This window comes from Aulonocara sp. 'chitande type north' Nkhata Bay, linkage group LG15 (assembly GCF_057382095.1).
Source record: "Aulonocara sp. 'chitande type north' Nkhata Bay isolate Kocher_YH1m ecotype deep benthic linkage group LG15, A_spYH_male_GT1.1, whole genome shotgun sequence".
Classification (NCBI taxonomy): Eukaryota; Metazoa; Chordata; class Actinopteri; order Cichliformes; family Cichlidae; genus Aulonocara; species Aulonocara sp. 'chitande type north' Nkhata Bay.
The window spans coordinates 40,214,905-40,286,993 of record NC_141358.1 but is presented as its reverse complement, the minus strand read 5'-3'; the positions used below and the strand labels follow the sequence as shown (position 1 = coordinate 40,286,993).

The window sequence follows — 72,089 nt, the reverse complement described above, 5'->3', positions numbered from 1 at the left end:
GGCAGGCCATAGCCTTGAAATTATATTCAGTAGGGCAGAGGCTGAAGTTTATTTAGTACCTCACAAAGAAAAATATTTGAATATCAAACAAAAAAATCCCTGACTGTATGCTTTCAGGTAGATGCAATGTGCTTTGTTAAACATACAAGCAATCTTTTGAGCTGTGCATACTCGTAAGCTCATCCTACTGTGCATGCATTCATGTCACCTTTGGAAAAATAAGAATAGGTTTGTGGTTGTTTGCCTAGCTTTATGCTCATTGCATTTCATATTGAATTTAACCTGCTGAGTTGGAGCCCATTCAAAAATGCAGTGTGCTGTGCTGCAACTGGAAAGAGGCGATATTGAACCAAGCTAATGTGCATTTCTATTGGCAAACCAATGCACTGTAGAAGTCTCTGACTTGATAACATCATTCTTCTTTCAGTGTTACACAAAAGAATCTGCATGCTTCAAGGTACCCAATCCAAGAAGATCATTCTTTAGAGATGGTGTTAGCCAGGCAGAACCCGACAGAAAAAACGGATGAGTTGTTTAACACAAAATGATGTCATCACCAAATTCCCCCTGTCACTTTAAAAAAAAAAGAAATATTCAGCCGCTGCTTATTCTGCTGCCTCACAAAGATGTCTCTCTGTGCTGATGTGTGTAAGCAGTGCCTATGGGAGGGAAGCTGTCAAGCTTTGATTGTGACAGAATTTAAATAACAGTTGTTGCTGACCTAATTATGGTACTTCTGCATTTGAGGTAATGTGCCTGAACCAGTTGAATGATAAATTAGGAGTCTGTGCATTGAACATCTATCGCGTCTGAAAGCAAACCGAGAAAGTGACGCTGGTCCAAACAGCGCCGGCTTTGCTAACTAGTCTGTGCATTTCAGTTAAAAGCAAAAAACACTTGTGGATCGCGCTGTTACACGACAGGGCAATGTGCTTGACTGTGCAACTTTCAAACCTGAAAAAAAGAGGATGAAATTGGAATAAAAACCAGCAAACACAGTGACCGACACACGGAAATAAACAAACATCAACATCAACATCAATTCAGCAAAAAAAAGAAGAAAGAGACAGACCAGAGGTGAGAACTGAAGAGAGAGGAATACAATGAGAAGGGGAGCAAGGTTCAGCAAAACCTTCCAGCATGAAAGACCCTAACCACTATATCTCCTCCCTGATAAGACTCAAGAAGCTTATCAGCCAGTAGGTAATTTCAATTAAAAGGGGTTTTGCAAGACAAGTGGTTAAATACCTCAGAGGGAACCTGTCACCACAGGAGAGGTGGCAGGCTGCCTTCACTAGACAGTGAAAGAGTAGGAGAGGAAGAGGAACAGAGTGCTGCATGAATGGCTGGACTTGGCCCCGGTAGCGGCACGTGATGAGCGTTATTGCATTAGCTCCTCGCCAATCACATAATGAACTCTCTGTCAGACGAGACAAAAGTCCGGCCACACCCCTGCAGCACAGCAAAAAGCTAGAAGAATGCGATCGGTAGGATTAACAATGAAGGAACCCTGAAGGGAGGCAGAGAGAGGCCTTTTGCCAGGGAGAGATAGGAAGATTCAGGAGCTTAGTGTTGTCAAATGTTTTATTCAGCCATGACCGTGAGTGCTGCCAAACAGATTAGCCTGTTTACCAAAGGTTCTCATTTAAGAGATAAATCTTTAAATGTTGGATTTGGTAGTGGTGGGAGATGGGGAGGGGCAGCATCTATGTCACACTAAGTGGGGGTAGGTGGGCGGGTGGCTTGGGGTGGGGGAAGGACATCTAACGCCAGCGAGTAACAAAGCAACTGAGAGGTAGAAATAAAACTTCTCATTAAGCTCCGAGTTGTCTGAATTAATGACAGCTGTAAGGAGACTATGATCAATATGCCTCAGAATATCTCTCTCCCCGGGTAAGATGAGGATCGAGCTATCTTCACACCAAGCAGGTTGAATGGCCGATGTAGATGGTGTGCTGGGATGGGTGGGGTGGGGGTGGTGGTGGTAAAGATTTGACTGTTTTCTTTGTTGTAGCTCAGTGGAATTCTTGCCTCTCTCCTCTCCTTCCCTCTTCACTCCTTTTGTTCTTGTCTATTACAGCGGGGGTGATGAGGCTCCCCTGGGCGTGTTCAGCTACAGAAGCCCAATCTCAGAGGATAATCATCTTCAAGATACATCAACAGGGCAGTTGTAATTTTGAACGACTGGGAAAAAGAGAAGCAGAAAAACGGCGAAGACAAAGGAAAAGATCAGAAAGGAAAAAAACAACACGAGTTAGCCACCGTAGGTAGAATTAAAACACCTTTCCTATATAAAATGTTCCCCATTTTTTTTATCTACATGGCACACTCCCATCACATTTGCTTTCCTCCCTACTGGTTGTGTGCTGAACGCACCCACAGTTTGGCTGTGAAAGCTTCAATTCTCAGTCAACTTGTTAGAAAAGGACCATGCCAAGCATTCCACTCCATTTCCAATTAATGATGCTGCTCTTGGCAGGAAAGTAGTAAATGACTACCAAGAGGGTTGTTTTATTTCCCAAGATGAAGCATACACAGCTTCCGTTTCTCAGTCAAGAATTGATAACTACCTAGATCCTATATGACCCACTTTCTTACTAATGAGAGGTCATCACACACTGGGTATAAATGCCAGGGGAAAATGCTGTCATTTCTGTTGGGCAGTTCTTTAGTGCTTTATTGACCTTAAGGGACAGGCCAGGTATTCCTGGCAAGTGGCAGGTGTGTGAGTTAGGGACCGAAAAGGACAAACTACTGTAGGGCAACTTTTAATGGAACCAATGGGACCTATGTGTGTTTTTGTGAATGTGAGAATGCTATGGCCCCTGCATGTGCACACACACACACACACACACGCGCATTACAATAAAAGTGAGCTGGCATTTGGCTAACGATAACACCGTAATAGATTGCAGTGCTGAGGAGCTGCTGACCATTATATTTCAGAATATTCAAGTATCGTCTGTCATTTCTCCACTGACACGAGAAATGGAGCCAACTCTATCTGCGTGCAATGTGACAGCTTTCTCTGGAAATCTCATTGGCCACCTGGCTATCTCGTTCAAATCAATAACAACTCAGCCTACCACAGCTGTAGAGTGAGCCACTTCCAAAATGGCAGCCATATGTCCAGTAAAAGCAAATAAATAACTTGCTCAAATCTACACCAAACCTGGATGTTATTCAATAAGTCTTGCACAGAACAATATTTTCTGCTCTGAAAGGCTACAGTTGTCAAACTGGCTCTAAGAGTGCTCAAAATTCGAGGTAGTGTAGTTACAGAGTTTCAAGTAGGTTCAAATGTGCAAATCTGCGAATTAACATAGGTCTTGACATGGAATAGTGGGGAGTTGTCATAGAGGATCATGAATATTCAAGCTTGTGACCTAGTTTGAAATGCTAGAGCAGGACAGTGGGGTGCAGGGTAAAAATCCATCTGAACTCAAATGTACCACAGCAATGTGGTAATAGGAATCAATGTGGGAGGGATTTAATCGTAATTACTCAATCAACTGTTGAGCTACCTTCTGCTTTGCAAAAAGAGAGGTTTACTCTCCTCTCACGTCTTTGTGATGCGAGCGTGCTGTAAAAAGCAGGAAAGTAACACGCTTAAAATAAATATTTCGATTCGACAATCGAGCCACAAGATGCTGAGCCTCTCACGCTGGTACCCCATCACAGATCCCTCCAAGACAAAGTGTGAACACCCTTCCTCTGAATCATGAAGCAACATACTGAAGTACACAAATGAAAAGTGTTTCATTCTTCCCAGACCATAAGTTAATAAAAAATCCACTCTGTTGGCACCAGACTGTCTGACACAAACTCAAATTGATTCATAATTGAGTTTGTATAGATTTTTATCCAGCTTTTGCTGGTTACATTAGGGCTTGACTAGTCTCATTTTGCAGTGGAGTGTAGAGCAAATGCAACCCATGCTCTGGGCTCACTGTGCACCGTTCATTGCAATAACTTGCTCAAATAATAACGGCCTTTGAAGGACAATTTTGCTCCTCTCTACTCACCAGCGTGCAGCCACTGAAAGATGTATTTAGGGTCATCTTTTCCCCCTGACACAAGGCTGTTTTATTCCTATTAAGGTTTACATTTTGCATTTTGTTAAATGGAGCGTATAATAACATAAGGATTTTTACATCAAATCCAATTCTTGAAAACACAATTTTTATTTCTTTTAAATTAGTGCAGCTGTCAAAAGCACGTTTGCGTCATCAAAGGTAGATGAGCCATCTGAATCGGTGACAGCTGTGAGGTCACAAATCAAACACGAGAGCCTACGGTCCTATCTGAACACCATCACGTGACATCCCACATTCGTCCTAAGATGACGATGACGCTGATGATTATGCTGAGCAAAATGAGTGACAGGCTCCGCCCACTGATTGCTTAGCAACTGGGAGAGGACCTCAAAAATGGGAGCACTTCTGATCAGAGCGAGTTCAAACTTGACACTGACACTCAGGTCCCCAGCAATATACCCACCAAGACTGAAGTAGATCAGATGATGCTGATGAGACAGATGAAGGAAGCGCAGACAGACATAAAGAGGCTGCTGGTTTTATTAGACATGTTTATTATTGTCTAACACAAAATGAGCTTACAGAAAAGGTTTGAAGAGCATCCTTTTAGTTCTTTCAGGTTTAGATTTTTAGGTTTTTGCTTTTACTGGATTTGTGGGGTCGTTCAAACTACAGAGGATACTGGCACAGAAGCTGAGCAATTACTGCTTTGCAGGAAAACATATTTTAACCATTTCCACCTACAAGTTTGCAGTATCACTTGCATACAAGTACTTTACCTCACTTTCCAATAGGGAGCGTACGCATCTATGCGCTCCTGAAAACTGCTGCTCCTTTGATGAAAACAGTCATTTTACTTCACAGAACAAGGGAGCTGCTGGTCTGCCGCTGCCTCAAATGGTTAGTTAGTTTGTGTTATTGTGTAACTTTGGTCTTTAAAGGGTTAGCTTAGAACGTGTTAAAACACCAAAGGCGTCTGGTGGCTTTGAAAAGGGCAATATAATGGCTTCAGTTCCCTTTAGAAAAGAGCCGGTCTGACAGCAAGATAAATATTTTAAGTGTACGCTTGACTGATACAGATAAAATAAATGTTGTTGCTAACAGTGTCCACAGCAATACATTGCTTAGATCTGCGATCTATAGACTGTGACTAAGTGGCTCATTCAAACCCACAGTCGGGACCCTGCTACAATCTGTAGTGATAAAGAGATTAATAATAATAAAAATGTCTTTTTTGGTTCTTTTGTACCTCCATCTGCTAAATTTCCCTTTCTCCCACCTTCTCCTCGAAGACCTCCTCGAGTGTTGTTATAGATTGCAAGAGGCAAGGCTGTTCCTGGTGCCACTAGCTTCTTTGATAATTCAGGATCTCTAGTGCCTGGATTACAAGCCCATTGACTAAGCAACACCACTCATTAAAGAAGTCTTACACAGATAAACCAAACAAAAGTAACCAAAGACACACTGAGATCCCTGAAATTGCCCAGTACAACCACACTTGCCTTTGTTGAAGTCTTACTTGTAGTGAGTGCTTTGTGATTAAGAAAGAGGCAGGCCATTCATCAGACACTGCTGTCCATTCAGTCCTCAGTGGGGCCTGTCATATAGGTCTCTACCCAGCCCTGAGACATGGTCAATCTTCAGCCAGACAGCCACCTCCCACTGCGATAAAAAAAGACTAAGTTTGGGATTTATGGCCGATCTGCCACAGGCCTCAACATCTCCTTAGGGAGGACATAAAACACTGAGGAAAACAGAATGTAAGCAGTAACACACACATTTGTCTTTTATGGCTCGATGTACTGATAATGATGTTTGAGTTTCCATTATGTTCCAATGAAAGGTGAGAGAAATCAAGCCCGGTACCTTGATCTCCTGACCCACGGCGGTAAAAGTTCACGTCTGTAATGTAAACCTTTCCCGCCGGTTCCGATGGGATTAGGCACCAAGGTGCTCATTACGTGCGCCTGCTGAACAATATCATGATAATAAAAAGCATGCCCCGAATCTCGCTTATACAGTGAGGTTGTTTTTCTCATAAGGAGGGACCCAAGGTGGCTCAAAGCAGCTCTTCGGTTGTAAAAGGAAAGTCAGCTACCATCACTTACCCATCCTTTGTATAATATGTCTTTGAAGGATCTTGTGCATATTTAAATAAGGGTATATGTGGTGTGCATTGACAGTGCTTCATTAAAAGACTGAAATATTCCCATTTCATTTGGCAGAATCCCCAGTGCCGTATTTATTGGTTGTCCCTGGCAATACCGTGGAACATTAATAAAGCACACCAATATTATTCAGCTTGGGGGATAATTAGGCACCCCATCCAAGAAGATGGTATATGGCACATAAATTCTATTAATAAGCCATATATTGGTTTAAGATCTAGAGGTCCTGGGTCTAAACTTGTCATGAGAATAGCAGAACATTATAGCACCTTGGTTCTGCCGGGACAAGGACTAATGGATTTTGTCCTCAATTAAAGCTGAGATAGGTAAACATTCCCCTCCTCGCTGCTTCGTTAGACCACATTTGTTTATGAAGGAAAATAGATGACTTCTTTAATATTAATTAAACTTTGCAACGTTTAGCTAGATTTTCTTTAACTGCAACTAAATGCAAATAAGTCACAGATAGAAAATTCTTGGTGTGATTTGGTTAAATTTAAGAAAAGAAGGGTGCTTTTACTGACACTCACAGATATTTGCTGCTCTGCCTGCATGTCCACCACGAATCTCACCATCCACTTCTCACATAAAAATGCATAAACTCTAAATATTAATGTATGGATATAAATCACGACAAAACGTACATTTCCATAATACCCTCGGGCTAAACGCACAAATCATAATTCGTGACATTTTCAAGTCAGTTAAATTAGCGATGATTTATCCAAAGAAATACACGAACAACTTTACATTCATGTTTCCAGTTAATGAAAAGTATCTCTTAGAATAACTGCTCAATGATGCGCTTGTTTCTTTTTACTAATTGTTTTCGGACTAGGCAAGGAAAATCTTTGCCTGCAAAAAGAAATAAAAAATAAACAAATCCGTACACACATGAAAATACAGAAAAAACACACCTCAAGTTTTAAGCATCACAAGTTTCATGAAATTCGAAATGTTTATTCTCAACATGTTTGTTTAAACGTGAAATTTTAGGGTGACAGCAAAGCTCATTTTTGGGCTGGTTCCATTGTTTGATCACGTGAAGATGAATGAATGAACGAATGAATGAATGAATGAATGATGTTTACCCCTGCGGTACAGACTCTCTCCAAACCTCTGCTTATTGAGGATGGCAGTAGAGCTGGAGCAGAGACACGCCCATGCAAAATCACACAATCCGAGTCAATGTCGGCTCTTTATTTGACCATTCGTGTTATGTTGCGTATTTGCTATGCAGACATTTGCATGTATTGTGTGGCTGTGATTGACTTTCTAAACATCGCTCCCTGGACCAATAATCCTCCAATCTGCAGCCTACACAGAACCAAACTAATCATAGTGGCAAACAGTACTGCTTTACTCACACTGTTGCTTATAAACAGGGGCTGCCCACAAATTGTTAAGCAAACACTGTGCTGACTGCATCCTCAGAGGAAACTGCTGCCACTTCCAGGAAAAATTCAAAAAAGTCTATTGATTAGTGGTCACTGGTTGAAAATAAGTGGGAATTAAAATGAGATGTACTTTGCTAGATTGAGGGTGTAAACCAAGCGAGTAGTTCAGGACATTATTGTCTTCAAAATGCATCCATGTGAAATGCAGCCTTCACCAGAACCTTAATGCTCACTTTAATCTATCTAACACATTTTGATCATTTCATTATTTTTATTGTGGGACATACACATGTATGTTTTACAGCTTTTGTATTTTTCTATTATCCGTGTCATTATTTTCTCCAGCTAATTCCTGGTAAATGGAAAAACACATCATTCATGCTGCTCCGTCTGTGGAGTTGATCTGTTTATAGCAGATCTGATTATGTCACAAATAACAGCCTCTCATCACTGAAGGCTAGATGAGTGCACAGTAGCACATGTGCAGACTGGATCACCTCTGGAGAGCGAGCGGAGTTTCAAAAGTAACAGATATCACTGAAGATGCAGCAAACACAGCAGCAGGTCTGCTTTCATGAGCACGATCATGCTCAGTTTTCCAGTTTCCCTGAAAACAAATGCAGGAAAAAATAGATAAATATGAGAGAAAAGAGATCATTTATTTGGTGACAGGATAAAGAAAAGGTATATTAAAAGGAAAGTTGGGCCTGAGCCCGTCTGTTATTCTAAATTTTGACAAGAAGACTTTATTAATTTTGTATAATTAGCAACATTTACTGTGAAAGATCAAAAGGACAAAACTAAAAGCATACAACTAATTTCCACGCTGGCGGATGAATACACTTTCATTCACTGAGATCTATAAAAATAAAATATGAATGATCTGAGTCATTCGTTACCTTTACAGTATTTGCTGGATGGATCTTTGATGCATGCGATTTGCATGATACAACTGCAGACATCACATCCAATGATTAACATTACATCTGTTTCTACTACTGTTTCACACTTTATTAAGTAACACTGACTTTATTATAATGGGTTCAAAGAGAAAGCTTATTTTATATACTTGTCAGGTCCACCTAATCCTAAATAGCTAGGAGAAATTACAAATGCATCCCAAACACGAGCTCGGGTCTCAGGAGGTTAAATTGATTAACAACAATCGAGTGATCTGTTACGCATACTGATAATTCTGTCAACGAGTGAATGATATGCTTTATCTATGACCAAGTTGTACTTTAGAAAGCTATTCACATCTTGTCGGCTTGTTAGCCACAAACTGCCACATATCTGGGCAGAAATTACAAGTATGGCAGCAAAACTCATCCTTTTTGTGTCAGATTGAGAGATAATATATGCTGACTTATGTGATATCAAAATGATCTGATTAACTGCTCTTCATTGTATACGTGAAAACACTGCTGGTCTGTATTCAGGTTTGGTGTAATGCTCAGGTATCTGAGAGAGCAGTACTTCCGTTTAAATGTTTACTCTGGTTGCATTTAATATGTTTTTGTCCATTAAAATTCTAAATTCTGTGCCTCATTACAGAGCACAGATTCTTTTAGCTATATTTGGTACAGTATATGCATTGCATTTTGCTCTTGCTAGATAAATAAAATAAAAAGCTGACTTTTCTTTCTATATTCTGCACTTTATGTTGTAGTGCATCCATTTATTTACAACTTTTAGAAATCTACACGCAGGATTTGAGCAAATACACGAGGGGAATCTGGGGGGATTAGGCTGACAGTTTTGTTTTATGAAAGACTGTCTACAGTGACAGCGACAGCTCCCTGCAACAGCAAGAGAGCCCTGTTGCACTGTCCTTCACTGAAGCCTTTTATATTATGAGTATGCAGCATTCCCAATAATCATAGCTTTTGATCCCTGTTTGAAAAGAATGGATCTAAGTGAGAGATGGGTTTTATCTCTTTGAAACTATACGGTGAATGAGGCGCTCACACAACATTCCTAAAATGACTGCAATGAAGTTCACAATGACTGGATTTGCTTACTCCATCCACCTAAGCCCACCACCAGACAGCTGTCATGCCTGGCTGCCAAATGGGTTACTATCAGCAACAGTGAAGTGGCAGGACCCACTCAAACACAGGCTGAGCCAAGAAACCGATCTCCTGTGAGAAGAATGCCTGGCTGTCTTCCCGTGTCATGTAGTGGTGCTGATGGGCTGATAAAGATTTTGCCAACTTGATTCTTCGCTTCCTGTGACACTTATGATCAGTCAAAGGTCTCGGAGATGCCGTTTTTTTCCCAGTGTGGACCCAAAGGATCTAAAGGGTAATTGTGACGAGCTGCTGACCCCTGAGCTCGGGTCAAATTTCTTCAGAAAACAAACTATCCAGTGAGGAATCAAAACTATTTCAGCTCCTTAACACTATCTAAGGACTCGTTCCCATGAGACTTATTTTCTTATCCGTTTCCTCAGTCAGATAAACTGTGATGGGTCTTACTGACAGCCAGTGATATGGCAGGATGTGCTCCTGGGAGATTTGTTTGCTGATCTTCATGTTGTTAAGACGTTTTTCATATTATTGGAAGACAGTTACTGCTCTAAATGAGAATTTTAACTACGGCTTTATGGCAATGTCAAGCTCAAACGGGTCCTATCAAATCAGGAAATGAGGAGGTAAATGAGAGATCATTTACTGCAAAACTATTTCCGCAGTCGTGCAGTAGATGAAGAATACAGGCATATTTGGCAGAGAACAAACTGCTTTCCTTAAACAGTTAAGAATAATGATGGTCACCGATTGATTTAACAGCAGAGTGCCCTCTGACACTAACTGCACAAATACATTCTTACCAAACGCATTAAGTTAACAGATGATTTCCCATGGAACTGTTTGTTTATGGGTCTAATTTATCTGAGATATGTCAACAGCTAGTTTCTCATGTCTGCAGCGTTGTATATTTAAACGTTTTCACACCTTTGATTGATACGAGTGATGAGTGAAATGCGAAGCTTTAATATATGCAGTCTTTATTTCAGATGTCAAAACACACAGATTTCCACAGTGCATGTGGAACATAAGATGGACTGTAGAAAAATATAAATGTATATATATATATAGGAAAAAAAACTTTTTCCAGCATGAGCTGTTTGCACTGTAATTAGTATTCGTTTTAGTCAGTGGTTCTGCTCTTCACACAAACGTAACCTTCCCACTCTCATTTTAAAGTTGATTTCCACAAAATATTCTCACGATGGAACGGCAGCGATGACCTGGCCTGCTGGTTGGCACAGAAGGGGTGAAAGCAATTTTACACTTGTCCCACAGTCTTGTCTTTTATTTAAAAAATATTCTTCTTGTTATTATTATTGCTCCATTCATTTGAAAAAAGCACACATTGTTGATTGTGCCACAGATCGTGCATCTTAAGGTAGTTCCATTTTCAGGGAGTTAGTGTAAAATGACGTGCTAATGGGAGGATAGCACCAGCACTGTCCACAGTTGAATTTCTAGTCTGTATGATGATGGGCATAGCCAGTGTGATGTAATCCAAGTCATGTGAGTTTATTTCTATAGCAGATTTAAACAGACCAAATTAATTTAATAATTAATAAAGTGTTTTTGGGGACTGCACCACACAGCAGGCTGCATTATTTGTCACCAACACGTGTAACCAGATGTCCTTCTTTATGCAGGACTGCACAACATTTTTATCCCTCGTCCCGCATGTTGAGACAGTGCTCTACATTTTGATTGGCTCTGCAAGACAAAGACTTTTCTGAAGTTTGCCTTTTATTTAATACATGTGAAGTGAATGCTTTTTTATCCCATAAGTCACAAGATTTTGTTGAACATGATGATAACTACCACAAAGGGTGGGCTTATGTTTCAATTTCACACGGGAGAAAATATGGTGACACAGATAAGTGATTGGATATAGCTCAAGGAAGAGCACACATATATAAAGACTATCACACGAGACCATTAGCACAAACTTCAGCTTCTTTTTAATTCCTACAATATTCACTTAGCAGTGAATAATGCTTGCTAAGTGATTGCTAATTAATCCCACTTAGTCCCATGGAAATATTGCCCCACATTTAGTTTGTCTGGACTTGGTCACCCTACCCACAGCACAAAGAGGTCCAGTTCAGTGACTCCACTTAGCAAAGGTGAGGTCTAGCAGACACTAATCAGCTGCACATCTATTAATCAATGCAGGGTAAACCCTAACGTCACTGTCCAGATGGACGAGTAAGTCCTCCAGAGTTTTTATGAAGCAAAAATGATTCAGATAGATAGAAACCGTTTTTGCACACAAGCTTAATGCAGTGACGTTGGGCACATTATATGCTAAAACAAATTCTGCCCACATGTACATGTGCTTTTTTCGTGCATTTTCTACACATAAATGACATTTTAGGTCACTGAAAAAAGAGCTCCTGAAAGCCTCATTGCAGAATTAAGACCTTCCTTTTCATTTGGAAAAGAAAAACAAAGATTTTGTGTACCTTTAATCTCCTTTATTCTTTTTTGACATGAGGCTGTTGATTATTGTGTGCATTCGGCATTTTTCTGCAATATCAGATATAAACAAAATATTATTGCTGTTAATCTTACTATTTGGAATTTTTACACAATTACATGTACACAAACAGCTACTGGGTCTTTTCTACAGCTACTGGGGGAACATTTCCCCCCTTATCTGATTGGCTAATATTTCAGTAAGGTTAGGCTTATATCACCACCTGTTACTTTACTCTTGACAGTATGGCCAGATATTTTTCAAAAATGATGCTCATGTGGATGTGGCTCTGTAGAAAAAAAAGCCCATCCATCCATCCATCCATCCATCCATCCATCCATCCATCCATCCATCCATCCATCCATCCATCCATCCATCCATCCATCCATCCATCCAACCAATTCAGGGTTGCAGTTAAGCTGGAGCCTATCCCAGCTATCATAGTGCAGGAGGCATGGTACAGCCTGGGCACATCGCCAGTCTCAGGGCTGGCAAAACCCCTCTTTAAAAAAATGCCTGTGTATGTGTGGACACACAGAGGTTGTTGCTAGGTTAAAACCCACGATAACTGATTACACCATAACCATGTGTAACTAGTTACCTAGCCATGCAACCTGCAAGAAGGTGTAGTTTTTTATGTCCACCTTGAATTAAGTCTGTAGCATATTAGGCATAAATGCCAAACACAAAGCTTCTTACCTCCTTCCACTGATGAATAGCACTACAGGGCTGCACGGTCTCTCTCAGTGTTATTATTGTGAGTGTGGTGTAATTAAAAATTTTAAATATTAAATTTGTTTCAGTAATGTTTCCAATTACTTTTGTATACAGCATGTCATAAAATAATTCCTCATGCTGGACGCAGGCTATGAGAGTTATGTGCAGCTAAGGTAACTCTTTTTTTATATTTTGTGTATTTGTGCGGGTGACTAATTGTGGCAGATGGTAAAAAAAACATCTTTCCACTGCTGCAGTGGTGTCATGACGGCTTTGAAGGTCTTGGTTTATTTACAATTTCTCTGTTTGCCTCTACGCATTTTGATTTTTTACAGTACCAATGCTACCTTCTTTTATTTTAATCTTTGGATTTGTAGATGTTTTATTGTCAGCTGTGTATTTTTAACAACACCTAACCAGTTCCATGCCTCTCGTTTAAGTGTCTTGGTTTCCTTTGCTGTTGCACTGATTCAATAAATAGAATCATTGACAAATTAGTTTAATTTGTCTTATTTACATATTGCCAAATCACAACAATCGTTACCTCAAGTCGCTTTATATTTTAAGGTAGAGGCGTTAAGACCCCCTATGAGCAAATTCTTTGGCAACAGTGGGAAGCAAAAACCCCCTTTTAACAGGAAGGAGCAGAACCAGGCTCAGGGAGGGGCGGGGCCATCTGCTGAGAGCGGTGAAGAAAGGACAAAGACACGGTGTGGAGGAGAGCCAGAGCCACTCTGGTCTTGTCATTAACATAAAACATAAAACATCATGCAGGCTCATTTCCTAGTCCAGTTATATAATACAGCACAGTCACCATAGACCTAATTATGATATGTATTGTATGTATAGGAGTGTAGTTGGATGGACGTTCACACGCACAGGCAGAAAACTAACAGGAAGGTCCCGTCTGAATTGAAGCTTGCTCAGGTGCCCAGTTGCTCCAGTGCATCACACTCTTGGGTCTTATCGTCGCTATTTTGTAGATTATTTAGAATGCGGTTAATCTTTAAAGTCTTTGAAGGATTACTAAATAATTCACAGACAGGCCTGCATAAATGTAACACCACAACAAATTTTAAAGTCACAGTAAAATAATAACTAGTGGAACAGAATATGTGGGTGAGAAATACAGTTGTTATAAATACAATGTTATGAATGTACAAAACATTTTTAAAAAACTCACCAAGTGACTTGTAAAGTCAAATCATTTGCAATCTTCCAACTCTGTAGTTCCTCTCGGAGGTTTTTGGAGGAAGCTCGAGCTCTTCTTTGCCTTTTTACGCAACCTAATCACCTTAATACTTTCCTAGCAGCAGCAGAGCTGATGAAAGTAATAAAGTTGACTCCAATTTTCAATCAGAAGTAAGTGGACACAGAATCTGTGATGAACGATTCTTGCCATAAATTTATTTACAACCCTAAAAAATGAGGACATGTTATAGAGAATTATCTTCATTAACAAGAGCAGCAAAGTATCCAACATACAACAGATGATCGGAGCGCACGGTGTAGTTCTCAGACAGACCATGTAAGTACACATCTGAAGCAGATCTTTCAAGATGTTAAAAAGTGTATGAACAAATTGCTTTACATAAATTAATACCAAGATGTATATAAAATGAACAACAAGGACCTTCAAATTCAGAATTATTCTGGAACAAAAATACAGTGAAACACAACTACACTGAAAATGATCAAATATTTAATCCAAGAAGGCAGAGCAAAATGAAATATGATGAAAAATGAACATGTAGTACACCGCAGTGTTCTTGGATTTACTGCTTGTTAAAGCTTCCACTGAGGATTAGATCTTTTCTTTTTTTAAAGATGGTTGTTTGTACATTTTCTAAAACTTGAGTCGGTGCAAACACAAAGCAATTCTCCTAAACATTTGAAGCAGAACAGATGGGCCTCAATCCAAAGGTCATGTTGTCATATCACAAATGGACTTATGATGCAGACATATGTGGCAGCTCTTTAGAGCTTATGAGTCATGTTGTCTGGGGTGGCAGCTAAACGCTAGCCTTGCTTGTAATCCAGAGTGCTCAGCCTCCTTTGGGAGAAACTGCAAACAGCACCTTGTCAGAGCACATAAGCAGTAACCTCAGCCACACACAGAGCTTGTTAACTGTAATCTAAAGGAAACATATTCATGCAATATGTGATTTAGAAAGAGAATTTATGCTGAGTGAAATCTATTCTTATGCTGAGCCACATTTGTAAAGCTAACACACTTACACATTCAATATTCTTAAAGGAAAATTCCTGAGTAGGTACAGAGATTAAAGTTAATATTCTGTGCTTAGTTTTCATGTTTGATTAGTATTTAATAACTTTAACCTCAATAAGGAATGTTTAACGCCCAGTATCAAAATGATCAAACACTGATTCATGTGAACTAATATTTCTGGCGGGGCAGGGCGCTTTCCTGTAATTACCACAAGTAGTTGTCACTTTTCCATATGTTATATATATGTTTTGCATGTAAAATTCACAAAGTGCCACAGACGCTCTCGCTATAAAATGCACTGACTCCCAACACGAGCCTCTTCAGGCCCAACCTCCTCCTGAGCATCTAAAATTCAGGGTTTAATCATAGTCTACAAATATCCTTAATCCCTTCCACAAGATCATTCTATAATCTGCAAAAGAAGGACAAAAAGTCTACTTCAAGATGAATTCAGTTGTAATCCTAGCATATTGTGATGTATTAGAACATAGCATCAGACAAAATATTCCTCCTTTATTATGTAAAGCCCCCCTCTTCCCTTCTTATCAATTACACAATGCACCGTTAGAGTAAATATAACCAAAAGTCACTTTTTGGGTTTTTTGATTTTAATGAATGAGCTCCACTCTGAATGTTTCCTTACACGTGGCCTCCTACTCGTCCTTTTCCATCTAACGGTTGCACCTGTTTTTAGGCAGGCATTAACAAATCCCATAATTTGTGCATAAGCACAGAATCTCAGTGCGCTCTGCGTAGCTGCTGCTGTAAAATATCAGCATTAGCCTGGATTTCACTGGGGAAGCCACAGGGTTTAGTACCACTGTCACTTTATAGCAGAGAGGTTCACATATTTGTCCCCGTGTCTGTGCATATTTCCTCCAGGTGCTCCAGTTTCTCCCCACAGTCCAAAGACATGCAGCTCAGGTTAACTGGAGACAATAAACTGCCTGTAGCACAAATGTGGATCTGTCTACTGCAGGGTAGCACAGTGATGGATTGGCAGGTGCTTTTCTCCTTTCATCCAGGGACAGGCTTCAGCCTTTCCACAAAATAGGAATTAGGTACATGGTGGATGACTTTCAATAGCAAGTATTGTTTGACACATGATGGTATAATGGTGTAAGTCACGTTTAGTAAGAATTGGGCTCAGGACAGAACCTTTGCATGTTGTACTTTGTGTTTTTAATGTGGACACAGAAAAAAATATAAAGATAAATGTTTAATAAGTTGAATAAATTAAAGGTTTGGTTAGAATCCTTGCTCCTATATTCTGAAGTAAAAGATCTGCTCATGTTGTGTAGCTACAAATGTTTTTTTAAAGTATGCTTGTAGGAAAAAAAGCACACAACACAAACAACACAAAGAAGAAAATATCTTCCTGCTTGTAATTGGACTGACTGTTCTGGAAACTTTCTGCTCCCAAGAGTAATGTCGATTTTATTTCAAACAATTTTTTGAGCACCCTGGATTCATGTTTTTCATAATAATGGATAGTATGTGTATTCCTCGTGTACATGTTTCAAACTATTTGGTTTGTTAATTTATGCTGATTAACTGATTCCTCGGTAATTATGCTCAAGTAATTACAACATAAATCTTTTGTGTGTGAATTCCCTGCACAAAACTTCAAGCGTAGATTCAGTGACAAAGATGACACATTAAAAAAACAGATGAATAATGTTTAATTTTGAGCAGTACATGTAAATCAGAAATGTTTCTGGGCAACAGAAACATGAGGGGTTGAAAAAAGGCCTCAGCCTCGCTTGAACCGTCTATGATGAGGAGCTCAGATGGTCATTTTTAGAGCAAGGATAAAGGGTCCCGCTGGGGGTCTGAGTGCACAAGAACCCATCTGCAGGTCTATTGAAAAAAAAAAAATGGCAAAAAAGAGTCTGCTGAGGTGGGCTCATCTACATTCCCCTGACACTGTGCAGGAGCCCTGGAGGACTGGCCAGGACATAGGAAGTCATAAATGATTTTCTTACCACCGCAGGTCCTTACTGTTTCAAGAAAATGACCAGAACGTATGAGATAAAAAGGAAACGTGTTTTGAAGCCCCAAGAGTCAGGAGAACGTGTACGACAATGGAGAGCACAAAGAAGCAAGAAGTTATAAGTGCAATTATTGTAGTTCTTATTATTCTTTCTCAGTGTCTGGAAGCTTATGTTAACCATGAAGCTATGCAGTTCTCTATTGAAAAATTACCAAACTGCTTTTTGTAATTTTGGTGTTAATTATTAACCCAGGTCATCAACCTATTACTTTGCAAGGTATTGACAAAGCCTGCTGTGCGCCCCCTCCTCCTTCTATCCCAACAAACCCAAATTGAAGAATCATTGAACAAACTTTTTCATGTAATCATATGCATATTTTATTCATGTAATGATATGCAATCATAGCTAAATCTTTCCGTGTCAGCAGTTCCTGTATGCATGGCCCAAACAGAGTTTCCTGTAACAGAATAGATAAACAGCGTTTGCCAATAAATATCAGAATAAGTGGCTTAATTTAGGACGCTCAAAAATGCACATTTCCCCTTCGTTAAATCCACGGTGCATTTCCACCAACTTAATTACACAGAATCCTGTGCCCTACTTATATCTACACACTATGGTTCCTTCTCACAGGGGGTCCCAAGCAGGCAGTTGTAATAAATATCAGACTCCCCGTGAAAAACAGCTTACCCAACTATGAAGGCAGTAGCTCCAAGATGGCTAAGCTGCTCCCAAAACAGTAAAAGCTGTCACGTATGACTTGTGTGTGGTGATGAATCAGCTGGAAACTAAATCAGAACTGCTAAAAAAGAGAAATTCACATCCACTGTATCATATTCTAATAAACCACATACCCTACCAGTTGGGGGGGATTATGACTGTCCATTTGTCTAGGCCAGGCCACCACTGTTAGGGAGGAATTCTCTCTTTGTGTCTGCACCATGCAAAGTTAAAAGCGATGGTGGTGACTGCTGTAAGTCATTTGTCTCTGGTAACACTGGTTTGTAGGAAGCTGGGACCTCAGCTCTGGTGGATGATACATTATTGCTATCACTTGGCCTTGTTTAATTACATCCATGTATGGGGTCTGGTATCATATTCTTCAAAGCATATCAATCATGGGAAACTTTAACCAAGGTCCAAGTTATTGTGTCATATAATCCGGTGTTTGACAGAATATGTGAAAGAATATTTCAGCAATAACTTAAGAAACAGTATGGTATCTCGACAGCTAATCCATTAATACGGTTTATCGCAGCCGCAGAATATAAAATGAATTCTCTGTCTTTTTCTTGAACTGCAAATGAATAATGAACAGCACATGAATGTAGATATTCCTTGAAAAGCTTTTGAAGAACATCTACTTTTTCTTCGAATGTGCAGTTTAATTTTAGCCTCATGTTGTTTATTAATCACACTTCCTTTCATAGTTATCACCGTTAATTTCGCCGCACAGCATTTATGTAAAAAACAAAAATGCATTGAAGCACCTATAGATAATCCCAAAGACATAATGCCTTTCTTTGGGCTCACAGAAATTGTTACAGCCATATATGTTTATTTAGGACAGTAACTTCAAATAGATGCATTCACGAGCTTGATAGATTTAAGTGCATTATTAACTTTGACACAAACAGACATATTTATATACCTAAACCTTGTGATAGATGCAAAGAAAATATTCTCCTTGTACCTACCAATTAATACTTAATTAGTACTTTTACATTTTATTTATAGTGATTTTTATTGTGCAATGGACCTAAATTCCCTGCTATGCTTTACGTGCACAGAGTGTGGCTTATTACATTGCTAGCTATGTAATCATTTTGTATTCACTCAACCTTTGTGCCTTTATATTTATATATATAATATTTACAGGTTAAATGCATTATAATTGCTGTGGTGTCATCCAAATATGACTTTACTGGGATCAGATGACAAGATCAAAGCAATTCTTCAAACTGAATTTGCCAAACTGTGTTGTACAGCCATTTGTGTTTGTGCTTATTTTGCCCCCTGTAGCCAATCCAGAAACACATAAACAAACTGAAATGAGCTCTGCATGGAGGCTGATACGTCTCGCTATAACCCAACGCTACACAACAACTTAATGGGTATTTGATAGACTTAATAGACTCATATCTGGTCTGAATTTATGACTAATGTGTTGTAGCTTCATTACTAAGTTTGCTGAAGAAAAGCTGAAACTCGGATCAAACCAAATATTTTTCTGACATGGCAGCACTCTGGGGAACAGCCGGTGTGTGATTGTTGGCTTCTCTGTAGTTTACATATTGTAAATCTAAGAAATCCAAGCATCTCCCTCTGTTAACACAGTGTGCAGTTATGTTGGGAGAGTTGTCCTGCAAATGTTTCCTTCTATTCGCGCGGGCCATTTTTCACACGCAACGAGATCCTTGTGTATTTGTGCAACAGTTCTCTTGTCTACATTCGGCAGCTGCAATCTTAAGTCAATGATTTTTTCTCTTCCTTTCCCCAGTTGATGAATTGAATAGGAAAATCCCTCTATGTTTATCCAGGGAGAATATCTCTCAGAGTGGCAAAAATGCAACAAATCCACAATGAAAAGTAAACCGAACCAATCTTTCCCTAATCTCTGCTTGAGAGTAAAATAAAAACTAGATTTTGAGTCTACGTCCTGAGTCAATCGCTCCCCGGATGACTAATGTGTTGCTGGGATAGAAGCTTTGCAATGTGCGATGAAATCTCGCAGGGCCTTTGTGGCTCTCACTTGCTGGACATCCCCATTGAGACAGTAAAGAATAGGTGGTCACAAGGTATGGGCACAATGAAACAGAACTCAGGGACTAGAACAATTGCTTAAGCTGTCAGAGGGTGACAGAAACTGTAATTAATGATATTTTCTATTTTCACGGAAGAGAATGAGCAGCTGACAGAAGCATTATTAATGAGAGCTGCCTTGTTGAAGGGAATAATGGCAGTTTATTAGAAGCAAGACAGATTTAACGGATCTCTCTCAAACAAAGGCTTTAGACACATTGAAAAATGGAGACAATCTGCCTTAAAGATCTAATGGGAGAAAATGTTCAATACAACAGAAATGTCTGTATTGTGATCATATTCTTTTCCCCCTCGAAACCATCTGTTAGGCACGTCAAGAATAAAAGAATTCATTTTTGTTTTTTTCCCTTGATTTTAAAAGAAGTCGCTTATAGCAAAGTCTAACAAAAGTATTTTATTTTTTACTATCGCTGCAATTAATCTACAGAAACAATAGCTTGACAGGTACATAGATGGATATTCTTAGTGTTAAATGCAAAACTATAGCTCAATGTCTAGTGAAACTGTCACCTATTAAATCAGAATTATGCTGTTAGAGTGGTTTCCACTCTATATCGAGGATTTCCAACATGATTTAGTATCAACAACTTTGTAAAAGTATACTGCAGAATTTATACATGTGACACAAAGGTATCGCACTTTTGGAAGATTTATTGCGTTCTACTGAATAACATTAGCTTTCTGTTTTTTTCTATTTAGACAGATGTTGTTTAATAGACTGACACAAGTAGGGCAATAGTTTCTATTCACCAATCCAACCAATCACTTTGAGAAAGCATGATGATCCCATTATTCCTCACAGTGTCTCGCGGATTTAGGCAAGATATAAGTATTTTTGAAGTAAAGCAGATAATGGCAATATTACCACGGGGTGAAAAAGATTTGTGTAACATATTCTGGCAGTGTTTCAACAGATACTCCACTGCTTCATTCATTTCACTGGACTGAAATATGGCTTCGATGTGATACTACAGGCATATTCCACTGAATAGACGTATTAGATGATTTCCAGAAATGAAATGATATCTCCCCCCCGAACCTATATTCAGTTCATGTAATTGATTCTCATCCAGCAAGTTTGACTGTATTATGTTTGTTTGAAAAGTTAAAAGAATTCGGCTAATTTCTCCCCAACCAGGCAATACTTAACCAGATTAGAGTGGCCACTTCAAGCTTTGTTGATGCATCCAAGTGAGGCAGGGCAGCCCAGCTGCAAAAGCTGATCAAAAGAGAGAGGGGGAATGTGATATTAGCATCAAGTGCTTCAGCGAGTGACTCAGACAAAAACATTGAAAAAAACATCATTATTAGACACTTCCTTTACCCATGTTTGGAAGTGAATATATCTGTTTGTCAAGCAGCTGTGTGCATCCATACATGGCATTGATTCGTACTTTAACCAGCATTATAAGGCAATTCCTCTTTTCCTTTTTGCAACCCCTTATTGGTAATATGCTAATGACATCCGCTGTGATTAGTGATTTTCTTCTAATCTTTATTCCACGGTGGCCTGAGCAATCACAGAGGTAGAGCTTCGAGATTTCGAGCAGTGAGCTTCTTCTGACTGCTCTTCCCGTCTGCCCCGACTTGATTTAATCTGAATAATAACTAAAAATTTGGATTCAAAGGCCACTGTGGTGCACCGATGCGCTTTTGCGGATTCAGGAAACACACTCAGAGGGAGACACTTTTTGGCTGTCTTAACCCAACCTGTTCTGATTAAAAGGTGTTTAAAAGAGGAAATCCTGATATATTGCTACAATAATGCTTAAAAGGCAATGTGTGGCATTTTAAAAAATCCTTTGGGAAACATTTATTGGACCATCTTTTCATCCTACAGCCCATGTGTCAAAGTATCCTTGGGCAAAATACTGAATGCCGAGCTGCCCAAGGAGTCCGTCAGACAGTGTGAATGTTAGATAAAAGGGCTTAGGTGCAGACAAAAGCGTTGCACTTTTAGTAGGATGCACTAGTTAATTTTACACCGAGCACTAAATAGGAAACAAAATTAAACACAGCCTGGTAAGACATGTAACCACTGTAAACTTTGGTTATTTAAACTCAGAGACATCTGTACAGAGACATCGTGAACGCAAGAAAAAACGTCCTGTGGGGATTGTGGGGGTACTCTAAATATTTCTGTGGTCTCACACTGTTTCAGGCGTTTCAAGCCTTGTCCATCAAGAACACAGAAAAAAGGATTATATGAATTTTCCAGTTAACTCACACCGTTAACCAAAGAGAAAGTCAGTTTAAACTCCAGCTAAGAACATTTAGGAAGACATCATTACAAAGTTCACCCCTTCCCCAAAGCCAAGTATTGAAATGAGGTCTGCCATTTATTCTAGTAATTGAAATACTTTCAGAAGTTTCTGTTGAAGTCTACCTGTAATAAAGTGTCTTTGAATGGAAAAGACTACAGGGTGCACTTACCAGTGCGCGTTTGCATTGAAATGCACTTGGAAGCCCTCCCTAATTGGCAGCCATCTCATTTGGCTTTGATATTGCACACCATCATCTGCATGAGCAGAACAGGCCATTGTCTGGGGGATGAAGTACAGGTGAGTAACAGGCTAATCGTCAAAGACAGCGCAGACAATGCTGGGTTCAACATGAAGCCATAAAGTAACTCCAAAGTAGTGTCAATTACAGCTTATATTCATAATAAACTGTTCATCCCGGCGATGTTTCGACTCAGCTCGGGATGAACTGTGTTATATAAAGTGGTAATGTGGGCAGTAAAATGTGACTTTAGACAGCGAGATCCAAGGACCTTCTAATTAAGAGCGCCATCTTCGAGACATCATGTGGAGTGATCTAATGGTGAGTGGCCATGCATGCTTTTACCTGGAGTGTGCTTTATCTACCAGTGCCTCGCAACGGGACCTTAGACCAACCCGTCTCCTGCTTTAGTGCTGAGGTATGAACTGCACGGGTCCTAGCAGCCATTCAAGGACCATTACAACCTGAGTGAAACGAATGGGCAAAGTGTTTATGCCATGTAGTACAAACAGCATCGCCAGTGTGAGCTATCATAGGTGTATCTCAGCTTTGGATACAGCCATGCTGCTCCAGAAGGTGTGGCGATAGAATTCACACCACCTGCAGGAGTGAAAAAGACCTCCTGCATCGTTTCGTGATAGGGTGAATTCATGCTATTACAGTCATGCAGGTTTCATCCTCTCTTTAGCAGTCAACTATAACCCATCTCAGAGACGCTAGGTGCTAATTACAAAAGGAAGAACTTGGAAAGAGAAAGCAAACAACGGAATCCAAGATAAAGGATTAAGACAGGTGCCTAATCTTCTGTTTTGGATGTTTTGGGCTTGACAGGCTCAGAGCTGCACATCCTCCTACTTGTAGGTTCATACATTTCACTCTGAACCTGTTGCTAAAAGCAGTGATTAATCATTTAACTTTCCCACAGTCATCCTCGGAGCTTCACAGTGTATGAAAAGCATTAAGAAAAGAGTCGCTGCTGGTGGGACGTGACAAAGCAACGGCCCACTGACTTAACTGAAATTAAATGGACAATTTAAAGCGAGCAGAAACAGAGGAGGAGACCGTGGATTGCTATTTTCATATTTTGATATAATTATTTTCAGTCCACTAGAGAATAAAAGCAGAGAAACCTAAATTAACTCCACGGTAAGCCCCTTTTCTATTCACCTTTAACCCCTTTATATTCCATGCTCTAAAATATCTCCGTAAACAGCTTTAAATAAGCACTGCTTTATTATTTTCTTTGCAAAGGTTTGTCAGACATTTGCACAACTATGTATTGGTGTGTCATAACTCTACTGAGGGTTGAAAAATGGATTTAGTTAAGTGCAGGAAGTATTATGTTTAGCTCAGGGCAAAGTGTTCTGTTGAGTTATAGCAGCCGATTACCCACAGCTCTGGTCCGAGGACTACATGGGGTATTTGTTTACACCAAAGGAAATGAAACTATTTCCATTTAACTGCCCTGATTATTGGCCTCCTTTGCTTCATTCCTCAATACATGTGAAATGTTTCCTACTGTTACAATGGGTATCTTTGCTCTGACCACAGCAAATAGAGGAAAAAAAAAAACCCCTCTGAGCGAGGAAATAAAAAAGGTGTGTATTACGTGAAGCATTGCGGACGAATCCTGTTTTCCATTATGTCTTCGTAACCGAATGAGTTTTTATGCAGAGGTGCTGATGCAATTAGCTGTTCCCCTCCTCACCGTGTGCCAGATCGTGCTTCGGTTTCAAAGAGTCAAAGAAACACTATCTTGCTCCAATTTCTGGAGACCTGTGCTTAATTTGGCCTCCTTTATCTAACAGAGTTTTTCTTTTTCAAACACCATGTGGTTTGATTTTGGTTGAATCCAAATAATGGACCACAATGGCGAGCAACCGGGGGCTAAGAGACTGATGTTTTAACTGTGATACGTCCACATTTTTCTCTCCCACTTTAACAAGTATATCCTTAAGAAACCCCACTGCTGCAGAGACCATTATCTATGTTTCATGAATAGAAAAATATCAATGCTGGAAGCAGAGAGAAAAATAGAAATGTGGCCCTTGGTTTTTGAAAAGAGCCGAGCATTAGGTTGAGCTTCTGCGACGTGCGTTGGAAACACATATTTTAGCCACGTTTATCTCCATTGCTTGACAAAAGTACTGACAAAAGCTCCATATCTTGATTTCCAAGTGCACATACAGTATTTCGGCATAATCCCTACCAGGAGTGAGTGCCGCGCAGAGAGATAGAGGGAAGGTTGTGGGCAGTGGAAAAAACGATGAGGTTGATCCCTCGTAAGCTGGCCCATGGCCTCAACCCTGCAGCATTTATCTGAGCAGCAATGGTAGTGAATCCATCACCAATCGCACAGATAAAAAGACACCCCTGCTGTCCCTGATTCTACTGCCCCCTTGAGGAAACAAAATGACAAAGGTAATAAATGCATCCAAATGCATCATTACACTCTGCGTTCAAGGTGGTTGTAGGTATCAGTCATTTTTACGAGGCTCTTGTAAAGCACACACTTCAGCTATAAGTGAAATGCTCTTCTCTGCTATTTTGCAACACAGATTATGTGACACGAGTAAAAAGGCAGGCACAGTTTATTCAAAGAAAACAGACCCTGTGCCTTTAATTTTACACACACAGTGAAGTAAAGACAGAAAAAGTGTAAGAAATACACCCCCGAAATCGGTGTTTCGTTTTTTATTGCTGTGGCCATTGTCTTACAGCTTCGGAACAAATCTGCGGAGCAAATCTACAATCTACTGTCTCCTCAATATTAAATTGTTACCCACCAATTACGCGAAGCACAGATGCTTCATCCAATCGGCAGCTGGTGTGCTGTATATTTCCGTTAATATTTCACATTAGCCTGTAGCGCTACATAATACCAGATGATTGCTTGTCTGTTATGGTATACGATGAGAAGTGTTCGGGGCTGCTAATGTGAGACGTCTCTGTTTACCACTTTGATGGATGGCCTCCCTGATAGGACCTGAGTTACGTTCAGGGGTGTCACAGGAAAAAGATGACAGATGGGCCCAGCTGTTTAAGATATCGACACTTTGACCAGACCATGAAGACATTAATCACAGCATGACTAAGCAGCACGGTGGGAGAACGGGTGACTTCTCTTATTAAGACACAAGTCGTGATGGTGGGAAAACCCTGCGTAACACACCGTTCAGTGATCAGAAGTATTATGGCGAAGACAATGCAGAAGCGACCCAAGGAACTTGTAACATGATTAACCGTCACCAGAGATTAGGGGCCAGTAATAAAGATAAACGGGGGGCTGTTGATGCTGTAATATGATATCAAGGGATGGCAGCTATCCAAGAAGTCAGTGTCACAATGAAAAACAGGGCACTAATGGCTCTTTGGGATCTGAAGACTCACTCGCACCACGTTGTCTCGTTGATAAAACACAACTGGTACTAGTCTCGCCGGAAAACATGCTGCCATGTTATTTCTATATTGTGCCTCTCGATTAAATATTTATCCACCTTGAGAGCATCACCTTGTAGTTTAGTTCAAAGACATTTATCCCTGCTACGGTGATTTCTATGATGATCCTCTTTGATACTGACAATTATTTGAGACGATAGTTTCTGTGTTGATATGTTTCTTATACATGTGATAATTACAAGACAGTGATTGGCTGTGTTTTAGCTAAATATTAAGATGCACAAGTCATATTTAAAGTTTATTTAAACTTAAAAATATTTTGGGATTATTTTACTGCAGATTGATTACAGTGCAAAACTTTTCTTCTCCTGTCGTAATTGATGTTAATTTCAATGCCTCACAACCTGCACAAAAAAGTGACAGAAAAGACAACAGAAGTCTGGCTGACAAATTAGACTTGAAATCGTTCATTAACATAATGTCTAGAAGTTCATTAATAACGCCGTTTTAAATTATTCATGGTCTTGTTTCACTAGATACAGCATGTTTCCTCCTGCTGAGCTCCACATCTCAATTGGCTAAAAATGGTATAAAAAAAAAAGAGAAGTGAGAGAACGAGGGGATGAAAATAAAGGAAAAAAATGAGAGAGAGAGAGATCACAATGCACACAAAGACGACGGGTCATTATTTCAGCACTGCGGGGAAGACAGTTAGACACTACTTTGTTCTGTTCAATTTGACTCTGTGCGACACAACATGCAACCACAAGCGTAAACCAGCATATACCTTATTTTAAAAAACAAACAAACAACTATGCATGTCATAAGTATGACTGTTTGACTACCCACGGAGCTGTGTATTTGCTGCACAGCTTGGTATACTATGGATATCCCACTGTTGTGATCAAATAGTTACTTGGCTAGCATTCGTGAAACTATGGTTTCACACCAGCTGTACCGCCGTTTCAGACATTACAAACTTTGAAGCAGCTCCTAGCTGTTTGTGCTAGCCTACTTTGCCTTTCACCTTTTTTCTCACAGTGCTTTCTACATGAAATGAACATCCTCACTGGTGCACGTTTCACTTACCCAGTAAAGCACAACCCCCCCCCAAAGTGATCAGTTTGCTCGGATCTTACAAATGCTTCATTCTATAGAAAAGCACTTTGATGCTACAGAACCCAGTGTCATCAAGGACGGCACTAACATAGTAAACAGCAAGAAACACAATGTTTCTTTCCTCTTCCTGAACTGGAATAAAAGGGGATCTCATTTTTCTTACCATAAATATTATCTCTGGTAAGTAATTTTGTGACTACAATTTGATCAGACATGCTTAATATTCTATTGAAATGCCACAGGCTTTGGCAAGCGCCCACTCAACATACCTGTGCAAAGGAAAGCCATCTTATATTTGAAATGCTGAATAGTGATGAATGAATGGAAAACATATCTGCATGATTTTTCTCTCAAACATAGTTTCATACCGGGTGCTTAGCAACATTGCAGCTGAGCAGATAAAGGAGGAGGCGAGAGAAATCCTCGCTGACAGCTGCTTTCTCCAAGCTTCTCCATGTTGTAAAGATGTACCCTCAGAACTGTATTGAAACAACTGACCCCATTGTTCCCAGTGTAATTAAAGAGACCACAGCTGAAAACGCTGGGCCACATGGCCAAAAGGGGCTTTCCACACTTTTTCAGCATGCTGTCCACTGTAACGTTATGAAGAGCGACGAACAAAAGCTTCTTAAAATCAAAGACTCCGTAACATTTTAATTTATGCATATATGACCTTTTGTGTTGATTTCAAATTCTGCTGCATAAAGAAAAAGAGGTCCATCTTTCACGTTGAAACAATGTCTCAATAAATTTGCACTTGGGACACTAGGCAATTGAAAATGGCCCATTTTTTCTAATCATAAGCACTGCATGAGACTACTTGGTTTTTGTGTTTAGATTTGGTTTTAAAAATGCTAAAGCAGATTACTTGTATTTTTCTCTTTTGTCAAGCTTAGGGAAATTTGGAAATTTGAATAAACAGTGAGCAACTCTTGCAACATACAAATTTGTGCTGCCATAAAGGCTCATTTTCAATTAAACTTCCAATCTCATTTATCATCGTGAAGGCATTTCTCCCTGATTTAACTGATAAATCTCAACAACTGTAACACAGCTGTGTTATGGTGCTGCACAAAATTTCAGTGCCTGCAATCACGTTCCACTCACTCGTCCATGAGCCTCTGTCTGCAGCAGCTGTAAATCGAGTAATTTCACAGTAGCATGAAAAGTTGAAGACAAGCTTAGCAACAATGTCAAGCGAGACACGGAATCACATTCATCTGCCGCTGTGACTATTTGATACATATCTGCTTATGCTTTGAAAACAGACACTATATTCCTTCTACAACCTGAAATACAGAATGTCCTCATTCTGTTAGCCAGATAATGACCCGTCCGACTTCAAAACAGTCTGTTCTAATTAAAGTCCTGGTCCAAAGCGACGCTACATTCCAGGGGCAGCAATCTGATGGAGCGCATGGATTCACATGAACCAGGCACCATCACAGCAGTCTTTGATCTCCAAGGGATTCATTGGATGTCAATCATTCAGCTAAGCTGGTTTTGATTTTTGGTGCACATTTGTTTTTGCAAATTGCGAATGTTTTGTTATTTCCACTAAAGACAAACAGTATGGCATAAATTAGAACGATACAAATTGTGCATGTGTTTATTTGGAAAATTTAAATGAAACACTGAATATTTTGGCTTCACCAGTGGGAAGAATGGTTTATTGCAAAAAGTCACTGATGAGATGATTCACATTGTTTCTGTTCCCATAAGCTTATAATAGTCTTTATTGGAGCTTTTATTGTTCTAGGGCCATGCATGAGGCACCTAATACAAATAACAAGTCTATAATCCAATAGACATGTAATACATATTGTGAACAATACAAAGACAAATACGAGTTGGAGTGACAGCACTGTACGTCCTTCCAGCTGTGGCCTAGCTGCAGCTACTGTTAGCATCTATTAGTCGTGTTTCTGGAGCAGGAATGTAGCATCAAAAAGAGGCACTGCACACTTGTCTCTCACATACTGCAGTGGATTTGTCCTCCTGCTACTTTCAGTTTGAACTGACTTTTTACACTATTTGCAGGTCACAGTGGTTTGTTCACTGCCTTCAGTGCCTTCAGTTTGTTCAGTGCCTTCAGTTATCATTGGCTGTTTCTCTCAAAGTGTGATTGACAGACAAAATAACACATGGGGCATCTTCAAGAAAACAGCAATAGCTTGCGTTACTGTTTTGACTCCAAAGAAGTATGCTAGCATCGGACTGTTTGAAAGACGTATCACAATTTAGCGACTGTTTTTTTTAACACTGTCGAAAAGAAGTTGACAGGTTTTTAGGATTCAGTTAAGGTTCTGCAAAGAAAGACATTAAAGCACAGAAAGTACAAACAACAGATCTACATACCAAAAGCCCAAAGCACATTTGCCAAAATGTTTGGGCTTGGTTTTTGTTTGGGAATGTTTCACATGCCATTTTGCACATTATAAGAAGATTTGATGGAGGATTTGGTCATGAGTGAAAAGGTAATTGCACCATTTTTGGTATGGATCTGACTTCAAGACCACCGCAGACATGGCAGTTTAATTTCAGAATGTTCCAAATTACATTTTGCACATTAAAAGAAAATATGATGGAGAGTTTGGTCATGAGTGAAAACAGGTGCATAGTTTCTTGGATTTGGCTTCACCTCCGATGTGGGAGTTTAAGAAAACTTTACGCTTGGGATTTTAACCGCCATGGTAGTTTCAAGAGTATAATTGCAAAATCTGATAGCATTTTGCCAACATGATGCTTCTGCAATATAATAAAACGGTGATCAGTCTGACTTGAAATTTGGCACAACTCATCCATGTGCTTTCCCAGGAAGGATAAAAGCAGCAATCAGCTGAGCAGGTGTGCGCTGATAAATATCTGGACCAGATGCAGTTTTCTAAATTTGTCCTGTTTAAATAAAATAATGAATTTAGAGGGCTGTGCTGTTTTGGTAGATGTATGTACTTTGGTTATTAAACTTGAGTTCATCTGCTGCTTTCGAACAAGTAAGGTGGTGCTGCTTAAAACCCATTATTGTCGCCCTGTATCTGCAGACACAGTGGTAAAATGTTCTTTTTAAAGGCGGTTGCATACTCGAGCCCGTCATCTTTCACTTCAAGGCAAGGCTATGAAAACAGCTTCATAAATGAGCAGTTAAGGTTCTTAACAGCTTTACAGCACACGTTAAGATGTTTGCCACATAATTACATACTGCGGTGATTTGAAAATAGTACACAGCGAAATTATAATTTTTATCGCCTGTCCCCTCCATTCCTCAGAGGGTTTGTCATTCCGTTAAAAGAAATGATACCAAATCCCTCCAGAAGAAAAACAACCGACTGTGAACCATTATCAGACAAAAGAATTGCTTTGACCAGTGCATGAAACGCCACAAGTTTAGTTCTCCTGTCTCCTGCACACACAGACGTGCTCCTATGCAAACACCAGTTTGAAAACTAAAATCTATATATTCCATAAATTAATGGAATATATAGAGATGAATGCTTCTGAAATTCTAATGACCATTAAGAGTCCAAGAGGTGCTACTATTTTCTTTTGGGAGGTTTGAATCCCTGAAGCATAAAAAATGAACATAACTGCTTAAATGTGTTTTGTTGATTTTCAATGAATCAACCAGCTGTGCCTCTGTGCCCAACTCACCACCCAGATGCCAGAAACTGTTACGAGGTGGACAATACTTCACTGTTCTGTGATTAGCCGATACATCAAAGTTTATAACCTACCACATCAATTTTACTTGGGTAGATAAAAAAAAAAGGAAACTGACAAAAGCACATAGTTGCCACGCATTTATCACATCTATTATTAATCAGCTACATTTTCATGTTCACTTATCTTTAGTGGAACATTTTAGTTTCCCAAACCATATATTTCCCATTCTGTTATAATCAAACCATCCTGTTTAATCATAACTTACTTTAAGTTGGTGTTTTTTCGTTGTTGTGTTTCTTGGATGTGGACAGAATGCATGGTGGGCCTATGATGTTTGTATTCACCTCCAGCACCGGTTAGGACGCAAATCATACCCATCACATTATGGAAAAGTGCTCTGAGCTAGTTTTGATCTTTCGAAACCAAATGCAGCATATCAGCACATCTCACAGTGGAGGGCCAATGATTTGGGCTTGTTTTGCACCCACAGGAGCTGCGTACTTTGCAGTCATTGATTTAACAGTCAACCATGAACTCCTCTACACCAAAAGATTCTAGAGTCACTGCGAGGCCATCTGTCCGGCAGCTAAAGCTCGGCCCGATTCGGGTCATGCAGCTGGACAGTGACCCCAAGCACAGCAGCAAATCTGCAACAGAATAGCTGAAAATAAAGGAATCAAGCAGTTGTAATTCCCCAAAGTCAAACTTTAAATCGGACAGGATGTTGTTTTATTAACTGCATAATCACCAACGTACCTATAGTTACGCTTTAAGCCAAGCAATTTTGGACCCCGAACTAACCATCCAGTGATCTTCCAAAACCACGATGTGAACAGAATTTAACAATTGTGATTATTTCACAAGTTAAACCCTTCACTATCATCACACCTGTCCATGCGTTTTCATTTATTGTACTCCTCATAAAAAGTTGTATTAAATGTTTGTGTCAAATTTTGCAGGTATTTGAATCAGCCGGAGATCAAATTTGAAGATGTGCCAGCAAGTGTGAAAAAAAATGTTTCTTCCAGCGTTGCTTCACTTTGGAAAAGTCAGTTTCAGCCACCTGACAACCTAAAGTACATTTCTGTACAACAGCACACAGACAGGCTCTTATATGTGTGTGAAACAGACAGATATGTCTTAATATTAACACTAAGGAAGCCACCTTTACAATATGGACTCCCACGTGCTAATGAGATCACTTCCTCCTGCCCAAACTCCAAATTATCACCGTGTCACTGCAATTGATTTGAAATAATGTTATCCATAATGTTACAGCAAGGATTGATAATTTCAGCAGGTAATAGACCACTGCTACAACAACCCACACATTTCATTATTTTTAATTAGACCCACCTTTTTAGTCCATTAGCACCAGCTGCTACACCAGTGCGTTCAACTTGTGAACCTCTTTGCTGCTGATTAACATTACCATCCTCAGACTAAAGGCCATCTTGTTTTTCAGCATTTTCCAATTCAGGAATAATAGAGAGATTTCAGCCTTTCTCCCCTTCACAGCATACTAGATGGGCTGCCAGTACACCAAGGGACTAATAGAGACACAATTCTGGGCAATTTGCGGTACCCCCTTACCTGAATCTTCGCAACAGGAAACAAAACTATAACTCCCAAGCAACTCCTAAACAGAGAACATTCATTGTCAACACAGTTGGGCTATGAGTCAACCAGGGACTATTTGCTGTAGGCCAGCTCTTGCCATCCAATAAGTAAGCATCGATAGCAAAATCACCTCTGCATTAAACAGTGCAAGGGGATCTGGTGATGTTTTTTTATTTATTTATTTTTTCCCACACGGTGAGAAAGTTGCTGAAAGGCTGTAAGAACAGAGTGTACTTTCAGCTAAAGAAAAAAGATGGGACGTACAGACAATTGTTGTGAAAATTATGATAGTTTGTGATATAATCACAAAAAAGGAATGGTTCCTTTCAAGCTTTGGACACAAAATCCCACATTTAGGAAATATTTTTGAGTCCAAAGCATGTACTTTTGAAGTGAAAGCAGGTAGCTGTCACCATAGCAACCAGAAAAGCATAATTTTTAACAGACTGGCAAGCTCTGTATTTTATTCCAAACCATATTTTTTTCTAAACTAAACCAAGTAGCTGTTGATGGCGAAACCAAGCCAAGCAACATCATAGAAATACAAAAATCATGTAAACGATGAGTATAAAATATTTGATGTGCATGAATAGGGCTCGGGTCTGATGCCTAGCTCCCCCGCCATCGCTCCAGCCTCAAAAAACTTTTTCCTCTCTCTCTTGTCAAAACATATTAAAGCAAACTGATGGAAAGTTGTGTTCAGGGACATGAAATTCTGTTGGGAATTTTATGCCCAGCAACACAAATCAATAGATTAAAGGTTGAGACTATTTCACAAACTACCCCGCGGCGGGGTTACATACACAGTGGTAGCCTGGCCATCAACAGTTACTGATTCCCAAAACATTACAATGATTAGGCAGAAGAGCAAAATGCAACTACACAAAAAACTGTAACATGCCAAGAGACCTGTGCTATGAAGCAGGGTTTAGGCTTAGTGGGGTAACTTTAGGGTTAACATCCTATCCTGCTGTGGCGCAGGTTATGTTCGTGAATAGTGATCGACTGAAACAGGTATGACTCAACAGTTCTTTGGAAAACTGGAAGACTTCTTGGGCCGCAGTGTGCAGATAGGTGACGATTTTAAATAGTGATTAAATTCTTTATCTTTCCCTGATAACATTCATTGATTTTTTTAATCATTTTTGTCCTTGGCTGACAGCATGTTTATTGTTCTATAACCATTAATATGTGACTGTAAAAACAGGGCACCATCAGGCCTTAATATCAATAGACTCTCTTACCCACGTCTAAACATCAATTTAACCTCCCAAGACCCGAACTCTTCCACGGCATTTTTAATTTCTCTTTCATATTTGGGCTGATTGGGACCTGATGAATGTAAAAACAAAGAATTACCGGATTTTTTTTTTTTAACCTAATTTTTGTTTCTAAGAAAAATAATAGCCACATATGACAATATTAGTTTAAAATTTTGATACAACAGTAGCAGCATAATGTCCTCGTAAGTGCATATCAGGCCCTTGTAGAGCAAAATTGAGTATTTTGGTCTAAATAACCCAAAATGTGATGTCCACATATGTGGACGCAGGTCCTAGGAGGTTAATGGAATAACAGTATAATCCATCATATTCTTTTGTGTCTTAATGATAAACCTCTAATACTAATACTATCCTAGTTTTAAAAGGTTAACACTTTATTAATATACTAGGCCTTTTCTGGTCTCATTGACCAAAACACTTAAATTGCACACACATGGAGTACACAAACTCACACCGCTCCTTTGGCTTCAGCAGCAAATTAGCTTTAGGCCTTTACTATGTGTTTAACGTCTTCATATTTCTATAATTTTATAGTTTTGTCTTAGTAAAATCAGTTGGTCAGCTGCCACTGTACTAATCAGCATTTCCAGTTAGGCACATGAATGCACATTTAGGTAGTTTTTATATATGTTTTATTTATCAAAAAAATAAAACAGCCCTCCAAAAAAATAAATAAGTTAAAAACCCTGAATTTTACGGATTATATGTCATCTACTGGACAGCATCTTTAGTTCGTTTTTTGTTTTGTTTTTTTTGTTTTTGTTTTTTACAACATTTCATAAGCTGACAAATTATCCTGGTTATGGCACCGCATTTTCCCCTCACATCCGTACTTCTTGTGTTTCAAAGAAAACAGACATACATTTCTGGTTTTAGTCTAAACAAACCGATTCAAGAAGAATGTAAGCATTCATTGTCAAAAGTGGCATCTGTTTGCTGTACGTAGGCTGCAAAACCCAATAGTGTGACTGCTGCTCTATGTCCGGGTGAGGTCAGCGGAACAATCAGCTTCACCTCGGGGAACGGCCTGTCATCACCTGTGTAGTTTCTGCAGCACTAAGAAGCAATGATGTTTTAACAGCAACTGCAGTGGGACGTATGGATCTGGCAGACAGCAGGTCACTGTGACTCTAAGGGAGGTGACGGACCGATTTCTGCGGTGCTGGATGGAGTATTTCCCCAAAACAAAAGCCACCACTGCTTATGTTGGAATGAGTCTTGTGGTAGCAGCGTGTAATATCCTCAAGTTGTCTCTTTTTTAAGGCTTCCTCTGTTATATTGTTTATTGCATTATTTCCAAGACAGTGATGGCATTAATTTGCTTTTCTACTTGGCCCTGTGAAGTTAAGCAGTTTAATTTCTTTCCATTTTTAGGTCCGACCCTTCTTTCATCTTTGGAAAGCCCCCCAGGGAGATGTGTCTCTGCTACTGACCTCTCTCCTGTCTTGAACATGAAAAATCTTTCTGCATACAGGCCTGATTATGCAAACACTGAGTCCGTTCCTCAAATGGGAGATGACTTGAACCTGCATAATTTCCTGAATATGTATTTTTTTTTTTTTTGGTTGGATGATGAATAGGGAAACATGTTGTTGCTCATACCTGCCCAACTGTAGCTCATCCTTCTTCCTGTTACCTTGGGCCTAATTTAATAACCAAAAACTCACTCAGCCAACTGTGATCCTACTGTGCACCCTGATGGCAGAAATATGTGTAAACACCTGCACTAATTACCTTCTCAGGCAGATTATTTATGAAATGCATTAAAGCATGTGTAAAACGATTCATTGGTCAGAATTCGGAGCAATTTTTCACTCGACCATCCAAATATCTTCCAGCCCAAGGGAGGCAGAGCACGTTTCCAATGAAACTAAACGGCATTATCGCTTCGTGACTGTTTATTTTCAGGATTGTTTGCGCTGTGGAGACTAAACACGATTATCAAATAGACAAAGATGAGGATTGCTGTGTGCTTTAAATCAGACCACACTGATTGTTTATGTTAGATGCAATCTCCTTAATGTGTTTATCATCCTGTGGACATTGGAGGCTTTTTCTTTTATGAATTTGACTAAATTCAGTTCAGACAATACCTATTTCTTAGGATCTGTATCTCTCGTTAATAACCTTCGCCTAGATATGCTTCTTAAATATTTTCTTTCATGAAGTTTGTCAGACTGTATTGACTGCACTGCAGGTGCTGGGTAGAGGACAAAATTAGCACGGCACTCAGCCTTGAGTGTTCAGGAGGACTAATTGAGCCAAAACTTCTCCGAGATAGACATCTCTGATTACATTACATCAGTGAAATATTCTTGTCTCACAAGTGTGCTGATACTGCAACGACAATGAACGAGACAAACTTCCATAATGATTAACAGTGGGTAATGATTTTACATATCTACTAATTTTCCATGTTTGGTTATCTTGTACCAGAAGTTACTGGGAGGCAGCCAAATTGATCGCGAAAATTTGTATTAATTTTCAAGCGTAATGATGAATGAATCAAATTTGAAGAGTCTAGTCAAATCCATTACTATCTCATCAGTGAAAATGACAACAGATAATAGATTTCCAGACCCCGCCGTTCAATTGGTGAATCATTTAATATAGTTTATACAGTTTAATTAGATCCACTGATAGCCTTTCAACAGACACAGAACGGTAGCAAAATCTCGCATCACGCCCAGCTAAAAATGTAAAATCTCAAACGAGCGCTTCACTTAAGCTACTGAAGGTTTTGCTTTACTAGAAAACGTTTAAAGACATTTAATGACAAACAGACAAACCTCAGCACAGCTTCCTAAAAGGAAGGAGATTTAGCCACAATCTAAGCCTCTGACTGCGAAGATGGTGGCGAGACTCAAGTTTGATGCCACTGTGCGAGAAACACTTTTTATTTCTTCAATGAGATGAAAAGAGCTGGTTATCTCAAGCCGATCTACGGGAATGAGATCAGATCGATTCACATACTTTTTCTGGTGCATGATATCAGCACACTTCCAATCAGTTTATGATAGGCTACTACTGTTTGCCATGTGCACCAACCCACTGCCGTGCATCCCTAAATGCTGGAGCCACACTGCTAAGAACTGCTGAGCATTCAAAACAAATAAACAGCAGCCGGCAGTTTCGGTTAATGACAGCACGCTTTAGCAAACCTTGTGAGCAGAGTCGCGTTGAGTTGTTTTTTTTCTAAATTGTGCTTTATTTTTTTTACATTTGAATATCAGGGCTGATTGAACAATAAACTGATGTTTCGCTCAACTGATAAAATCAGAAAACTGCAAAATCAAAAAGTCCTGTGACAACTGAGCCGCTCTGATGTGTGCCAAATATATTTAAATTGCTCTACTTCTTTTAATGCTGGTCTACTTTATGCTAAGACCTCGGTGCTGTGTGTAGGGGGGGGGGGGAAGGGGGGATTTTAAAGTATTGGGTCAGCCTTGGTTGTGGTAGATACTCTGGTAGAGTGCTAATGGACTGTGATCGGGATTGGGGGCAAAAGTTGGGCTGGGAAATCCCTAAAATCAATTTTATACTCAAGGGCAAGCCAAAAATGTATGCAGCACCCAATTATTTAATATCTGAATGTTGTAGAATCTTAAAGTCCCATTTCCTGCTAAGGGCAGCAGTTACTGTACTGCAAATCATGAAAATGTGTTTGCCTTGACTTTGCATTTATTAGCTGGGTTTATTCGTGCTCTAGCAGGTGACAGCTAGTCGGATGTGACAGAGTGCAATATTATCCCTCAGACACAATCTCCGCAATTTCAGACAGCTACATCATGAGAGGATGATGTCTTTGAATTATTGATGCATTGTCAAGGTTGAGTGCATCATGCTTTTTAAGGGACTGCGAATACAAGGAAAGGGCTTTTTTAAAGAAAAGGAATACTTCAAAGTCTAACATCCCACAATTAGAGAGATATTAGTACACTAGAACTATATAATGATTACCCCATCTGAGCACAGCGAGGCTAAGAGATGTAGCTTTTGATGACCGCAGAGAGCCGAAGAAGGCGACTTCTGACGGATCCTTCTATCTTCGCCTTGCAGTTGTAGCATTTGATTCATGAACGCTGTGGCTCATGCACAGGAGAAGTGTTATAATTAACTATGAGGGATAAATGCATCACACGGCGATTATCCTAATTACTTGAGATATTCTGGAAGTTCACTATAGCATCAGAGCTCTTCTCTGTGTATTTGTTTCATATGGGTCCCTTGGAGACACTAAAACACAACCGCTGTTTTATTTAAATGCAGAGCACCTGAAGTTGAAGTAATTTATTGCATCCACAACTTCATTTACAAGAGGAAAACATCAGTTTCTGCTTGCACAGTTTAAAGAGTTGTGTCACTTAGTGGAGACTCTATTTATTTAAAAATCTATCTAATTGCTCTCACACAATTCGCCCTGTATTTTTAGCGCTTGTAACCCAATCGTCACTCCCTGTTCACCTGGCCCGTAGACGAGCCTGCAGGCAAGAAGTCATTTGAAATGTGATTTAAAAATCTGTGAACTTATCCTTCAAAGTGACTCTTTATATTGAACTCACAACAACTCAAAGTTGCGAGCATAATGTGTCTGTGTTGTCAGCCATATTAACAAAGTGAACACACCATTAAACAATGTCATTAACCACCGACTCATGCTAATGTCTTCGTTTAACTATCAATGACGCTTAGCTTACTGGTCGGAAAGGGAAATCTGTTTTCTGGATTATTAGTCCAAAATAGAAATTCAGTGAGCACTTCGAATGTTGTTGTGGTGCTTGAGAGGGTGGGGCACTGCAGTTAAATTGAATTGAAATAATTCAAATGGCAAGGATGGGCAGTGTAGGACTACTTGTGATTGTGTTTATTGATGTATTTGTGAGTGGTTAGCACGGAGTCAATGAATTGGGTGTTGCTTTTATACTATGTTCTTTGCAATATCCCATTTAGCATGCCCATCTAAATGCTAATAAGAAAAAGGCTGTTTTGGAATTGCTCAGTATAACTGATGTGGTAATTCACTGATTGCTAACTAACTGTAACTTTGTGGCAAGTTAAACTTAACATGACACCTGTAACGCTTTGTTTTTATGAAGATACTTTTGCAGCAACTATCATCGCTGTATTTTGAGGCATATATCAGACCAAAACCTTGTCATTCATCTCTTTTGAAGCTTCTCCACACTTCTTTCTCACCACATCGCTCAGATACCTCCCCACAGAGGCGACAGGATGCTCAACAAATATGACCCTGAAAACAACCAAAGAATATTTTTAACACGTTTTTGTTGGCACTGTAGTGACACATGTCATTATGACCTCAGGTCACGCTGTTCTTGCGCGTTCTTGACTCTACCCAGGTGAAGGATCAAAATCATAATGCTTAGTCGGAGGCCTTAAATCCTTCAGCTAGTTTAAAAAACATTGTTGTCGGCTCCTGTGACTTTAGTTTCTTTGTGACATTCTCATTCAGTGGCTATATTAATCAGCCTCAGCCCGTAGGCCCAAACAGATGGCTTTGATAACTCGCTTAAAGCGGTCCAAAACTCTGCAGATAGCGCTACAGTAAACTAAACATCCATCTTTGCAAACAGAGTCATTATACTCACGGCTTGGGGGAAAGATTCCCTGTCACACAGCCTAACCCTCTTCTCTCAAGGATTTGGATCCTTGTCAGCTGTATTTCTTAAACTAGTCAAGTGACACTAATGTTAAGTGAGCGTTACTGGCTCCAGCCACCTTGAATATACAGACATTTAACCCGACTTTTTTTGTCATCTGTTCAAAGTGACATTAAAGCAAACTTTCAAAATCTGTTTCATTTATTCATTTATATTTTAAATTGTTTATTTCCTTTAAAGCGTCGCCTATCGGACTTGAATAACGACGCAGTGCTTTTTACGCCTCTGTCAGCCTGCATTTATTTTAGCACGTTTGCTCAAGGTAAGAGGAAATACAATCACTGCATGGCACAAACTTTTTTTTCTTTTCCTTTAGTCACAGCCTGTTTTATCTTGAAGAATTAGAGTAAAAATAGATACACAAAGTGAGCTCCTAATTAATTTAGGGCCTTTTTGGCTGTGTACGCCTCGTTCGTTGGGTTTCCACTGATGACTTTAAAGTACAGTCAGTTTAATTTAATGCTTTGCTCATCCATTTCATAAGAACAATTACACATCTATAGCACTTTTGATAGATAGCCATCTCATTTCAAGGTGACTCGAGTATTTGAGAAGTAATACTGTATTTAATGTAGCTTCACAAATGACACTTCCAAATTGCTAAAATGTATGCAGTGGCTTAAGACAGCCGGCAGTCCTTAGTCACCGTGAAGTATGTCTTAAATTTAGCTGGTCCTGTATTCAAGGATAAAATTATTTTGGCATTTAGAAGCGAGTGGTTCTGCTCAGAGTTTTGAAGCATGTTTATTGTTATTTTTGTGTATTTTGAGAATGTGGGTAATGACTCAGCAGCCTGGAGCCCAGCTACAGTCAGTGCTGATTAAGCTTAGATTACTTCGTCGTACGGACACACTTGAATGTTTCCATCTGTATGTCTAAGATTCACCGGAACATCTGCCTAAACTCTTTATATGTCATTGCCTTCTCTTGGCTAACATTCATTTTCTTTATTTAATAAAGTGCTGTTGTTTATCACACACTGATTCATTGTCATTCAAGTGCTATCCTGTGCAGCAGTCTTCACTCAAAACCCCCCAAATAAAGTCTGTGATTCATTTATTCATCTCATCTTTAATAACTCTTTTTTTTAGCTTGTTTCCTCTGTTTCCTGTAAAACACTCTTTATAAATAATTCTGGATGAACTTGAGTTGACCCTCTCGAAACACAGGTTTACAGTGTACTGTACAAAGAACACATTTCATCGTTACTCATTTCTCTTTGAAGAATCTGAATGTGAAACAAACAAAAATCACAATCAAAATGTAAAATCAGTATAACGCCGCCACCACTGAGCACCGGGGTCTTCAACAGACCCTAACTGTCACAGTGTGTTAAGCATATGCACACCAGACGCTTATGTGTCCCGTTACAGCAAATAGTCTAAAACACAGGAGAGCAAAATATAATTAGTGATTTTTCTTGTTTCTGAGGTTTTGCCAATATTTTGCAAAGTACTGCATTTTGTGAGTCTTGTCTGTGTTTGTTCATGACAAAAGATGCCATGTAATATTAAGTATAAAGAAATATAGTTGAGAAAGTGAGCATAACAAGAGAGGATGAGATGAAAGCATTGCTCTGATGCTTCAGCCACCCCCAAGTCCTCATTTAACTTCATCAGTCTGTCTGCTTTTCTTACTTTTTGGTAAAAGGCAGCTTACACAACACAGTCTTTATGCACCATCTTTGTTTGGTCAGACTCACATACACTCTTTTGAAAAGGAAAATGCACCTTTTTCAGTTTCAGGGTTTTTCAGGGTTTATAATCTTCAAACAACCTCAGTAGAACAACATATAACATGTTACACGGTGTCATTATTCTTTTAACAAAAGCCAAACCAAACTGAAGAAGCAGTGTGTGAAAAACTAAGCATAGCCCATGCTTCACCGGCACCTTTAGGACCAATAATAAATTTGCTGTATTACTTTATCAGTCTCTCACATCACTGTGGAGGAATTTTGGTCCGCTCTTCTTTACAGCCTTGCTCGAGCTCTCAGAAAGGACTGCTGCAGCATTTCAATCGGGTTGAGGTCTGCACTTTGAGCCACTGGAACACCTTGATTCTTTTCTTTTTCAGCCATTCTGTTGTAGATTTGCTGCTGTGCATGGGATTTATTGTCCCGTTGCATGACCCAATTTAGGCCAAGCTTTAGCTGTTGGACACATTTCACTCTAGAACACTTTGTTATACAGAGGAGTTCATGGTCGACTCTGACTGAAAGGGGCCCACGTTTTGCGGCTGCAAAACAAGCCTGAATCCTCATCCCCCCACCACCATGACTGACAGTTGGTTTGAAGTGTTTGCACTGATATGCTGGGTTTGGTTTTTGCCTAATACAGAGCTGTGCATTATATGGTCTCCACATTGGTCTGTTATGTCCAAAGGACATTGTTCCAGAGGTCTTGTAGTTTGTTCAGGTGCAACTTTTCAAGCCATAGCTATGCTGCCAGGTTCTTTTTGGAGAGAAGAGGCTTTCTCCTGGCACCTCTTCCAAACAAGCCATACTTTTTCAGTCTTTTTTATCTGTACTGCCATGAACTTAAACATTTAGGATGCTAACTGAGGCCTGCAGAGCCACAGTTGTAGCTCTTGGGGTTTTTTTGCAATTTGTCTGAGTATTGCATGAGCTGACCTTGGGATGAATTTGCTGTAATGCCTAATCCTGGGAAGATTGGCAACTGTCTTTAACATTTCTCACTTGTAAATAACCTTTTTTCACTTTCAGAACAGTGTAGTGAATTCCACATTTTACTAACAAACAAAAAATCCCAAGTCCGATCCCAGGAGGAGATGCAAATCCCTTTGTGGCTGCGTCAGGAAGGGAATCTGGAATAAAAAAACCTGCCAAACCAAACATGCATAGCAACCCACTGTGACGACCCGTAGTGAATAAGGGACCAGCCAAAGGTAGCAGTGGGACTGTAGAATAAGGAACTTAAGTTTTGTTTAAAAATGGCCTCATAACCCTTCATGGGTTGATGGGCAGCAACAATGGCTCCTCTAAGATCAATGCTGATGTCTTTCCTCCTTGGCTTTACATTAACACACAACTGAATGCTCTGGACCCGAAAACTCAAACCTTCTCCTCTTACAGAGGTGCTCACACTTGCTGATAATCAGTTCATCAAGTGCATTTAGCAGCACCTGGCTGCCTGTTTATCCTCTGAATTCCTTACGGGTGTAATGCTTTGTACATTGTGGCTTCGTTTTTGTTGAATAAATAACATCACGGTGTAAAATATAAATATCTCATGTTCTAGACCAGGTTATATCTTATTATATCCTGATATGTTAAAATGATCGAAATGAAAGAGTGTGTACTTTCTCGTTCACGTGACTCTATTGGTACACTATCAAATTCTCACAAAGACAGTAAAACATTTGCACCTCAGAAAAGTTCACAACCACAACCAACTTCAGAAAAAAAACAGCGTTACAGAATTACGAAAAGCACCGAAAAGATGTCTGACGTAAAAGATTTGGCTGTGCACCTTTAAAAGCAATTCCTTTTTCTCTGTTGATTGTGAGGAGCTATACACCCACATAATAAAACTGCACTTACACCCATATTTTAAAAGATTTTTACATGCGCAATTTGTTTTTCATGGCAAAAGCTGCAGCTATTAGGCCAGTATTCAAATGAGGCATTTGGCAACAAACCATATTTCTCTCACAAGACACTTGCGTTGTTTTTCCCCGACCTAGCTGTATACAACTATTACAAGTACAAATTGGACACAGCTTCATGGAATCCTGAAAACTGGGCAGAGAGTGACTGGTGGGCAGATGGGCAGTGGATAAAGTCTTTTATTTCCACCATTGAGCAGCTCCACACCTTGGATAATAGGAGCCAATTCAGTTCAGCCCATAAAAAGGTTTATCAGTTCCTGTCAGCATGCCCTGCAGGGGTGAGGCGACAAATAACAAGGTAGTGAAAAAGAAAAGTGGTAGGAGTCCAGCTCCCTAACCTGTTCCCCTGTGCCAATGGCCATCTGCATTTTCAAAAAACTCTCATTTCCGCTCATGACTCGAGATAGGAGACTGGAGAGTTAAAAGTCATGTTTGAGCAGCATTAGAAGGCGATACTGAGGTCACGTGATGTGAAGATGCTGCACTCCGTGCATCTTAGCAACGTCACAAAATGTCAAGCACTTTGTAGGCTGCCTGGCAAAAGAGGACTCGCTGTGAGCGTTACGTTTCACCGGATGGTCGATTTTAGAAAATGATTCAATTAAAATTAACATCGTATTTACTGATGTATACAAAAAATAAAGATACAGAGTTACAAGTTGTGTGTTTTAATCATTTGACTGAAAAACTGCTTTGGCAACAAGGTTAATGTTCTTTTGATATTTATATTGCTAAAATAAAATGAGCGTATTTAAAATGTTTAATGATTCGGTCAAAGAGGTACACACAGTCTTCTGCACTTCAGAATATTTATTTCTGGGAAATGATTCTATTCAAGTGCAGGACGATGAACAAACCGTGTCAAATTACAGCCCTCATCCTGATTTGACAAGCTTGTCAGATCTAAACTAAATTTCTGTCTCTACCTGTATATATATTTTTAAAGTGACCTCAAACCCAAATAAACCTGGAGGTTCTCTCCAAAAGCCAAAAATAAGGTTTCACTGTAACAGACTAGATTTAAGGAATTACTCAGTTTGAAAAGAAATGTTTTTTTCTGTCAAAATGTAGGCGACTTTCACATGATGCAAAACTTTGATGATGGAGAAGAAGAAATGAGACAAAGTTTGTTTTGTTTTTTTAAATTCTACATTGCATTTTATGTACAGCAAATAGTAATTATATATATATATATATATATATATATATATATATATAAATTGTATCTATCTGTATATATATATATATATATATATATATATATAAATATAAATTGTATCTATCTGTATATATATATATATATACACACATATATATGTGTGTGTGTGAGAGAGTATTATTTTTTCCCCCCTTTTGAGAAGTGTTGGGAGCACAGTCGTGAGAGCTCCTCCACTGCGTTTGCCTTATGCTTGCTGGAATAAATTGGTACCATATGGCACGATGACAGGATCACTCAATCTTCTGTGTACCTGAACACCACATTAATCATTTTTTGGGGGATATTCTTTCCCTTTCATCACACAGGAATTTCCAAATAGCCCCTGCCTTTATTTCTCTCACACATGTAGTGAATTTACATAAACAGAGTACACTCTGCCCTTGTTATAAGCCAGACTATTTGCCCAAGTTGGAGCAGGAGCAAAACAAAATGTTAAGGTTGGGTGTCAGGTGAGACTTTCTTCCTCCTAAACATCTTGACTTACTTTGATTGTGAAACGTTTAGAACGAGGCGCATTTTTTAAATAAATCTTTTCAGATAAACCATAAAATTATCCACATGTGTGTATGCAAATAAATCTCACACATCGCTTTTTTATACAAGTAAATAAATAATAAGTGAATTTTTAAAAGATTTCCACAGATGATCAAATGTTTGCACAGATTTTTTTTTTATCAAAGTAATAATCATAACTGTTACTTTAAATGTAATTATTTGCACCTACCTTTATTGAATTGCTATGATGAAATTCCACATGTATGAACATAAAGCTCCTTCCACTAATTCAGCCTAAGAGTTTATAGACAGAGAAAGGTGAAGTGAGTAAAAAAAGGGTGGAGTGGCCCAGAGGTGAGAGAGACGAGAGAGAGAAAAATGGAGAGAATGAAAGAGGGAGAAGTGGGACAAAAGAGAAAGAGTGGTCTTTATAGCAATGTCCGCTTGATGAATCAGACATGTCTTATTTGTTGGCTGCACTGCCAGGGAATTTGCATTGATTATTTTCCCCTCAACAGATACATTTAAATCAATGTGGCACAGCACAGCCAGAATAGTGTGAGAAAATGTGCTAGGCACACAGTGAAGCCCGGAGCTTTAACCTTGGTCAGACAGGAGGAGCCACAGCTCCCCCTTCATGCCAAACAGATGAGATCAGGACTGAAAGCAGGACAGCACCATCTCTGATCTCCCAGTGAAAAAACAATCCCCCTCCTTCCACCCGTAATAATATTTCTACGGGCCAATATGTCTTCATTACACTGCAATTTTTCATATGCAGATGTGCCAACTAGTGTTTTCCCCTAGTTTTACAAAAGGATATATTTTGCTTTACACGTCACAGTTTTGCTTTTGTTCTGCTTTTTTTCCTCTCAACACTTCTTAGAGGTTGCTTATGAAATCATGTTTTTATTGCTTTGTCTGTATTTACACATGCTTTGTATTTATAGTTTTTTTCCCCCAAGAATACAAAGAGGTCAGCAAAATTAGTTTGTTGTCATTTAACATTTACAGGAGGAACTGCTTTATTCGGCTCCGCATATCCATGTAACTGTATCTGCTTTGCAGTGGTAGGCATCAATGTGGTTTGACAAATGCAAAAAAACATTTTCCAGGCTTTCCTTATTTACAAGGTCCAGAATAGACTGTTGCATATTTTCTAAATGTTATATTAAATGTGAAATCCCATCTTTAAAACACAGCTCAGGTATGATTTGCACTGCAAGTATTTTTCTTTCCTGACAAAAAAGCAGGGTGTCAAGACTTCTTGAAATACGCTGTCAAAGATGTACTTTTATTTGTAAAAACGAGCTTCTCAAAGACAACAAATGCTGTATTTTTGTGAATAAATAAGCACGATTTGCATCATCCTTTCACCACTCTATGGTGACACATACACTGTTGCTCAGTAAATGTATTTGATCATCTGGTATTTGCAAGCGAAAAAGTAGGTTAGGTTATTATTTACTATCACAGATGCGCTGGCTTTAATGCAGACCCAGTGTGGATCACTGCTAATGCTCCATCACAGGGTCAGGCTTAAATAACACTTTGATTGAAGGTTTTTTGTCTCCTGTAATAAAGTCCTGTGCTGCCCTCTTGCAGTATGTTAAACTATGTGATTGCAGGGTGCCAGCAGCGTGACATTGTGAAATTAACATGTTGCAAAAGGCAACGTCTATTGTATGTTTCCAGTTTAAGAGAAAATCAGTTTTTCATTAATGTTGTGCTTTTTTCTTTTTCTTTTCCCCCCCATTTTCCAGATTTGTAAGCTGTGGGCTCTAAATTATGAATTTCACATTCTAATTGGATTGGCTATTTTTAACACGCATGCCCAAGATGCACACATACACCACAGACCACTCCTGCTGCCTCTCTTTTCCTGTCTCTCTCATTCCCCATCTCATTGATAATTTCTCCTGGAGCTTCAGCCTCTCACAGTGAGATCAAAGTGCCTGTCACACACTGCCAGTGGAGGATGGTTCAGGAGCATCACCCTACAATATATTATTCCTCTGTGGATGATGAAAGAGTGTGTACTGGGGTGGAGATGACGCTGTTACGAGGCAAATGCAGCAGGGGGCATGATATTAGGCAAACCAATCCACTCCTGGGCTGACCGTTACATTAGGGCTCTAAAGTTAAATTAACCCCTGAACGTGTTACTGGCAAATACGCCAGCATCTCAGAGAGATTTACTGCAAGTGTAAATTTGCTGCTGCGTGCGCTGCTACAAGAAGGACCTTCATTTTAGAAAAAGAACAGGAAGTGCAATGATTCATATTTTGAGCCCGTTTTGATAACAACTGGTGGCAACAAATTATGCAAAGTTTGCTAACTATTTTTTTTCTTGCGTCAAGTTGTTTGTTTGATTTTTTTCCTCTTCGAAGAAAAAAAAGAAAAGAGAGGCTTTCCAATATCTCCTGACTGTCTCTCTTTTCTCTGAAAGGCACATCTTAAGTCTGACTAAAGCATACACTCGTCTCTCCCCTAGGGTGCAGTGGCAGCGGTGCAGAAAAAGTGAACTGCCGAGGACCCCACTGTTTAGCAAACACTCCTACTGAGGGGAGGAATTAATTATTCAGAGCCAAGGACCAAGGCAGCCCCATTTGATTGCACCACAAAAGAAAGGTCAGAGCTTTTCATATGAGGAACCTCCTGGTTGTGCATCCTGTCAGCTGAGGGGACGTGTGTAGGATATAGGGCTGAATGGCAGCTTGGCTAACGGCTCAATTAAAGGGACACAAATTTCTAGGTGAGTGTGTTCACCAGATATGCGGCAAACAACAGGTACAATGCAATTTCACAAAAAAAATATGATTAGCAGCAGAAGAGAAATGGGTGATTGTGCCAACTCTGCAGGAGCTGGAGCAAGAGAGAAAGAAATACGCCTATTTTATTTAGGAAAAAAAGAAGAATGCTGCTGGTGAGAATAATTAAAAAGTTATGACCACTGAAATCAGCTTTTGTATAAATTTGAAAAAAAAAATCATTTCATTTTCCTTCTTCGCAAGTTAGCAAATGATCCATTACCGTTTGAATTGTTAATAGGCAATAATGGACTTCACATTTAATTAATAACATATTATTTAATTTTGTGCAAAATGACCTTCTAAAGACTGAATTATTAGCTTTCAAATACTGCAAATACAGTGTGGACACTTGTGGCAATTAATTGAGTCGGTGAAAGTTTAGTGCCAGGCTCCCCATAGTGTGATCGTCTGCATAATCCGATCGAATTTCACCAAGAAAGGCACGCGTTTTTTTCCCCCAGTCATGGTAAAATGCCTGATTTTCATTGAGTCCCTTCTCTCCACTCTAAATTCACAATGCTTAGCTCACAGAACAGACCATGAACATAGCAGTGCCGCAAAATCCAGCTACAGCATCCTTGGGGTTTATGGAGTAAATCTGCTGTCAAAGTAGAATACTGTTGAGGCCTCTTGGTCCGTTACTATAGGTTATAATCTCTAAAAACTATGGACTAGTGAGCCCCAGCAGGGTGGAGGATGGAGCCGGGAGAGCAAATTCTACAACCATGCAACAGGGGGTGCCTCTTCACTCACTATTGGTGAGTGTGCGCTCCACACCAGAAACCGAACACTTCTATTGGCTCTCTTCAACACCCTGTGAGCCAATCGTGTATGGCCCAGCTCAACCATTCCATAGAAACCAGGCCTGCACCAGTAATGACATCAACTACTCCATTGAGCTCCAGTCTTCACCCAGTAACTCACACTATAGTGCTCAGTGTGTCTGCAAAAGGTCAAAAAGTAAAATGACAAAAATGTGAGGAATGCAACCTCACAAAATCAGCAACCTTTGAATGTTTTTAGTATTTAGTATTTAGTATTTATTTATTTATTGTCATTGTCAAGAACAATGAAATTGTGTTTGGGGCTTCCATACAACCCAAAAAAAAAAAAGAACATAAATATAAAAATGTTGTGTAAAAAGAAAAAAAATATCGGTGGTCTAATTGCAGGTAATCAGTCAGTAGGTTGTGTGTGCTAACTGTGGTGTCTTCACCTTAACAGTATGAATTAGCTCATTGATTTATGCTGCTGGAGCATTATGGCTGAATAGACAGATACAGATAGTAAAGGGGATAGGTCCTTTCTGGGATGATTTCTTGCAGATGGTTCAGCCATTACATCTTAGTCTCTCAGACCATTAATTTCCCAGGTAATAAACCCCTGTGTTGTTAGCAGGTCCCCTTCCCCCCTGCACCCTGTGCCGCGGGATGCAGCCGGGTGTAGCTTGTGAGTAGTTGCCAAATGGAGATGACAGTTTGCTCCATTGTTCATCAGTGAAACCATGGAGCCATGCTGAGTCTATAGCACATGGATGAAAAATTAAACTCAACACCAAAAAATTAACGTGTTGTAATACAGTGTGTTATTTCCCCCCACAGAGATTTCTATCACTGCTTCAGGTCTGCCTCGAACGCGTCCAATAGGGCTTGACAGATATAAGATTTTGCAGACATATTTAATATTGAAATTACAGACAGATGAAATTTTGCATCAATATTCTAAATGTATCAGGACAGAGAGGCACAGGAAAAAGTAATTAGACATAGACACCAAAGTCCTGGGCGAAGCCTCATGTTCTAATTTAAAGTTTTTATTTCCACTTTCTAGATTTAGAGTTTCTCACTTACAGTAATCATGCAGTGTCAACGGAGATCTCTGTATCTGCTTAATTATTAACATACAGATTTTTCTTTTTCTTTTGCTTGTTTTTCTGCTCTGCTTCAATTTCTTCACAGAGGTGAGAGGAAATATTAAATTACTTTTTCCCCTTTAATATGGGCTCACTAACTTCTGGATGCATCGCATGTTTTTATGAGGGATCGCAAACAGCACAGGGTCTAAACTTACCGTAAGCACCTACAAATTCAGCTGCATTGAAAAGTATTATATCCTTTCACTAAAGCTGAGCGGGTTCGGTTCATGTTCTTTTCAGACAGATGTAGTGCAGCAAAGAAAGGCCAAAGTGAGAATTTATTCAGGATGGCCCAGGCATTATCTGCAATAGTGAGTGAGTGTAACCCTTATCAACTTTGAAGTCAGGGAAAATGCATGAGTCGGTGGGAATGTGAAAGCTTTTCTTCCTGATAGCACAAGTATTTCATCACATTTTACACCAGAATATACTGTACTGTTGGCTACTTTCAGTGCTCCAGCAATCCAAAGGCTAGCAATCGACTGTGCCAAAAAAAGAAAGAGAGGGGGGAAAACAATCTAACCTTGATTGTCAAACACTCCTTTGCTGTGCCAGCCTCATGAACTGAGGCAAAACAGCAACACAATCTACCCACTCATAACACAAGCGAGGATCTCTGGAGCAATAAACTGATTCTGAGAGCTCTCATCAATCTTTAATCCTTCCTCAGGCTCCGTGGGGCCACTGCGGCCTCACGGAGCCTGATTTTGCCTCGTTCTGGTTTTGCAGGGAGGTTTTTACTCACTGCGAGTAAAAACCTCCCTGCAAAACCAGAACGAGGCCGGAATCTGGCACATTCAAGGTTCAAGCAAAGGCCTGGAAGACTTGTTCATGGGGCCAAATCAACTGAGGAGACCTTTTAACGCTTCATATCCAAGGGCTGAGACATGTGCCAATATTCATCACTTGTCTACAGCAAAGGTTTTAAGGGAAGGGTCATCAGAGCTTTGTGGTAGGTCGGGAAAAAAAAAATGTTACGGGATTTTTAGAGGACGTATTTAACCTTGGTTATCTTCTCTGATACAAAGAAGATTACGTATACGTAAAAATCCGAAAATACAACCACAGGCTGTATTGAAATTAGTAAATACATTCACTTTGCAGTGCACTAAAACGAAATGGACCCGGGTATTGACAGCAAATAGTTAATCATTAGTTGGAAGGAGCATTAAAGTAAAGTTGCCTGGTGTTGTGTGGGCTTTGGCACTACATCCCAGCATCCAAAAGTCAAGGACACATTCTAAGCTGATACGAGAGAGGACAATCTAAACAACTATCTGTGTCATCGTACCAAAGCCACAAACATAGCAGCTGCGTGTAGCCTGTGAGTTGTTGCCAAAAGGATATGACAGTTCGCTCCACTGTAGATCAGTGAAACCAAGGAGCCTTGCTGAGTCTAGAGCACAACGATGAAAAATTAATTCAGACACCGAAAAAAATTAAGTGCCTCAGGAAGAGTGTGTAGTCTGTCCCCAGAGGTTGTTCTCGTCCCTATTCTGAGTGGTACGGGGCAGCTTGTAATGCGACCTAAGTAAGTGTCTGCTGACTGAAAGTCTGAGCTTTAGTCCCACCATATGTTTTCCCACCAGTATTTTACAACTCGGTATATCCGAGCAAGTGACTACAATGCAAACGCAGCGTATCGAGGTGGCCTTAAAGGTCTGCTGAAATTAGCGCGTGTATGTCTGTTTAAGAGGAAGGCTCAAAGAAAAATGTCCTGCTTCCAGGACACACAAAAACATTGGTTGGACACCATTTGAAAAGTAAGGCCACGCAGTGAGTGGGCTTTGGCACTAGCATCCAGAATCTCAACGTCAAGGACACAAACGAACAGGATATGGCAGGGGCCAGTCTAACCATCTGTATCGTCACACTAAAGCCGCAAACAAACCTGTTTACTTTTCATATTAGACAAAATACCAAACTCTCTAGAGTAAAGCCAGACAACCTCCACTGGCCTTTCTAGCTAATTTGTATCTAAACTTGCCCCGACATAGCTTGGTTTTCTGTTGAGGCTCGTCTCATAAAGATATAACAAGTTAGACTGGGGAGGCAGCGGGAGGGAGTCCACGCTAGTTCACCCACTGCAGAAGCAAAGCAGGTGGCCAAGTTGGTGACAATGAACAGACAGCATTGGTGGCCTAATTTCTTCATGTCAAACAACACCATATGGCTCCTCTGCTCCCCTGTACCTATTTAGAAACTGCGTCCGCATAAGTATGCAAGTATCATAGTCTTCACAATTAATTAAAAAAGGGAGGTAAGAGGATGCACTTCATTGTATATACTGTAAAAGATGTACAATTAAGGAGGGGAAAAAAAAAGAAAACATATCCCCCCAGGTATTTAGGCTTTATGCATGCCACGTCCTTGAAAGCAGCAAAGTTTCAACAGACAGTGTTCTTTTTTTTTTACCCCCTCGACACATCCTCAAATTTTGCATAAAATTGAGACAAGGCCTCTTACAGTTGTAGAGCACTCGTTTGGAAAAAAAGTGGAATATATTCAATTAATCCCTCTGACCTCTGGTAAATGTTTCAGAAGATGACAAGAAATCCTTGCTTTCCAGTCGTCCGCACTTGATCGCAACTTGAAATCGGTTTACAAAAAAAAAGTTGTACATTTGTTTTTTATCACTACATTATGTAAAAACACACCGCTTTAGACGCTGGAATAACAGTTATTAATGTTCAAGGATGAGTCAACCTTCTCAGCATTTTCATAGATAATAGTTTGAAATACAATGTCTTTGCTGCTGATGTCAACAGTCAGCCAGCTAAACTAAAATGATATTTAAAACATATCACCAGAAAAGCTTTAATGATGTTGGCCAGTGATTCTGTGACAGCTCTGCTAACAGAAGTGAAAGGCTCTGTTTACACCCAACCATGTGACTAATGGCAGTGATTGCTGACACAAACTTTCTCAAAGCAGAGGTGGTGACAGGTAACAAGGTAAACTATGTGCACGGAGACAGGCTGACTCCTTAAGTGGCAGCAAAAGAATATTGCACCATATGGTTCCATATGCTGCACGCAGCACTGGAAGCAGATCCATTACAGTTTATATTCAATGCAAATTATTTAAATCCCATAACAGAGTCTGCTGTTTTTGTTTTGGATCATATCTATTTCATTAGGTGTCTAAAATTCATTAAAAAAATGGGTTTATACGCGAGTGGTCCCACTCTCATTTAACGTGTGTGCTGCACCATTTGTGGCACCACATAAGAACTGTTTCCATTTAATGTTTTATTCCACAAAAAATGCTCACTTATTCAGATGTGAGCATAAAAACAGGAAAATATGAAATGAGAGACCTAATCAAAACATATCCAAAGTTGTAACAGTTATTATGCCTGTTATGATTATAGCATTTAATCCAGTTAATTTGAATTCCATTTATGTCGACCCCCTCGGGATTATTCCCAGGTGTCATCTTAACACAGAAATAAGACCGCAGACAATAGCAGAAAGTTTTCAGTGAGAAAGAGTTGAAGGGCTCTTGTCACCCCCCATGGGTTCCCAGCAAAATCTTTCAGCAGGGGACGAATAAAGCAGAAAATGGGTTTGTGCAGCATACAATAGCACACAGATAACTAGAAGGACAAGTATTGAAAATGTCCAATGGGGACGAGTTTGCAGAAATGCCTTGGTTCTGCACGACTGTGGAATGCCTGGTTCTTAATGGCGCACTAGTGGGGGTCACCATTAAGTGACAAAACAATATCAGTGGGGAAACATTTGCATCACGGTGTACAAATATGCAAGTTGTCAGGCATAGAAAGCCTGGCCTTTTCACTGTGACAGCAATCCCTTTAGGTGTGAGGCGAGTGCAGTTCAGTGGCGCAGGGGACAGCAAGAGATTTGGTGGTGGGGAACCGGTGGGACTGCGGAAGTTGCATGCAGTGAGGTGTGTGTCAGGGCGCCAGAGACAAAGAAATGATTACACACAATGAGTGGAGCAGAGTACATGCTGACACTAATGCAGTCCGAGGGGAGACACGAGACAGAGCACTTGTGACAACTGTGAGAGGGTGACGCTCCTCTGACAGACAGCATCGGGGGTAACAAATAAAACAAATTTGGGTTTTTTTGGTTTTTTCATTTGCTTTTTGTTTGTTTGTTTTTATAAAAACTACAAATAAACCTGAAACAGGCCGCATAATCGAAATGTTGCCTCAACAATGTGACATAAATGAATAAATCTTTTTCAGGGTTTCAGCTTAAAAGGTTACACATCTGTACAGTTGCAGTACAAACAATGTGATTTCATACAAAGAGCTGCACAATCACGTGTGTGGTGAACATAACAGCACGTCTGAGGCCGCCATGTTGCTGCAAAATGTTAAACATTTGAATCCTTCTAATATTTAAATGCTTGACTGTTTAAGGTGTCCTTGGCTTCTAATGTTACAGCACTGGTTAACGTTACTTAAATAAAGAAATGTACCAAATGTTAATGTCAATAAATGTTACCATTAAGGAAAAAGGAGCTCAGACAGTCTGACGTAGTCAGAAATATACTTGCTATCTACACAGACGGGCTCCTCTTATATACAATAACATAAATGGTTCTTATATTGCATTTTTCTGCTCCACTTGAGCACTCAAGATGCTTTATACAACATGCATCATTCATACATTCAAATAAACACTTTTTTATGTGTCTAAGTGCTTTCTGCCTAACATTCACACTCGGGCTAACGCACTGTCAGCAACCCTGGGTTCAGTATCTTGTCCAAAGATACTTGTATACCAGAGCAGCTGGGGATTGAACCACCAACCTTTCAATTAGTAGATGACCTGTGCTACCTCCTGAGACACAGCCAACCAAACATATCACGTATATATTGTAGGGGACCGTGCCAATAGGTTATGGAGTACAGAGGACAATAGTTTAATTCACAAGTCATTAATATGCTTAATACTAAGCATACTTGCATTCAAGCTGTAGCAGAGAAAATCTCCATTATTTCAAAAAGATTTTTTAAAATCGTTGTCAGGTCTGCAATTATGGAAAATACAGAAATGCACAGTCGCTACTGTACAGATCAGATGGCAGCTTTCAAGTTGTCTGCTTCACTGAACACAGCGAACGAACCTTCACCACCTCTTCCAAAAAGATATAATTGTAATAAAAAACATGCAGCACAGCTGTAAAGTACTTTGTTTGAGATCGGTAAAGGCAGTTCTAACTTTACTGCAGCTCTGAACACTTTGCTCAAAGGATGTGTGTCATAAAGACTTTACAACTTCTAATTAAATTTGATTCGGAACAAATGAGAATGTTGCACCATCATGAAGTCTGACAGCACATTACATATGCAGCCCTATTATTGATTTTACTGAGTCTACTTGTGTGAGTTCCTCTGGGCCAGCCTCCATCTCTTTATGACAGATGGGGATCCTGATGTGCTCCTGACTGCATCTCACTTAAGGGGTGTGCTTAGGTGCATGCTGTTTGTTAAAACAACACCTGTCTGCGACTATGCGTGCGAGCAGTATTCAAGAACTTCTGTACAAGTACCTATCACCAAGTGTGACACCACCGCGGCTGAAATTGTGGCATTTCTGTTCCAAGTCACCTCATCAAGCATAATTTAACTGAAAATCAAACAGCAAACAGCTCAGCTTTGAATACTTCATGCTTTAATAAATATGCGAGGAAGGATTTCGAAAACAGTTGAAGAATAGCAGATTGCAGTGACCTAAATAAATAGTTCACATCAAATTCACTGCATTCCCAGGAACTAGAAAAGTGTAATTTTCACATCAAACCTGCGTCCTCTTTCTTCAGAAACACGAGGACAGAATGAATAGAAAAGATTATCGCATTGCACAAAGATGCTTTAAAGTACCCACATAACATGCACAGCAGAGTGGCGTAACCTCTGCAGATTCTTTGATACCACACGCATATTTCTGAAAAAAAAAGCCTATTCCTCTTTCCACTTTTCTTCCTTGCTGAACACGTAAAAATGCAACCATGCATCAACTCAGTAAACACCTTACTCATTGCAATAAAACAAAAATGCAGCAGCCAAAATACATTTGGACTTTAGACAAAGCCTCAAACTGTGAGTCACATCGTGATGCAACCAGAGAAAATATTATTCCAGAAACTGAAATGAAAAAGTTGAGCGGTCAAAAGAGAATTTTAAAACGCATGCTGAAATGATTTCTCTTGCTCTGTGCACATATCTCAGAAAGCATCTTTGGACAGTGAGAAGAGAAGTGATGCTTGCAACTTTCTACAACACAACTTTAGTCTACAGATTTTATGATAATGACTCTTTATATAATGATCATTAGAATATTTGAAACCTCTGGGTTAAAGTTCCAGACATTAATCACTCTACATGGTTTAAACAACAAGCTGCATGAACACCTTTATCCTCTACACCAAATTAGGGAACTATTGTCTACGTTACTGAATGCCTAGTGCATTCCTTAAGGAAAGTTTAATCTATTTACAAATACTGTCATACAGTAAGCCCAAAGGCAACAATGTCACGCTGAGAAGAAGAATTACCTCTGCAAGTGACAGAGAATTTCTATCAAAACATAATGATATTCTTTATTTTAAATGCACACACAAGGCTTCAAGAAAGGACTAGCCCTCCCTAAATGCCAGTCAAAGTGTCACTGTAAGCTCTGCTCTCTTATGACTCCTGACTGGGAGACACTTTTGGGAAAATCAACAAAGGAGAACTCTTCATCATCTTGGCAGGTAGGTCTCTTCACAAATTACCTTTTCCCCTCCATCCGTCACACAAGGGAGTTCACCTGCATCTGTAGCACAATGCTCTGCTGCTTGCTTCTTTAACATCCCACCTCTCTACAGCTCATCTCATAAAATATTGCTTCATTATGTCTTGAAATAATGTCACAAATGCTCCACATGTGAAAGACACCGGGGAGAACACACACACACACACACACACACACACACACACACACACACACACACACACACACACACACACACACACGTGTATATATATATATACATATATATATATAAATATATATGTATATATGGTTTATGGGGTTTTTTTGTTTTTTTTTGTGTATATTAAAATTTAATAAAGTTTGAGTCATAAATATATATGTATATATATATATATATATATATATATATATATATATATGCAAAAGTCCTATTGCACTTATTTAGGTTTCTCCAAACCAGTGACCTACTAAGCACTTGTTTTTTGTATTGATGGACACTAAACACAGCTGGTGAACCAAAGGTTGCAATCATGTGGTTTAATTTGCCCTTGAAAACAGGCCTGTGTCAGCCTTTATCCAGGTTGCTCTACACCTCTTTCACATACCACATCCAATGAATGAGAAAGACTAATAAGCAGCATGGACTTGTCTAATTGGGTCAATCAACATCATCACCTCCTATAGCAGGGAAAGAGCGAGAGCATTCAGTATGTCAGAGGTGCTGCTCAGACCACTGCAAATGAACAGGCAGACGCGTGTGGATATTATTATATGGGTCTGTGATTAAAAGAAAAAGTTTCTGATAGTCTGGCGGTGACATTGCATATCTTCTTGGCCTTCTTTCGATCTGACATCTCTTTACGCAACTCCCCCCCCCCCCCCCCCGTGCTTTGAGAAAAGGAATGTTTTAGTTAAAATGTGAGAAAGATACTTGCATGTCCACAACCCCCCTGTGGTGGACTCCCATAAGACTTGTGATTCTAGAGCTTCTTGTCCAGTGCTTTTCATGCCGATGGACCAAATGTGGAGGAGTGCAGCTGCCATTCAGGCAGCGTAATATGCAGTGATGCATGTGTTTTTCATAAGGCTTTTACTGCTCGCTTCAAATTGAAATATTGCATCAGAATTGCACTCGTACTTAAAATACAATCAAAGCACCCGAGGCTAGGTGTCAGCACAAGATAAAGATGACAGAAATTACTGCTTGGTAATTCAAACAAAGGGTTAGGGTCAAAGTGGTCGCCCCATGATCGGAAGGTCGGCGGTTCGAATCCACTTAACGGCTACCCTGAGGTACCCTGAGCAAGGTACCGTCCCTACACACTGCTCCCCGGGCGCCTGCTTAGTGGGCTGCCCACTGCTTCACTGAGTGAATGGGTCAAATGCAGAGAAAAACAAGTAATTTCCCCATGGGGATCAATAAAGTATCCATTATTATTATTATTATTATTAATAAACATCTTATCTGTTATAACTCTGCTTGGCAAGAGTTAATCTGACATTGCAGAAAGCTGTCATGAGTGCGACTTATGCTGTACTGTATGAAGGATGCATGTACATGATGATAAACAAGTTTTTACGCACATGTTCTCACTATATTTTTTTAATGATCTGACCTAAATCACATAAGATATATGTTTGTTAGACTAAAGAACAGAAACAAATCTTTAAACCCATTCCAAATATTTAAAAAATGCTTGTTTACAGATTTACAGAACTGTTACAGATTAAACCAGCAATGTTTGAACAGCCAACCACAAAAACAGTGTGAACGAGCAGAAAACGTTGAAATGGAAACTAGACAATAGGCAAGCTAGGCAACCGCATCCAGTTTGGGCCAGGTTTAGAAACATTGTGCAACTGAAGCACTGGTGTCATCAGTAAAAAAATGACAACACAGATGGCCCTGCTGTCCGCAGGGGAAACACCATACAGGCTGTACTGGGTTTAAATATAGCATAAGCAATCATATCGGAAAAGTCGGAAACAATTAATTACTCCAGTAAGGTATTTTTAAAAAAGTTTTCACTTCATACATTGCAGCAAATTAAAATGTGTTTATGGAGCATTTTATGGAAGGTGAACTCCAAAAGAGGCAATTTCAGTAAGACATTGGTCATAAAACCTGAAGTCACCAGTGTGTGTGTCTCTCTTTGTGTGTGTGTTTCTCTATGTGTGTGTGTTTTGAGCTTTTATCTATCTATCTATCTATCTATCTATCTATCTATCTATCTATCTATCTATCTATCTATCTATCTATCGACATTGGGTGTTTATGAGATGATTGTCTAGGGGCTTGTATATCTTCTGTCCTTTACAGTAGCAGACTGTAGGTTTGACCAGTTTTCCAGGGTGCTTGGTGGGTAATTTATATTCTTGTATGTCCTTTGTGGGGCCATACCTTCATTTGCCAGATTCCCTGTTGTTCTTGTGGCTAAAGATATTCCTTTCCCTTATAAGTAAGTAAGTCATAGACACAATTTTATTAATATAGAAAAGTATGTTGAAATATGCAAACCAGAGCAAAATAGTATAAAAGGCACTGATCAAAAATGACTGCTCTGGACTAAGTTAATATAATTTAGTTTTGTTATAAAGATCGCAGCTGACAGAATCCAAACTGTAGCCAAACAGACAAAAAAAAGCAACATATTTTTTGTTTTGTTTCGTATTGAATGACTTAAAATGTCCTCTTTCAGTGCTTTGCACTGTGTCCATGTGGAGAGCAGAAAAGCTAGACAAACAGTCAGTGTAAAAGTGACTGAACCTTCCTGACATCTGATTGCCACTGTCGGCCACAAGGCCCTTAAATTTTTAACCAAACCTTTTGTACTCTAGAGCAGTAAAAAATTAATCACTACTCAACATGAGAAAATTACTCTGCCTTCTTTTTATTTTTTCCCTTTCACTTTGGCTGTGGCCATTAATAGCGCAGTCACTGTTGCCCGGACAGCGTGTAATTCCTTTTGACTTTCCTTTCCATTTGCCTGGAGGATAAAGTAGTTTAAAACATTTCTGCACACAGAAGCATGGCTAACAGGTAATCTATCTAATTATGGCAAGGGAGGGGTTCCCCTGTAAAATATTGAAGAGCTTCCATAACCTTTGTTTCACCCTTTCTGTACACAACCCCCTAAAACAGACATAGTCTTAATGGTAGGTTGGGCCTAAAGGTTGGAAGTGCAGACAATTCAAGCTAGCCAAGTGGAAGAATAGGAGCTGATCAGCTGTTTGTTACCATGGTGTCATTTCAGAGACCGTCCAATATCGCGATAATTGCATGAGATAATTGAACTGCATGATAAGAAAAGTAAAACCAATACAATAGCCCTGCAGTATAAAGTATTGCTGTTGGCATGTTGGGGAGATTTTGATTTGATGTTGGACTGCATCACACTCTGATGAGCTTCTGTCTGAGTTTCCTTCAGCAGGAGGAAAGAAACAGTCAGACACTTGTATTTTAACTGTAACATACAGAGATAGTACTTTTGTTTTTATAATATGTAAGAGAGAGTGCTATGTACAGTTTTATTAATTTATTTAAAAATCTTATTAATATTAATTATATAATATTAATTAATATTAAAAAAATACACAATCTTCCTTTTTATTATCTGCACCTCAGATAATTTACTGTCTTACATGTACGTGTTGTAGGCAAATATTTAGCCTATTGGGGTGGTTAGCACTCTTGTCTCACAGCAAAAAGATCCAGGGTTTGAATCTGGATGGGGCCTTTCTCCCGTCTTATTAAATGCATGTTCTTCCTGTGCATGCGTGGTGTTCCTCCCGGTACTCTGGCTTCCTGCCACAGTCCAAAGACATACATGTGTTGGGTTAATTGGTGGTTCTAAATTGGCTGTAGGTGTGAATGTGAGTATGAGTGGCGGTCTGTCTCTTAGTGTTCGCCCTGCAAAAGATTGCCTGTCAAGGGTGTTCCCAGCCTCTTGCTCTGCAGCAGCTTGGATAGGCTCCAAGCCCCCAAGCAACCAATTGACAAGCGGTTAAGAAAATGGATAGATGGATGGATGTCCATTATACATCCATCACTGTTTCACTGGAACACTGGAGAGTGCTGAGATAATGTTAATAAACACGTCATTGATGCGAGGTTGATCTGCAGCCTTACTGTAGTGGAGGCAGGAACAGAACACACCTTTTCTCTAAGCAGTCCATCATAGCATCATTGCCATAAGCTGAGAGACCCAGAAAAATGACAACTTGTATCTACAGATTGTCCGGTTTATTGGAATAAAGAAGTTTTCTTATTCATTAGAACATTATTGTGATAACAGTTGCTCCATGTGTTAGTGAAACATGTTATGGTTTATTAAATAGTCCACAAAAATACAAATTCACGGTCTCACTTCCTTTCTTATTCTTAGCAAGTTACTATACTATGCCCTTTGACATGTCCACAGTCAGGCATTAATAAACTCTGCACAGTTACGGCCTCCAAGAGGTCCATTCATTTCTGATAATGGAAACCTCATCAGGGACTATCTTTCACATAATACATATAAACCATCTTCACATCAGGTAGCTACTGATAATTTCATACTTTGCCCTTGTTCAAGATACAATAGTCTGAAGCAAATTGGCAAAAGTAATGTTGTGATTTATTTATAAATGAAAAACAAATGTTTGCTAAATAATAAACGATGCCCAATTCTCCTGGATACACTATGAAAAACACTTATTGTCTATAGCATAAATAACAATTTCAAGTGTTCTTCCAAAGGCATTGAACTGAAATAAGCTGCATTCAAAGTCAAAACTGAAATTGTGCAAACCAGATTATGTTTCATGGGTAAAAAAAACTGAAAAAAAGCAAAAAACTTGCATCAACTTGAGTTCTTTGGAAACTTTTTTTTTTTTTTTTTTTTTTCTTCTAAATGACATCAGAAACAGCAGTATGCGACATTACGTGATGGCAGAGCTTCAGTTCATCCTTTGTCATTTTTTTTTTTTTTTTTTTTTAAATAAATAGGACAGGGGGAATGAATGAGAGAAAGAGGGGGAGAGAAAGAAAGAAAACCAAAGGGGAGAAGAGACGGTGAGAAGGGGGGGGAAGAGAGAGAAAAAAAAAAAAAGAACTCCTGGGTCACCTGTATGGAGAAAAAAAACAAACAAACAACAAAAAAAACAAACAGAGGAGACAGCAAACAACAAAGAGCAACATAATAATAGAGAAAACAAAGCACCATCACAATAAACTAGCTAGTCATAGATATCAATATTTACTAAGTAATAAACGATATTGTGCAGCACGCAAGATAGACAGCGCACAGTGTGCTTTGAGGCAGCAGCCAAGAAAGCTTTAGTCCGCGTCTGTGAATACCCATGTGTGCATACCTGTGTGGATCAGCATGCTTGCATTCCAAAGGTTTCTCCATGTAATGATCTGCTAGGGAGTGTGGGGGAGTTCTTTGGAAACTTGAGTAAAAACAGTTTACTATCCTTTGTAGTCTGCAGACTCATACATTTGTTATTATATAAATGTATTATATAATACATTTTTTGAAAGTATGTTTATTATTTAAGCATCTTTTTAATTTTAAATCATTTAATTAGTTTATGAATCAAATTGGGTTATTTATAAATCCTTTTTTATAAACAGTGCTAAAAAAATATCCAGAGAAAGCAGCACAATCGTGCTTCTGTCCTTTTAAAAGCTGCGTTTCAGGTTCAGAGTCACATTCTCTTCTTCCAGATCAACATTAAAACAATGCAACCGTGGCGCAGACAGCTCGTGCACTTCAAACACCTTCTGAGCCTTTTTGATGTGAAGCACAGGAGTCATCCTAAGGAACACTTCACCTCAGCTGCTGTGACCCTATTATCCATAAAATAAAACATAAACGAGGAGCATCTGAGCTCATTAGTAAACTATGATTAATTTGAATTTTTTGGGTAAAAATAGCATATAGATGTGAGTTATTTGAATTTCTCTGATTTATATTGTATGTAATGTTAATTTGCAACCTATTTTAAACTCAAAGCAAAAAATATTGCCAAATTAAAGAAGTGATGTTTTTAAAAGCCTGTCACCTTGAAATGTCAAATTTTTCCTTCTTTGCACTACGTATTCAAGAACAGTTTTTTACTACATCAAAGCACTTTGCAAAACTTGCCACCGTTATGTGGATTTGAGCTGTGAATGATCCTAGAACTGATTACCTGCCTAATGGGACTGACTTTGATTAAGAACATGAATTATTTACATTATTATCCTTCACAGAATCCATGGGACTATTTAGGTGGAACTGATGCGACTCGCATAACAATCTAAATGGTTTCTGAACTGATTCTAAACCTGATTTTACATGAAATACAACCACATCCAGAGAAACACTCGATATTTACTAGCATTAATAGTGACAATAATTCCCCGGTAGAATAATATTTCCTTTCAGATGGTGGTGACAGTAATTTACCTAAACAAAATCACTAAAAATAAACTAACATTTGTGTTATTTTGACTTTTTGATATTATCCTGTAATAGAAATGCTTGTTCAGGGATCTTGTCAGATGTAATAACTTTCAAAATAAAAACATAAAAATCAGTTTTATTGTTCTATTTTATTTAACCCTTTCATGCATAGCGGTCACTACAGTTACAGCTATTCAAAGGCTGTTTTCTTGTATTTGTGCCAGTGTTGATGGTATACTTGCACATAAACCACTACATTGGACACTGATGTGTCACTCCATACCAAATTCATAAGTCAAAACGTATGTTGTCCACCTGAAGTGGACATGTAAGTCAAAAACTTTTTTCATGCCTAAAGATGAATGAAAATCTAGATTGAGGTTGTCATAATTCATGCATGAAAGGGTTACGCTCAGCACTAACACCAGAGCAGCATCATAAACTAGTCTTAAAATATCATACAGTTCTTTCCACACTTTTACGGGGGAGTAAGACCAGGTTTTGTAAGTGTTGCTGGGGTTCAAAGAGATCAGGCGTAAGTATTTGACCACACACGAGGGGGGTGGGGGGATCTTTCTTGCTAAGATAAATGAAGGAACCTGGTATCAGCAGGTCATGTGTAATAAGCATTTATGATTAATGTCTTTAAAGAAGAATCACCTAAGGGACTCTTTAAGCTGATTAGGATACCAAGCTGTGATATGATGAATGCTCACTTTTGAGTAAAAATACACACTCTGAGTCCTTTGCATATGGGAGACCTGCTTGCTTGCCTAATTGCCTCAGCCTGCAAAGATGATTCATTAGATCTTTCCGATTGGTTTTTGTAAGTGGAACAAACGGAGATCCACAAATTTGAAATAAAATTTCAAGCTTTATTATTAATGATGTTTGGCCGCTATTGGTTACTACGAAAACAAGTCTTTATCCTGGTACTGTACCACACTGCATTTACAGTATATATGCTCTTAACTGATTTCTATTTTAATCTGGGATATTTTTACTCTGTGGTATGTATTGGAATTAAATCAAATAAATGTATCAGTCTGACTATACAGTGTGTGTGCTTATTTTTTTATTTGCTTGTGTGTGTGAAGTATGTGCATAAATCCCACAGGCCTGGAGACGAGTCACTGGTACCCTGACAAGCACTGCTTGCAAGTGAAAAATGTGAATGTTTCAGACACCTTTTGAAATGTGTTGGTGTTTGCAGGTGGAAGGCACAACTTTTACTTTGAAGGGTTTGCATGTTGCTTTTTTCTGAAGCTTCACTATCCAATGGTGAGTTGTTGATGAGTGTTTGCAGACACAAAGCAATTACAGAAATGTTTGTCCTTGCAAGAGATTTCACTGAGCCACTTCCTGCAATGATTTATCAACCAGTTGGCTTTTCTGAGCTCTTTGACTTTGGCCTAACATAAACAAATAAGTCATCTGGGCAATGCTTATAGCAGCTTTTATAATAAGAATAAATAACTTCTCCAATGCAATATTTGATTAAAATATGAAAGGACAATCAAGTAAAGTGTTACAGTGAAGCCATTTTTTTTGTACCAGCAAAAACAGGAGTTAGTGAAATGTGTGACATGTTTCAGCGCCTCGAAAAAATGCTGCAAAAATTCCTGATGAGTAAACCCAAGTTAAAATTATCCTCTAACATCTTTACTAAGACAAAAAAAGAAAGAAAAATTATACCGGAGCCCAGAAATCTGCCAAGTTGCCAAGAATCACAGATGATGAGGAGCTTAACAACAAAGATCGGAAAATAACTCCCCAGAAAATGATTCTGACCACTTCCAAGAGACAGAAAGGAGAGTGTGAGTAGATGACTGACAAATATAGCGTTTATATTAAGCTCTAGTATTAATATTTTCCATGGATAAGGAAAAGGCTTTTTAAGATGATGATTATCTTCTCCTGAAACTAATTGTGTCTGTAGCTTTCCCAACAGGATTAGCAGAAAACACTTTGCATCTTCACAAATATAGGTGTTTTAAATCGAGAGATGTCTCACAGTCAGGTTAGTCTCGTTTTGTGACAACCCATTTTGAGAGAAATTAATACCCTCTGGTGTGAATTTGCATCACAGGGAAGAACAACAATGTTGCAAAATGCTCGTATTAAATATTCGGATTACAACAGATTTTCTTTGTTTTTAAATCTCTGCTTTTACAAATATACCCGTTAATAAGGAAATCGTATATTTAATCAAAACAAATTGTTGTTCTACCTCAGAGAAAGAAAAAACAAAACCACTCACAAGATTTATAATATGGACCCACCTACACACACACACACACACACACACACACACACACACACACTGACCTTAAACATGAACATTATGCAGAGTTCACACATACAAACTTTTGTTACTGCCTCTACTGTGAATACAAATGTAGCAAATTTATACCTTTGATCCACATTACTGTAATATCACTTTCACACACCCTCTCTCTCCTCCCGCTTCCATTTCAAATAAGTAAAAGAAAAAAAACCCAGGATGTATTGTTTGTTCATCTATTTCTCAAAATGCCCGGCCTCCTGTTGGTTGTGAGGACTGGGGTTCTTTGACCACCGCCATGACTGCAATTCCTCCCACACAGGGGAGAATGGCATGACATTTACCAGAGCTGCAAGGCGGTAAAACATCTTTTTTAAATGGCAGGGCTGGAATATGCAGGGCTGAAAGGACCCACGCTGGGCCTCACCTGGACTTCTTCACACTAGCTTGCTAAGCTCATTCCGATAGGGCAGTAATTACAGGCACGGAGGCAAAGCTGAACTAATTCAGACAGGGCAGACCAAATGTTGGTAAGTTTACTATTGGAGCACCTATTCTGTTCAACTGTAATCAATAAATATGTGATTTTTGTAACGGTTGCACTGATTTACATCACTGTGCAGAACAATCAATCTCTTTATGACTTTATGAAATTATTTCCCAAACATTTCCACATCACTCATGGTGGGTTTTAAGATGGAAGTTGAGGAAATTATGCTTCAGTTTTCAAGTTTTTTGTTTTTTATTTAACTGTGAACATGCCAAACTATACACAAGCCCATAACAGTGGGAAATACTCAGTCGCAATCAGGCCTGCCATTATTTGGGGTCTTACACGCACGGTGAAGTATATTTATTTCCATCGACAGACATTTATCCATGAAAATATTGTTGGTGGAACACCACTGGGAGCAGTAACCTCCAGCTCAGAGGCCATATTTTCTGATTTTAATTGGATGTCTTCACAGCGGCGTTGAGAGAAGTCTCCGCTGCAATACAAAGGGAAAAACTGAGAACACCACTGTCCTTTCATTATTCCTGTAAACACGACAATTGCTCTACAGCGACATGAGAACTTTTGTAAACTCTGACTACCCAAACTGCAATTTGAAGGTAAGTAATGAAGGAATCGGTTTTCCTACTTTGTCTGCTCTCTGAGAAGTCTGCTTGTCTGTCAGTTCACTTTGTTGCTTAAGCAATTTTAAATATCTGAGACAGCAACCAAAAACATCATCTCAGCAGGGTGGCACTGAAGCAGTCATAATCAAAATCACATCACAGCATCGTTGATATGAAAGTTGACCCCCCTGTGAACATGGAAATCAATCTCTTTGACTGGCACTGAGATTTTTTTTCCCCATTACACGAGAACAAAAACAGTGCATTATTTTTCTTTCAATCTCATTTTTTTCTTCTTTTTTCATTAAATGTACTTTCTGAATTGTTTAAATGTATTTGTTTCAGTAAAACCAGCAGTTTTCTGTTCTGTTCTTCTTCATCCTTATACATTATCTGAGTAGCAGACGCCAGTGAGATATAAACTGGAAGGCGAGGTGGCGATGGCAAGCAATCAATTGAAAAAGGAATATTTCGATTGCTTACATTCGTCTTCTTTCAGCAGGTCCGTTTAGGGATGGGCATAGCAGATCATCTGTCTCCATCTCACCTATCCCTACCATCCTCTTCTGTAACACCAAACTCATCCATGAATCTTTTCTGTGGTCTTCCTCTTTTCATCCTGCCTGCTAGCTCCATATTCAACATCCTCACTATTCCTCCTCCAAACTACACTCCACGTTGCTCAACCTGAGCTGTCCCTCTGAAAACTAACCTTATCCATCCCGGTCACTCCAACTGAAAATCTTCGCATCTTCAGCTTTGCGCTCAGCTTTCTTTCTTTTTGTTTGTACCCCCATGTTCCGACTATACATCACAGCAGGCACTCACTACCATCTGGTAAGCCTTTCTTTTCATTCTTGCAGGTTTGTTACATCAGCATTAAAAATATATCCTTAATCTGTTCCTAAGACATAAATGTAGATTTATTATATTCTCCAGCTAGCCTGAACTTCACTTTTCTTCATCGTGCAGTGATGGAGTATAAAGTATTTGTATAGTGCTTTACACATCCACCCATTCACACACTGGTGATGGCAGCTACATTGGCAGAGGCGAGGCAGCCGGACACTGGCGCCACCACCACCAGTAGGTAACGGGTGAAGTGTCTTGCCCAAGGACACAACGACTGAGACTGTCCGAGCTGGGGCTCGAACTGGCAACCTTCCGATTACAAGGCAAACTTGCAACTCTTGACCTACGATCGCCCCGTTGTGAAAGCATGTAAAATAAATGTTGTTAAAGAACATTAATATATAAACTATAAAATTGATTATTGATTTGCTACAAGCAACATTTAAGATAATATTGTTTTTCACATTTTTAAAGTTTTGTGAAATTCTTGTTAAACCCACAAAGATATAAAACTGAGCTTTTTTTAAACACCCATCTTTTGAAATAACATCTTATATTCTCCACAATAAATTAGACCCAAGTCTAATCCTGACCCTCTGCTGACAAATACAGTCCTATCAAGTTCATTTTGCTAACTTATGCACTTAATGGATATGCTATAGAGTTTCAGGTTCCTGCCGTTGCGGAAGTTGGAGGCCTTTAAAAGCCACCATGAGCTAGTTATTTAGCACTGATCTCCCTCCTGGCTGTAATGAATCTTACCATGGGGTCTCTCTGAAAAGGAATTCAAATTGTGACAGTTTTAGTAAAAATAAGGATAAAAAAATCTTGGAATGGATTTGCATCAGTGTGAATTAAAAACACAGAGCGAATAGAAATTAAATGAAACCAAATAATCAGCAAGTACTGAATAATACTGAGGAATAGTGAATGGTGCTCAAAAGCAAATAGTCATCAACAAAGGGACTTTTCTGGCTCTTATTGTCATGACTAAATATATTTACTGAGCTTAGTTGTCACTGAACAGGCAATCACTTTGATACTGCATCAGATCAGTAATGAGTAATCTGTAGGAATACTTGTGTGACTTATGAGCCAAGTGTGAAAGGCAAATACACTCTGTGATACTACAAGTATCACAAGGAAATCCACGCTTCAAATCATTTCTAACTTTGTCCAACTTGGCTGAAGAGAAAAAAAAACACCTTGTATTTTAATTAAAGCTATGTATCATAAAACACTCCATATGGCTATAACCACTATTAAGAGGAAGTGTATACGAGTCCATTTGGATGTTGCATGATATAGTGACACACAGACTCAATTATACTGAGCTGTAAAATTTTTATTCTGCCAGAAAAATCTTTCGGCACGAAGACTGGAACTGCAGCCTAAGATAATCCATAAAAAAACACATGAAATGTTAATAGATTTTAATGATTGATGTAAAGATAATTGGAATGTCAGAAATGAAGAAGTGTAGGGGAACAGAGGTGTTTTGGAGCATAATAGTTGAGCTGGTGGCAGAGGTTCAATCAAGTTTGCCGTTGCAAACTTGATGCAAAAATGACTCTTCTCGAAATTCTGTAATGATGAAAACGTGAAAAATCAAACAGTAGTTGAAGTATTTTCTCTCTTTTTCTTGACCCTGAAGCAGTTACATGAAAATGAATAATATCATCCATAATGTAGTTGCAGATAATACTATAGCTCAGTAGTATATGTTGTAAATGCTGTAAGAAATAATGTTATCCTCAGGAATTTGCAGTCAGGTTAAAAAAAATCTGAATTCAAAGAGAAATTATTTTATTTATAATAATAAAATAGTTTAAAAATAATTTATGGGAGAGTAAAAATCTTCTACCTTCCTAACCCCACAGAGGCAGGGCTATTATCACAATTTGTAAAAAATACTATTTCTGTGCAGAAAAATGTGTAATAATGAAATAATAGGTCTAAAAAGTTGAATTTATTCAGTCAAACACAGATGCTGTAAAAAAGAACCATCAGATGCTACGATGACCCTTTAGCGATAAAAAAAACTATACTGGTAACTCAGAAAACCATCCTTCAAAAAAAGCAAAAAAACATAGATGTTTGAGTTAACATATGATAACCGCAGGTCATATCATGTGATCACATTATTTTGATACTAGGAAACGACTCCTATCAGGACAGATATGTTACATCGTGGGGAAAAAACTGATATATTTTTTTATTGATTTGCTCCAAGGGGACAAATAAACCCTGCTAGCAAACTGACCAAAATGCACAACACAGACAGACCCACTGAAAGTGTAACATGTTCGGGATTCTGGTTTGATTTTTTAACTTCATTACACACATATCTTAACAAGCATGCATAAACTGACACCCACTCGATAGCCAGGGGTGAAAGGAAAAACATGAACTCGTCTGCATTTAAATTAGTTTCACTCTCTAGCCATTTGAATGCAATAAAAAGTTCAAGTATAACTAAATTGATAACAATCCCGTGGGATGATAAAAGAACCCTATGTGGCCAGTACATGTTTGGAAACTGGACAATCTGTCAGGGTCCTGGGACTGGGCGACCCAGGATCCCTGAGCAGTCATGTATTATATTATTATTATTATTATTATTGCTGTGTATTTTGGTGTTGCTCCCCCTTCCCTGTGCTTGTGTATATGTGTGTGTGGGTGGCTGAGCACTTGTTTATAGGCGGCGTCAGGCCTGGAGGGTGTGGCCCTGCAAGGGGACTGGCCACACCCGAAGCCACACACCTGCCGCTGATCAGGGCTCGTCGGGGGAGCTACTTAGGAGAGTCTTGGAGCTCCCACCGACGTGGGATCATTCCTTGAGACTCCACGTTAGTCGGCCCATTGAATTGAGTTAATGTGTGTAAGTGTATGCCCGCGGTTATTTGTGTCCTGACGGCTGCGTCTATTGTTTCCCGCAGGAGGAGCGTGGAAGGCACGAAGAGCAGCGAGCACCGGGGGGTGCTGACACGGGAGCGGAGAGCACAGAGAGTACAAGTCTCGCTTGCACTTGCACTCTCGCTTTTACAAATGACCTATGTATGTTGTCTGGAGGAGGACAGTCGAGGTGAATACTGAGACCGCCCTAAAGAAGTTCCCCTAAAAACTATGAGGATGAACCATAAACGAAGTAGAGGGAATACACAAACATCAGCGGCTTACAACTAAAAAGAAATTACTGTCAGTCACAGAGAAAAACTCCTCCTTAAACATTTTGATATTCTTGCCATGTTACTCTTCTTGTACTGTACAATAGCACTGCAGAGCACAGTGGCAGGCTGCACAGGGGTGTCCTACTTTAATAAATGAGCTCCAACTCTTGCTCCAGAGCATCAGAACTGCAAATTTCCTTATGTAACTGCTCAGTGTTGTGACAAAGTAAATTTGAGGCAGGTTCAAAGTTTGCACTTACGAGGTATAAATGACCTCGCTTTAACACTGGGCGACACCGATGCTGGTGACTTGACTACATCTACCTGTAAGTGGACTTTTTGTGTGAACCTTTGATGTGTAAAGAGCAGCAAACAGATGGTTTGATGCGATGTTGAAGATGTGCTGCCTCCAAGCCTTTTTGGAAACAGCGTGAAGACCTAAAGTGAAATTCAAGCATTCAAAACTGTAACTTTCTGCACTGCCTTTGCAAAAGCTTTGATAGTATGATCAGTGCTGGTTGTTGAGCAGTATTTTCACAACACCAATACTATTAGAGTCATTAGGGGCCCTGCTGCGGTACAATCTTTAGTTTATCCTGAGGGTGACCATTTGGGAATTGCAGGAACACAACTAAGCTGTAAAATTACATTCCATAGATTTGCTTAGATCTCGTCTTGATACAAAGTTGAATTGCTTCGTGAAAGTGTTTTCCACCGACAATAACAATTAGTTTTTACAGTTGAGCTGCTCAGAGATTTGTTGTTATGTTTCCATGACTGTTTAAAAGACTTCACTTGATGTTATGGCTCCATTCTAGAGACATTTTGTTGAGGGACTTTATGGCCCGCTGAGCAAACAATCATTTAAATTCAATTAAGACTACGAAATGGCACAGCTGAAAACAGTCCTTTAAAAGGTTTGTTTTCGTGTAGTCTTGACCTATGTTCAGTGACTATATCCAGCACAGTATATACAGTATATTGCACATGACAGTGGATAAACTCTTCAGTGCATGTGCAGTGAATAAAATGGAATCATTAGCACAAAGCTCAGCATAATGAGAAATAAACAATAATGGGATGAACCCACTGTGTCTCTGCCCATCAGAGAATTTCATAATTAGCAATTAGCGGCCATTGTATTATAGTAGGTGCAACTCAAAGCTGGCTTAAGTGTCTACACTCACTTTGCTATCCTGAGGCATTGGAAATAAAATATCCCACTGGATTCAAACTTGATTAATGTCTTTCACGAGAAGGACTGCGATGGCAGATTAGCTATGATTATGAGTGGCTCATTTATTTTCAACATGTCATTATCTTTTACAACACTGACGAAGCAAATGGCCAGAGTGTGTTTACGAGTTTCGCGATCATTAATAGTGCGCCCTTAAAAAAAAAGCAGATGAAATGAATCAGAGGAAGTCCAATAACCCTAAAGCTTGATGTCTTTCCAATCAGAAATATTCAGAGTAAAGAAAGTTTGAAAGAAACATGATTTATTTCACAGAAGATGCATTGTTTTTGTAAACCTGAACACGCCGCTCTTTGTCTGCAGTTTCTTCCGCTCTCATCGTGCTCCTGATACGACAACATTATTAAACATCTCGTATCTTGTACTCCTTAATTCTTATGTTTTCACATTATCTTCAAAAACTTAATTAAGAAAACAAAAATGTTTAACAGCGTTTTTTCCTGTATTACTAGGTGTCTCGTCAGCCCACCGTTCTGGTAAATGTTGATGAGCCTGTTGAGCAAATGTGAATAATTGATAACTGTTTTCCAGTGGCCTGATTGTCACAAAAAACCAAGACAAATAGAGCGAAATAGAATCATAAAATATTCACCAAAGTGTTGGCTTGAAAATGATTAATTCCACAGTCATTTTTACAAGGATGCAGGTGTCCTCGCCCAGACAGGGAGACTTGACCACGGACAGCAAATACTAAAACCACTGAAGAAGCGTGTGATGTTCTAGCTTTGCCCTCTTCAAACTTTTCTACAGACGAAGAATGTCGACCAGATACCATCAAGTGCATTCGGGCCTCTTAAAGTGCAACAGGTAATAGCAGTCAAGAAGCCTTCAGGTTAAGGTTCAAAGAGAGTTATCTCCAGCAAACGTGAACCCTCACTCTCGCTCTGACATTTCGTCTAGTCTCTGCTGCAACACATTTTTGCGCTGATTGTACTTTGGTGTAGTCACAAACACTCCAGCAGCTCTTCTAGTGAACATCTTCACACCCACAATTGTTGCATCACAAACAATGAGCGTTCAGTTCCAATGCATGCTC

At 39.3% G+C, this 72,089-nt stretch overlaps 1 long non-coding RNA gene across 1 annotated transcript; it reads right to left on the bottom strand.

Annotated features, from left to right (window-relative positions):
• Positions 1 to 21,018: 21,018 nt before the first annotated feature.
• LOC147313680 (uncharacterized) lies at positions 21,019 to 44,772 on the bottom strand. The gene is made up of 4 exons (XR_015124974.1): positions 44,707 to 44,772; positions 22,717 to 22,835; positions 22,303 to 22,412; positions 21,019 to 21,088 (listed from the first exon to the last, which is right to left on the bottom strand). It is a non-coding gene; the product is annotated as an uncharacterized LOC147313680 (long non-coding RNA).
• Between the last annotated feature and the right edge of the window lie 27,317 nt (positions 44,773 to 72,089).